Source organism: Schistocerca cancellata, chromosome 9, assembly GCF_023864275.1.
Source record: "Schistocerca cancellata isolate TAMUIC-IGC-003103 chromosome 9, iqSchCanc2.1, whole genome shotgun sequence".
Taxonomy (NCBI): domain Eukaryota; kingdom Metazoa; phylum Arthropoda; class Insecta; order Orthoptera; family Acrididae; genus Schistocerca; species Schistocerca cancellata.
Genome location: NC_064634.1, coordinates 64,719,278 through 64,787,928, shown reverse-complemented (window position 1 = coordinate 64,787,928; position 68,651 = coordinate 64,719,278). Strand labels below are relative to the sequence as shown.

At 39.9% G+C, this 68,651-nt stretch overlaps 1 long non-coding RNA gene across 1 annotated transcript; it reads right to left on the bottom strand.

The window, feature by feature from the left end:
• Nucleotides 1-13,931: 13,931 nt before the first annotated feature.
• On the bottom strand, nucleotides 13,932-57,263 carry LOC126100305 (uncharacterized). The gene is made up of 3 exons (XR_007522148.1): nucleotides 57,091-57,263; nucleotides 56,960-56,994; nucleotides 13,932-14,812 (listed from the first exon to the last, which is right to left on the bottom strand). It is a non-coding gene; the product is annotated as an uncharacterized LOC126100305 (long non-coding RNA).
• Between the last annotated feature and the right edge of the window lie 11,388 nt (nucleotides 57,264-68,651).

Genomic DNA, 68,651 nt, shown 5'->3' with positions numbered 1-68,651 from the left:
CCCATAACCAGATATTGCACAGGTTAATATCCTATGAATGAGCAGGCCATGCAACTGGACACCCTCGTCTGATCCATCGACCAGTGAAGACACGATTGAGAAGCGTCCAGATGTTAATGGTGAAGTGGGCTGGAGCACCATCATGTGACAGCCACAAAACCCTTCAAAACACCAACGGCACTTCTTCCGACAGGGGAGGGAAGATCACCCGCAAGAAATGCCAATAGTTCCAGCCTGTTAGACAACGTGAAAGGAAGACTGGTCCCAAAATACAGTTGCCAATTATCCCGGCCCACACATTCCAGCTACACCAATGCTGATGATTCACTGTCACCATACCATAGGGGTCCTGCATACTACCCCAAAGATGACTGTTATGGAAGATGAAGATAACACTCCATGTAAAGGTGGCCTCATCTGTGAATAGGATGGATGAGACAGATCCTGGAATTGTGGTTTCCTGATGATGAAACTAGTGATAAAACTGCTCCTGATGTGGAAACTCTGTCACTAGCAAGCCCTGCACACTCAGTAGGTGATAAGGGTAGTAACAATTGTCATGGAGAATGTTCCACACAGTCATCTGGCTCTGGTACTGACATGGTGGTTGCCCTCCACAATGTTAATCAGATTTTCCTCCAAGTCTGCTGTCCGAACATTTCGAGTACGTCCTTAATGATTTTCTGCTTCCTGAAATGACCCTGTCTCAGACAAACGGTGAAACACTGTTGCAAACACTGACTGTTGTGGTTGTTGTCTGTGAGGATAGGTCTCCTGATACAACCTTTCTCCACTGCCCTTTGCCATTTGCCTTTCTGTAAGTAAATACTATGTCCGCAAGCCCTCAATTCAAATACAGAACCTTGTGTACAACACTGTATCACATCCACTACAAGGTGAGTCGGGAAGAGAAGTGAATCTGACACAACATTACCAATTACTATGGCAGGAAAGGGCACTAGGGCATGACGTATGGGGAAAAGTATCACCCTCTAGGAGGAAACCATACATACTGTAACTGTAGCTGCATGGTACAGCACACATTAGATCACAGTCTATGCAGCAAAGTATGACTGAATAAATGGTCTCTAGCAAAGAAACCATGCATTTTCAGATATAAGTTTATGAGGCCTCTTTTGTTCTGTATCCTCCCATGGATCAAAAACTACAGTTTGTACATGGTGGAAAAAATCACCCCCAATAGAACACCAAAACTTCTAGCGGAGAAAGCAAATGAAAGCCTAAAGAATGTTTATGATTGGTCACCATGGAATAAACTTATACTGAATATAAAGAAAATAATCAGCATGAATTTCTGCTTAGACAAGGAAAATAATTCTGTAAAAGTAAATGTGGATGAAAGTTTTGTAGTGTATAGCAAAAACAAAATTTTTATGAATTAATATAGAGTCACCTGAATTGGAATGAACTCACAAATACACTAACAAAGAAAATGTCATCAGTGTCCTGTGCCTTTAAAGCCTTTCATCAAGGTGTAACAGACAGTGTCTTATAGTCGCTTTCAATTCCTATATGCATTTCATCTTTAACCATGAAATCTTTTTTGGCAATCCCTTCCACAAAACATGGACAGTCTTCAAATGACAGAAAAGGGCAATGAGAATAATAAGTAGTTACTGAGCTCCCTGTAATGATCTGTTTAAACAACTGGGATTCTAATGGCACTGACTTTTACCAAGAGTAAAAAAACATACAGCATTATCTGCAAGGGAATAAAATTGTGCAGTAAATTACTCCATGTAGCTTAAAGAGACAACTAAGATTCAAATATTTAAAAACTCAATCAAAACATCATTTAATAATAGACAACTATCATAGTTTAATGGCTCTTACTGTGAAATCCTATATCTTGTAAAACAAAAAGAAAATATCTTGTAAAACAAAAAGAAAACTGTATCTGTCAATCCGAAACATTTCCAATGTTAATGCTATAGCACATTATAAGAAATACTGCAAAATATTAAAGACTGTAATACGGATGTCAAAGCAAATATATTACAAGGAAAAGATAGTCATATCAGATAACAAAATAAAGACAATATGGGATATAGTGAAGGAGGAGACCGGTAGAACCAGACATGAAGAGGAACAAATAGCATTAAGAGTAAATGATACATTGGTGACAGATGTGTATAGTGTTGCAGAACTTTTTAACAAACATTTTATAACTGTTACTGAAAAGATGTTGTTGTCAGGTTCGGTAGATGCTGCTATGGATTACCTTAGACCAGACATTTCAAGTAACTTCCATAATATGAATTTGACCCTCACTACCCCAACAGAAATAATGTCCATCATAAAATCTTTAAAATCAAAAACATCTAGTGGGTATGATGAAATATCAACAAAGTTAATTAAAGAATGTGATTCTGAGCTAAGTAACATATTAAGCTATCTGTGTAACCAGTCGTTTATCAGTGGAATATTTCCTGAATGGCTGAAATATGCTGAAGTTAAGCCACTGTTTAAGAAGGGAGATAAAGAAATAGCCTCAAATTTCCGTCCAATTTCACTGTTGCCAGCATTCTCAAAAATTTTCGAAAAAGTAATGTACAGTCGTCTTTATAACCATCTTATCTCAAATAACATACTGTCAAAGTCATAGTTTGGATTTCTAAAAGGTTCTGATATTGAGAAGGCTATCTACACTTACAGTGAAAATGTACTTAATTCATTAGACAAAAAATTGCAGGCAACTGGTATATTTTGTGATCTGTCAAAGGCATTTGACTGTGTAAATCACAATATCCTTTTAAGTAAACTAGAATATTATAGTGTAACAGGAAATGCTGCAAAATGGTTCAAATCTTATATCTCTGGCAGGAAACAAAGGGTGTTATTAGGAATGAGACATGTATCAAGCTATCAGGCATCATCCAACTGGGAACTAATTACATGTGAGGTCCCACAAGGTTCCATTTTGGGGCCCTTACTTTTTCTTGTGTATATCAATGACCTTTCATCAGTAACATTACCAGATGCCAAGTTTGTTTTGTCTGCCGATGATACAAACATTGCAATAAATACCAAATCAAGTGTAGTCTTAGAAAGATCGGCTAGTAAAATATTTGTGGACATTAATCACTGGTTCCTACCCAATTCTTTGTCACTAAACTTTGAAAAAACACACTAGATGCAGTTCAGAACTTGTAAGGGGTGTCCCACGAGTATATGCCTTGCATACGATGACAAGCAGATAGAAGAAGTGAACAGTGTTAAATTCTTGGGACTACAGCTTGATAATAAATTCAACTGGGAGGAGCACACCACAGAACTGCTGAAGCGTCTTAACAAATCTCTGTTTGCAATGCGAATTTTGTCAGACATAGGGGATATAAAAATGAAAAAGCTGGCATACTATGCTTACTTTCATTCCATAATGTCATATGGGATTATTTTTTGGGGTAATTCATCAAGCCAAGCTAAAGTTTTCCGGGCACAAAAACGTGCAGTAAGAGTTATATGTGGTGTGAACTCAAGAACATCCTGCAGAAGTCTGTTTAGGGAACTAGGGATACTAACTACTGCTTCCCAATATATTTATTCCTTAATGAAATTTGTCATTAAAATATATCACTTTTCAAACCAACAGCTCAATTCATGGAATCAATACTAGAAATAAGAATAATCTTCACAAGGATTTAAAGTCACTTAGTCTTGTACAAAAAGGTGTGCATTATTCAGGAACACACATTTTCAATAACTTGCCAGCAGCCATAAAAAGCTTAACAACCAATGAAATTCAGTTTAAGAGAAGCCTAAAGGATTTATTGGTGGCCAACTCCTTCTACTCCATTGATGAATTTCTTAGTAAAACCAACTGATTTGTATATAAGTACAACATAACTTCTGCACAATTTCAGTGCAGTAATGTGTTCACTGAAAATTTGTGTGTGTGTGTGTGTGTGTGTGTGTGTGTGTGTGTGTGTAATCTAACTTCTGCACCATTTGAGTGCAGTAATGTGTTTATTGTAAATAAGTATTACAGTAGTCATATTACATGTTTATTACCTTATAAATAAATAAAAAACTTTTTTATTTTAAATTCAGTGCATTAGTATTTGTAAAATGACTCTTAGTGTTCATTAAAAAATGACGATCATTCCACTTGGGACCTGTGGAATGGTACATTAGCTTATTTGTTTTAGTTGTAAATATTTGTCATGTATTGTTGTTTTTCTGACATGTTCCACATCCTGGAGGACCTCCTCACTACGGATCAATTGGAATGAAAGTAAATCTAATCTAATTTAATCTAAGATATGTGATGGAAAATTTGAACTTCTCTGTTTTCTTGAGCTCAACATACCATTCACTGTGGAAAGGCAGTGTCTTGGCATTTTCAAATGGACCAATGAGACAACATGAAGAATTTTGACACTGTTTCGCGCATATGTGTGTGTGTGTGTGTGTGTGTGTGTGTGGAGGGGGGGGGGGGGGAGGGTTGCATGCAGTGCATTGTAGTGTGGTGTGGGAACTGATATGCGATACAAATGAGGAGTGTAAAAGCATTTGTTGGTAAGATAACATTACTATATGCTTGCATTAGTTAATTTTTATTTTTTTTTCCCCTTTTCTATTAAGATCTCGTGTCTGATATTGTTATGTAAATGACCTGTGGATGAATAAACAAATAACCAACCAACCACAGACCTTACACTAAAGTTATTCCGAGCCCGCTCGGTTGGCCGTGCGGTCTAACACACGGCTTTCCGGGCGGGAAGGAGCGCCTGGTCCCTGGCACAAATCTGCCCAGCAGATTTGTGTCGAGGTCCGGTGAACCAGCCAGTCTGTGGATGGTTTTTAGGTGGTTTTCCATCTGCCTCGGCGAATGCAAGCTGGATCCCCCTTATTCCGCCTCAGTTACACTACGTCGGCGATTGCTGCGCAAACAAGTTCTCCACGTATGCGTACACCACCATTACTCTACCATGCAAACATAGGGGTTACACTTGTCTGGTGTGAGATGTTCCCTGGGGGGTCCACTGGGGGCCGAACTGAACAATAACCCTGGGTTCGGAGTGGGGCGGCGGAGGGGTGAAGTGGATTGTGGTAGTCGTCATGGGATTGAGGACAACTGTGGCTGCGGTGGGGACGGAGCCTCTCCATCATTTCTAGGTCCCTGGTTAACATACAATACAATACAATACAAAGTTATTCCACTAGTCCAATGCCAACATTTTAATGGAAGCAAACCACATTCACCTACGTAACATATTTTCATGATACCTGTTACAAATATTTCAGCACTCTAAATATTAGCTGCAGGTGTATTATAATGAAGAAATTTTCGAAAGCTATAAAATATGTAAAGAAATGAGAATATATGCAAAATATTTGTGAATTGTATCCAAAACATTCATGAATTAACATTAAACAATGGAAAATCCTGAATGGAAAGTAATAATATCATGAAAAGGGTAGTTGGTGCTCACCATATAGTAAAGATACTGAGGTGTGTGTGTGTGTGTGTGTGTGTGTGTGTGTGTGTGTGTGTGTGTGTGTGTTATCTATTTTTGACAAAGGCGTTAATGGCCGAAAGCTTATTGTGTGAGAGTCTTTTTGTTGTTCCTATCTGCAACTCAGCATCTCTGCTGTATGGTGAGTAGCAACTATCCTTTTCATAACATTATGAATTAACATTAATTAGAAGCAAGTACAACTCACAAGAGCATTTCGTATTGATACATAAGTGTACTTCATATAAACAACTTTCAGGTTATAAATAGCAAAACATTAAGGTATCGTCTTGTGTACTAAAATGGTAATCATGTTGTTTCCCAAAAATAGCATTACAAACTGCAATCTGGCTTCTGTACCAGTTAAAGAAAGACTTTCACTCCCTGTACTTTACCCCTGCTACCTTCAGAATTTCAGAGTGTTTTCTTGTCAACACTGTCAAGAGTTTGCTCTAAGTGTACAAATGCTATGGAAGTAGGTTCGCCTTTATTAACCTATCTTGTAAGATCAGTTGTAGGGTCAGTATTGCCTCACATGTTCTAACATTTCTCTGAAACAAAAACTGATCGGTCATGAGGTTGGGTGGACGGCTTTAAAATTGTTGGATGCCAATCAGTGTTGTCATCAGCACCCTTCCTCAAGATTGCGGTATGAGTAGATCCTCTTGTTAAAAAGAAAAGCAAGGTCATATAACCACAGTCATAGTCATAAAAAATTTCACTTACAATCTCCAGTATATCTGTTCATATTGTTGTCATGTGTTAACAATATTAATAAAACGGTGAATGGCTTCTACTAACTTTTACATTCTTCTGTAAATAATTTGAGTCAGTATTTTGCAGACATTCCAACAAACAGAACTAAAATCATGGATGTGTGTGTAGTTTTAATTCCTAGAACACTGTGCTCCCAACAAAGGCATCCCAAGTAGAGTATTACAGAATGGAAAGTACTGATTTAACAGTAACATCCACAAAGTTCTGAGGAAATAGAGGCTGCTGCACATAGGACCCTGGAGGAAAACTTTTGAATTCGTAAGAAGATATTTGTGTGATGTTTATAACTATTTTCACATCAGAAATTACCTATACCTCTTCCAGAGAAATCACGGTTCGATGTAAATTCATTTGCAGGATGGAAAGCTTTTGTGTAATTGATTGTAAATGAGATCTTTACATTTTAAAGCACTAATCCACATTCTTGTTACATATACTTTATTTTTCTCAATTTGAAATTACTATTGTTATTCCTAGTGTGAGCAGAATGTAATTCAGTTATTTAGTGACAAATTATATATTCTTGGAAATACTGGGTAGGTCTGCTTAGCTTGGATAAAACACAATACATTCAATTCTATACTGTGGCATATGAAACTTCATTAATTTCAATAAAGCACAAACAAAAATTAATAGGTAAGCAGTGAGTTTCACTGTTCCTGACTGCACCAGCTGATGAGAATTCTCACACTGTGAGTTTTATATAACTGTTTAAGTTCAGAACCTTCTCAGATGCAACACATTGGCTTTGAAAACAAAAATTTTGCAATTTTCATGCATTAGACATTTATGACATAATATTCTGTTGCAAGTTACTGACAGAGATAAAACTGTGTAGCAAAACAATATTTGTAACCAGCATCTCTAGAAAACCACAAGGCCAAAATACATCTGAGCCACACAAAGCCAGGAGGATATTGAAAAAGACTTACAACTCATTGATAGCAAACAGTGTAACTCTTTTGTCTCAAAACTCACTTTAGGTTATTCCAAACAAATAATAATTGCCCACAGGCACAAGCTAAATGAAACACTGTGTGTGAACTTTCTGAGCTTACAAGTGAATAGCTTAGATGGCACCCATGCTTAGATAAAATAGTCAAAAAGCTCAGCTCTGCCTGATTTGCACTTAGAAATCTCTTTCACTGTGCTGACCTCCAGATGGTATTACTCGTGCATATGTGGTATCCCACCACTGTCCAGGTCATCTTCAGATTGTATTCGGCATGGAATCTCATTGACTGGAGTAGAATTGCCTTCAGTGATGAGTCTCACTTTGAATCGAGCCCCAGGGATCAGCGAAGGTGTGTCAGGAGATGCTCTGGACAGTGGCGGGATACCAACCTCAATGTTGCCTCCCAAATGGCCCTACAACCAGCAGTGATCCTCTGGAGTCCCGTTTCTTTTCATAGGAGGAGCCCTTTGGTTGTCATCCATAGCACCCTTACAGCACAGTTGTACATCAACAATATTTTATTCGCCATTTTGTTTCCCTTCACGGTAAGCCATCCTAGTCTTACATTTCAGCAGGCTAATGCCCGTCCACAAACAGCAGAGAGATCTATTGCATGTCTTCACGCTTACCGAACGCTCCCTCGGCTAGTGAGGTTAGCGGATCTTCCCTCGATGGAAAATGTTCAGAGCATTATGGGCAGGGTCCTCCGACCAGTTCAGGATTCTGACAATCTAATGTGCCAATTGGACAAAATTTGGCATATCATCCCTCAGGAGGACATCCAACTATCAGTTAATGCCAAGCTGAATAACTGCTTGCATAAGGGCCACAGGTGGACCCACGAGTTATTGACTTGCTCAATCTGTGAAGCTGTTTCTTTTGAATAAATCATGTGATTTTTATGAAATTGTAATTGTTTGTTCGCTATACATGTACACATGTCTCCCCATTGATGTCAGTGGATGAAACGAAGATTCCAGAGCAGCTGCCTTAACAGTGTATAAAGCAGCATGCTGAATTAGACACTATGAGATACGCCATTCTATTCAGGAACATCTGCCAAGCTGCATGTATGTACATATTCATACACCTTTCTGTTGTGAGCAGCTTTTACAGCCAAGAAAAGAATAGAAAGTGGAGAAAGAGGAGTTCTTTAATGCAGAAAACAATATCTTACCTTTTATTCTTGTTCTCGATTTGAAAAGACAACTTGCAGGGAATTGCCACGTTGCCTCACTCGACAGTTCACTGTGAGAAGAACTGATTTGTGAGGGCTCTCTCTCCTCACCACTCGCCTACTGCTCCTGACTTCACACGGAGCAGATTGCAGGTGAGCTACTTCCCAGTAATCACTCACCACTCTCCTACTGCTCTGCTACACACAGAGCACATTGCAAGGTGACTCAGGAGCGACCACACACTTTGTGCTCTCAGCTCACGCACTGATTCACCAGTGCTCTGGACTCATTCACTGATTCAGTTTTCAATCCAGTCCAATTCCTTCTTGACACAGTATTCTCCGTTCGAGCTAAGCTCACTGGAGTTACTGTTCAGCATAATAATAATAATAATAATAATAATAATAATAATGTCTGAGACAGAATGACACTATTACATAATTAAATTATACAGTTATGTATGCATTTATAGATTATAGAATACACTGCAGGCACATTTGTCCTCATTTTAAGTTTTCACAATATAGCAAGTGCATCTTAACATTACAAGTTTTCATATTTCCATATAGCATAATTTTCAACACTGTAGGACATAAGTCAATCACATCATCTTCACCTAAACGAGCTTAATGTGATATTTGATATCACTTTACCAAACTGGATAAGAAAAAGGAAAATGCTGTTACTGCCAGTAGGTAACTCCTCGTTGTTCTGACTCGTCATCAAACTTGAATAGACGTGTATAGTCCAAGTGTCCAACAGCACCTTTGGAATGGTATGGGTCAGGAAGCTGAACGAGACTGTACTCAGTCGATGATGCTTGTACATAAATTTGAAAAATTGTTTCTTGCAAATCATCCTCAGTAAAGTCTGCTTTGACTTCAGATGAAGTTCTCCTTCCAGGAAGTCAAAATGAGTCCAAATCTGTGTCCAGCCTGCCACTGCAGTGTGGTTCTGGACAAGATCTTGATTTATTTTCTTCTGTGATGCTGTCACCCCAAATGATTTTCATTTGTGACAACCCTTGAGTAAATATGTCAGTGTTATAAAGCCAACCACACTAAATAATTATGGCATCAGATATGAGTTGTGCCCAGAAGGTAATGGGAATTTTTGGTTTTCTTTAAGAATTTTTATTTATTTGTCAGCATCAACTTTGTCCCCTTCAAAGGAGTTCTCCTCAGATATCACACACTTTTGCCATCGCTTTTTCCAATTTTGGGAGCATTTCTGGAACTCATTTTTCATTATGGTGGTCAGTTCCTTCAGCAACACTGTTTTTCCCTCAACATTGGTAGCAAAACAATGTCCTTCCATGGTTCTCTTCAGCTTCGGGAATAGAAAGAAGTCTCAGGGGGGCCGTGACTGGCAAATACAGTGGCTGAAGCAACATAATAGTTTTGTTTCTGTCAAATAATCATGAACAAATGAGTGGTTTTGTCACAAGTGGTTTTTCTTCAGATTTCTTCATGCAAACAGTGCATAACTTCCAGGTAGCATTCCTTATTGACCTTACAACCATAAGGCAGGAACTCATGATGCATTATCCTATTGTAATTGGAGAACACAGTGGGAAGAACCTTCACATCTGAGCAGAATTGTAGAATTTTTTTCACTCTTGGCTCCCCATACCCACGACTTTATTCAGAAATTCCTGAGGGATGTCTGCGTGACTGTTTTTGATCAAAATTCAACTACTTCAGGACAAACCCTGCTGCTACATGTTCTTATCCAAAACATCCAAAAAAATTGCTTGGCATGAGCCAAAGCATATACCGACATCTTCAGCTACCAATCTGATGGTGATTCACGATTTTCAAGAATCATTTTCTTTACTTCTTCCACAGTGTCATCAGTAACTGAATAAAAGCTGTTATCACAAAATATAACACCAATTTTAAGATCAATGCCATTATAACAGACAATGCAACATGAAATCAGCTGCCATGCTTCTGACCCTTCCAAATGTCTCAAGCTTTGCACATTCTTTGAATCTTGTTGTGCAACAAGCAATATAAAAATCAATACAGAAAATTGTTGATGAGGTCAAAAGAGCTGTTCTTTTTTTTTCTTTCTTTTAGAAAGAGTTGATTAGTTTTAATCAGACTTCCTGAAATACAAAAGAAAATTTAAAAAATACTGATCACCAACTAATAACCAATCTAATGGGTCGGAATTCTTCAATTTGGGTGGAGTTTGGTGATACCATGAGTCAGCTCCAAGGAAGCCATAATCTGAGACCTGTGGCAATTGTTGAACTAGACAAATATTGATATGACATGTATTTACCTGGAGGTAATGATTGTTTAAACTTGTGGGAACTCAGATCATGCTACTACACAACTAATGAGGAAAAATAGGGAGGGGCTATACATTTAAACACTGGAGTTAAGTCCCATGCCTTCAAAGTTAATAAATATTGTGCTGAACAGGACTCTGAATACTGTACCACAATAGTGGATCAGGAAAAACACTAAATTCAGTCCTGGTAGCTTAAAAAAATTCATCAGCTATAAATAGTTTTAGTAAGGTTGTATAGAATTAACAAGAAATCACAGTTTGTGGAAACATTAACGTTGATTTTCTGCCAGATGGTACAGACCGAGGACACCTAAACTTCATGTCCATCTTTGGAGAGTAAAGTTTGTTGTGAGAAGTGCAGGACAGAGTGTAACAACCATAAAATTTGGTTTTAGATCCAATATTATGCTGTGATTTGACTGTAAAACCAGTCCTCAATAGTTTATCTGTCCATGCTAGTTAAATGTTAACAGTTAAATACACTACTGGCCATAAAAATTGCTACACCAAGAAGGAATGCAGATGATAAACGGGTATTCATTGGACAAATATATTATACTAAAACTGACATGTGATTACATTTTCATGCAATTTGGGTGCATATATCCTGAGAAATCAGTACCCAGAACCACCACCTCTGACCGTAATAACGGCCTTGATACGCGTGGGCATTGAGTCAAACAGAACTTTGATGGCATTTACAGGTACAGCTGCCCATGCAGCTTCAACACGATACCACAGTTCATCAAGAGTAGTGATTGATGTATTGTGACGGGCCAGTTGCTCGGCCACCATTGACCAGACGTTTTCAATTGGTGAGAGATCTGGAGAATGTGCTGGACAGGGCAGCAGTCGAACATCATCTGTATCCAGAAAGGCCCGTACAGGACCTGCAATATGCGACCGTGCATTATCCTGTTGAAATGTTTCGCAGGTATCTAATGAAGGGTAGAGCCACGGGTCGTAACACATCTAAAATGTAACGTCCACTGTTCAAAGTGCCATCAGTGCGAACAAGAGGTGACCGAGAGACGTGTAACCAATGGCACCCCATACCATCACACCGGATGATACGCCAGTATGGCGATGACGAATACATGCTTCCAATGTGTGTTCACCGCGATGTCGCCAAACACGGATGCGACCATCATGATGCTGTAAACAGAACCTGGATTCATCCAAAAAAATGATGTTTTGCCATTCGTGCACCCAGGTTCATAGTTGAGTACACCATCACAGGTGCTCCTGTCTGTGATGCAGCGTCAAGGGTAACCGCAGCCATGTCTCCGAGTTGATAGTCCATGCTGCTACAAATGTCGTCGAACTGTTCGTGGAGACGGTTGTTGTCTTGCTAACATCCCCATCTGTTGGCTCAGGGATCGAGACGTGGCTGCACGATCCGTTACAGCCATGCGGATAAGATGCCTGTCATCTCGACCGCTAGTGATGGGAGGCCGTTGGGATCCACCACGGCGTTCCGTATTACCCTCCTGAACCCACCAATTCCATATTCTGCTAACAGTCGTTGGATCTCGACCAATGTGAGCAGCAGTGTCGCGATACGATAAACCGCAATCGCGATAGGCTACAATCCGACCTTTATCAAAGTCGGAAACGTGATGGTACGCATTTCTCCTCCTTACACGAGGCATCACAACAACGTTTCACCAGGCAACGCCAGTCAACTGCTATTTGTGTATGAGGAATCAGTTGGAAGCTTTCCTCATGTCAGCACATTGTAGGTGTCGCCACTGGCCTCAACCTTGTGTGAATGCTCTGAAAAGCTAATCATTTGCATATCCCAGCATCTTCTTCCTGTCGGTTAAATTTCGCATCTTTAGCACATCATCTTTGTTGTGTAGCAATTTTAATGGCCAGTAGTGTATAAATTAGATACAGATCATAGAAGAAGAATACTGTATTGCAGAGTTAAACTGGCTCACTCACACAGTTTAGAGAGAAATTACAGAAAAACACTTAAGAGAAATTTCATGGAAAACTCTTTCTTAAACATATTCCTACAGCACTTTGAGATGTTTTCCCATAAAACAGACAGGAATAAAAATGAACAAAGCAAGGACAAGGGGGTGGATAACTCTTAGGATTAAAGTATCTTCTGCTAGGAAGTGAGACCTCTACCTAATTCAAAGAACAAGCTGTAATCAAGATTTGAAACAGCATTGCCACCGGTATTGTAAAATACTCTAATCAACCATTAAAAAAGGAAAACTTGTGTACTACGCCTGTGGTGTTAAGAACTGATTCAGAAGAATTTTGTGTATTAATTATACTGTGCTCTGATCAATATCTTCCACCAGAACGTAACAACATTAATCTTCCTGGTGTAGAATGATGTTTACATTCTTTACTTTTTCTACTTGCTGGGTTTTTTAATTGTAATTTGGAGTCATGGTAGATTTCTATAAATTAAGAATAAATTTTTGCTGCATACTGCAAGGATATTAATTGTGCAACTCATAAATAATTGTTATTTTTCTTTCCTATTCAATACTTCAGTTTTATTTTTTCAATTAAATAGGTGACAAGGGTAAATCTTTCAATGTAAAATCATAAATTTCTTTAATGTTTTATTGTTGCAGGGAAATGCAGTTTATTGAGAGCACTGATTCATTCTTACATACATACATAATAGACCATGTAATTTCAGAGTGTGTGTACCTCATGAAGGCTCAAACATAAGAGAACATTGAAATATGCCATGTTACGTGACAGACACAATGGAGTCATAGGCTGGCAACATTGAACAGTGGGAGCTTCTTGCGATCACAAGTTGTTGTGTGAACTGTGGTGATGGCCAATTCAGCATTTTCGGCTGTTGCAATGAAGAGTCCACTGTTAGCATGCCATGTTGCTCGTACACTAGACATGAAACAGAAAAACGTTTATGCAGTATACAATATTGTATCATACCAATAAAAAAAGCATATAAATTCGCATATAATCTTTTGAATAAATATTTAATTATTTTAATGTTGTCTTACCTGTATTTGTGTAAGTGGGAAGTACAATATAGTGAAAGTTTCATTATCTTGTCACACTACCTGCTCTAAAAACAATAATCCCAGTGTAGGCAAAGACAATTATGAAATATTATTATACAAGAAACAAACAAGAAAACCATCCAAATAGAATCGAATATGCAGAAAATAGTTCCGGCAGAAGTGATAATGCTTAGATGGCCAGTGAAATCAATGATTAATTCCTGGCAGTGGCCCAATAAACAACCAAATATACATGCATTAAATTTACTTTGGCATGCTACACAAATGAATATCAAACAATAGTTTCAAAATTATGACTCCTAAGGAGATAACAAAATTCATCAGTTCTCAAAATAGTAATAATTATGCTGGCTATGATGGGTTTTCTATCAGAATATTAAAATATTGTGCTGACTTGATAAGATTAGCATTAAGCTGTCTTTGTAATCAATCAGTGTCTCAGGGCATACTTCCTGGCAGACTTAAACATTCTGTGTATCCTTGGAGCCTTTCACAGTGGCATGCCTTAGTAAAATCTTCTCAGTTTTCAAGCTGCCATCAGGAGTAAGGAAACCACTGACTGCCAGTGCTGGCACAGTGTTCCACCTACACAATCATGACAGCAGCATCTGGAACCCTCCAGGGAGGGCCAAAGTAACACTTGAGTGGAAGGCAAGTTGAGAAGCTCATATCAGCTACAGCCAGCCAAGGGCTGAAGTGATGATTGGTGATGATGTATGAGCGAAGAATATAGTCTCTTCAAATTTTATTGTGTGTCCATTCTCCAAGGAATATTCAGCCACACTTGAATTCTCAAGCTCTCTCTGTTTACTGAGTCACACTTCCACAGCACAAAACCCTGGAACAGAGAGAGAGTAGTTTAGCCTACGTACACGCTGCCGCGTTAACAGGAGCACACCATACATACTGGGCACTCAAAGACCTACAGAGTCTTTAATGAACATAACTTACCCTCTTGGAAGCAGACCAGAACACTAGTCTCAGTCCCTGCACCTGCAGCAACATCTAATCTCGCTGGTTGTTAGCCCATGGTACAGAAGGAATGCAGATAGCTTGGCCTCTTCTACCAAGTCATGAGCCATCCTTCATTGGTGGCACCTGAAAGTGTTAGCAATATCTCCCTTCAGACTGCAGATAATCATCCGAAATAACCAAGGCACAGTGTACTAACATTTTCAGGACCACGTTCTTGTGAACAGGATGTGAGAGTGACAGTTTCCAATGTGGCACCTGATGTCATCCAGTCCTGTGGCACGCCTAGAGCTGCTACAAACCGCCCAACTCGTCTTCCTGCACATGCACCACTTTGGCCCTCTCTGGAAAGTTGCAAACCCTGCTGTTGTGCCTATCATTGTGCCAGTCCTGGGAACCAGTTTTTTTTTTCCACAAGACAATAGCAGATACAGCTATCAAAAGCTCGACTGAAAACCAATAAAATTTTGGCAGCCAGGGACTGTGGTTTTGTGTGTGTGTGTGTGTGTGTGTGTGTGTGTGTGTGTGTGTGTGTTTGTGTGTGTGTGTGTGTGGTATTTGCATAAGCCTGTGTGTATGATGAAGGGCTGTTTTGGGCAAAAGTTATGTTTGGCAGTGTTTTGTTACGCCTACCTGCAACTCAGCATTTCGGCTATATAGTGAGAAGCAACTATCCTTTTCATAATATTTACGTTGCTCCATTGTGGATTTTCAATTATTTGATTTTAAAATCTTATTAAATGTACTATGGCAACACCCATCTACAAAACTGGAGATACGTAGACCACTCTAAGTACAGACCTGTGTCAGTCCTTCCACTCTTTCCAAAAGTTTTTGAAATCTGAGCAGAATTTGTTAACTGCCTCTCAGTTTGGCTTTCTGCAAAGAAAGCAATGCAAGACCTCACAAACAACAGCTCAGCAGAGCTAAACATAAAAAATGATACTGTTGGAATATTTTGTAACCTTGTCAAAGCCTATGATTCCATGGACCACAGACTTCTAGTTGGCAAAGTGTCACGACATTAATAGCATCCCTGTTGAACGGATGAAGCCTCTTTGTCAGAATGCGTCACAGACATGGAACAAACCTCAGAGTGGGGGAATGTAAAATATGACATCTCATGTTTGTTCTAACCTATACAATTGATCTTTCAATAACTTTGAAGTTTTTGAATTGTCTTGTAATCTTTGTTGATGAAACAAGTACACTGACAACGGTTCTAAACTCAAACTTCGTAGACATAGCGTACAAGGAACCCCTTGGGTGCGAGGTCGCAAAAGGCCAATGATGTTTACGGTATTCGACACGCCACATATTGTCTGCCATGCAACAACAGTGTTGACTGCTATTGGCAACAGGGGGTGGGACTGGAGGTATCCAATGGTGAGCACAACATGAGGCTGCGAAGAGTAGTTAGACTGCTTAGTCAACGAGTAACTCGCAACAGTACTACAGTCTTAGTGGTGTTGATACAATGTAGAGCAATGGCAACGATAGCCAAAGCAAACATTGCACTGTATCTACAACAACAGTTGCTGAAGTTGACATTTCATCAGAAAGGAACCAAAGGAATTTCACATAGTGAGAAAGAAGTGACAGATGAAATATTAGTGCTCCTGCATGATGAGTCAGTGGAATGTGTGGTGTCTTATACAGGGTGTTACAAAAAGGTACGGCCAAACTTTCAGGAAACATTCCTCACACACAAATAAAGAAAATATGTTATGTGGACATGTGTCCGGAAACGCTTGCTTTCCATGTTAGAGCTCATTTTATTACTTCTCTTCAAATCACATTAATCATGGAATGGAAACACACAGCAACAGAAAGTACCAGTGTGCCTTCAAACACTTTGTTACAGGAAATGTTCAAAATGTCCTCCGTTAGCGAGGATACACGCATCCACCCTCCGTCGCATGGAATCCCTGATGCGCTGATGCAGCCTGGAGAATGGCGTATTGTATCACAGCCGTCCACAATATGAGCATGAAGAGTCTCTAGATTTGGTACCGGGGTTGCGTAGACAAGAGCTTTCAAATGCCCCCATAAATGAAAGTCAATACGGTTGAGGTCAGGAGAGCGTGGAGGCCATGGAATTGGTCCACCTCTACCAATCCATCAGTCACCGAATCTGTTGTTGAGAAGTGTACGAACACTTCGACTGTAATGTGCAGGAGTTCCATCGTGCATGAACCACATGTTGCGTCGTACTTGTAAAGGCACATGTTCTAGCAGCACAGGTAGAGTATCCCGTATGAAATCATGATAACGTGTTCCATTCAGCGTAGGTGGAAGAACATGGGGCCCAATCAAGACATCACCAACAATGCCTGCCCATACGTTCACAGAAAATCTGTGTTGATGACATGATTGCACAATTGCATGCGGATTCTCGTCAGCCCACACATGTTGATTGTGAAAATTTACAATTTGATCACGTTGGAATGAAGCCTCATCCGTAAAGAGAACATTTGCACTGAAATGAGGATTGACACATTGTTGGATGAACCATTCGCAGAAGTGTACCCGTGGAGGCCAATCAGCTGCTGATAGTGCCTGCAGACGCTGTACATGGTACGGAAACAAGGTTCTCCCTTAGCACTCTCCATACAGTGACATGGTCAACATTACCTTTTACAGCAGCAACTTCTCTGACGCTGACATTAGGGTTATCGTCAACTGCACGAAGAATGGCCTCGTCTATTGCAGGTGTCCTCGTCGTTCTAGGTCTTCCCCAGTCGCGAGTCATAGGCTGGAATGTTCCGTGCTCCCTAAGACGCCGATCAATTGCTTCGAACGTCTTCCTGTTGGGACACCTTCGTTCTGGAAATCTGTCTCAATACAAACGTACCGCGCCACAGCTATTGCCCCATGCTAATCCATACATCAAATGGGCATCTGCCAACTCCGCATTTGTAAACACTGCACTGACTGCAAAACCACGTTCGTGATGAACACTAAACTGTTGATACTACGTACTGATGTGCTTGATGCTAGTACTGTAGAGCAATGAGTCGCATGTCAACACAAGCACCGAAGTCAACATTACCTTCCTTCAATTGGGCCAACTGGCGGTGAATTGAGGAAGTACAGTATATACTGACGAAACTAAAATGAGCTCTAACATGGATATTAAGCATTTCCGGACACATGTCCACATAACATATTTTCTTTATTTGTGTGTGAGGAATGTTTCCTGAAAGTTTGGTTGTATCTTTTTGTAACACCCTGTATGTTTGAATGGGCAGACAATGTAAATGAGGAGTACAATGTTGACAAAATGTGCTTAACAAGTGAAAGTGATATTGAAACAGGTGTTGAGCCATATAGTTCATCGTTCTTGTTGGGCAAGGAGCCACAAATCCCGCCTCCAGTGGAACACAGTAAAGGGCAATCATTGTCCAAGGAGCGGGTACTAAACAAAATTACATACAGGGAAGATCATCCACAGCATAGTAAAAAAACAATTATGAACAGATTTTGAACAAGGCTACAGCAATATGAATGTGTAGCACATAATGAAAACTACAGATATTCAACAGAGGAGAAGACTTACTTCATATAAAAACTGCTTTCCGTGCATTTCAAGGATGCTCAATATAATTTACAGGATGTCCATGATAGTGACCTAGTATGTTATGCACATCAAATCATGCACGACACAGATTAAAGTGATTTCAAGGGACACACTGGATGTTTGCATAACTTCAAACATTGATACAGAATTTGAAGACGTAAGATAAATAAATGTCTAATAAAGCATCAACTTGATGATGCAAATCAAACTGCAGAATCAGCCTGACAATTTGTAGATGAGATAAACAAACCTATCCAATTGTTCAGGAAGAACATCTACATCTATATTTATACTCCGCAAGCCACCCAACAGTGTGTGGCAGAGGGCACTTTACGTGCCACGCCTTCGTGCGTACTCACATCTCTCTAATTTTACATTCGTGATCTCCTCGGGAGTTATAAGTAGGGGCAAGCAATATATTCGATACCTCATCCAGAAGAAATTTGTTTTCATCTCCAACCAGTCAGCATTTGAAGAGGAAATGAAAATGAAACAAATCCTGGAAATTAGAGGTGCCAAGAGAGTTGTATCAAGATCAACTAACATCAGTGCCTTAATGAATTCATATAAAGTTATGCTGACTTAATTTGGATGGCAAATTGGCTGCAAAATTATTTACTGTGTTGCGAGAAGTTGGAGTTGCTCTGCCCACTATGATTCTCTCTCGTGCGCTTGATCTTGCAAGTGCAGAAAGTGAGAAAATGTGCGCAAGAGTACTACAACTATGATACGGGTACTGCTTTTGCCCAACAGTTGGTCAAGAAACTTACTTTTACTCAATTCCTGGTCTGCATATAAATGATACTACTTTAGAGCAAACTATCCCTCTTGCGAAATGTGTGACATTGCACTTCATACCACCTGGAATCACCGGACAAATTCAGCATATGAACATTTGTTTCTTTCTATGTCTGTAAACCATATGATCATATATGCCTTAAAGGATAGCCAGTTTCGTGATAAGTTCCATGACAGACTGTTTCACATTTGGCTGCATGCCATCACATTTCATCAGTTCTCATCAGCCTGTTACACCAATATGATTCTCCATATGCATTCTTTAAGAGTGGATGTCCTGCACGGTCTGTAACTCCAAAGAAGTTCACTTTCAATCTTGAGGGTGCAAACCTTTGTGATCATTGTGGTGCATCAATTTTCATTTGGTGTTCATGGTGCAAGCTAACGGTTTATTTTAAACATTCCCTAAATGTCAACTATGTCCATTTTGTAAAATGTAATACATACATCCCATACAAGGTTGAACTCTGCACCTCCAGGGCACACATTTTCTGTTGCCCTCCTGATGCACAAGGTGAGTCATTAGCAGCTAATATTTTTCCTGACATAACTTTTGGAAATAAGCCTTACTAAAGATTGAACTTGCGACATCACACTTAAGTCGTTACTTGTTAAATGATAGGTGAACATGTTTATAGTTAACATGCTTACAATTAGCCATCTAATTCTTAATCCCAGAAATACTACCTTCCAATTTGAAACAAGCGAAATTGTTATGTTAGCACCAGAATTAGCACTATTAGTGAAAATATCCTAAATGAAACACCCACAGCGAAATTCTTTGTCGGACTATTGGGTACTGCATTAAAGTGGAGTCAACACTTGTAAACTAACCAAGAAGCTTGGTTTAGCATGTTCTTCCCTTAGAAGCATCTCTCATTGAATTGCAGACGAGAGTTCTGTTTTATTTTGCATGTTTTCATTCTCACTTATGTTATAAGATCATCTTCTGGGGCAGAGCACCTAAAGTAAATGAAGTGTTTAGGTAATCATACATTTTGCAGAGACAGTTATAAGGATCTTTGAATTCTTACACTCATGTCCCAGTACATTTACTCCTTAATGGTTTATGTCAATTGACAATAAAAATCAGTTTCAGATGAACTGTGATCTACTCAATCAAATATGAAGCAAGAGATTTGGAATCCTTGATAATTCAAAAGGAATTAAAAACATACGTCATTAACCACTCTTGTTACATATCATCTGAATATCTAGATTTGAGGATTGAAAAGTTCTGTTAACTGAATGAGAAGTAGCTGTGTTCACCATAAAACTGCATCACAAGTAGTAATGTACTGGAAACAGAAACAAGTAATTCAATATGTAGCCAAATATGACCTTTAAAAAATACCAGTATCATCAAGTTAATATTATGCTACCACTAGGAGATACAAAGCAGCTATTTAGTACAGACGAGAAGATCACAACTTTCAACAAAGCAGCAGATTTCTTCATAATTTAATTGATTACATTTAGCTGGGATAAGCATAAGTTGGGTGATGCTGAGGGTATTAGATTAGGAAATGAGACACTTAAAGTAGTAAAGGAGTTTTGCTATTTGGGGAGCAAAATAACTGATGATGGTCGAAGTAGAGAGGATATAAAATGTAGACTGGCAATGGCAAGGAAAGCGTTTCTCAAGAAGAGCAATTTGTTAACATCGAGTATAGATTTAAGTGTCAGGAAGTCATTTCTGAAAGTATTTGTATGGAGTGTAGCCATGTATGGAAGTGAAACATGGACGGTAAATAGTTTGGACAAGAAGAGAATAGAAGCTTTTGAAATGTGGTGCTACAGAAGAATGCTGAAGATTAGATGGGTAGATCACAGAACTAATGAGGAAGTATTGAATAGGATTGGGGAGAAGAGAAGTTTGTGGCACAACTTGACCAGAAGAAGGGATCGATTGGTAGGACATGTTCTGAGGCATCAAGGGATCACCAATTTAGTATTGGAAGGCAGCGTGGAGGGTAAAAATCGTAGGGGGAGACCAAGAGATGAATACACTAAGCAGATTCAGAAGGATGTAGGTTGCAGTAGGTACTGGGAGATGAAGAAGCTTGCACAGGATAGAGTAGCATGGAGAGCTGCATCAAAACAGTCTCAGGACTGAAGACAACAACAACAACAACAACAACAACAAGCATATAAAGCATTAGGCACTACAGTGAGCACTTAGTGTTAGTACAGTATGGAGACCAAGTATCTGTGATTTGCATCTTTCGTTAATGTATACCTCAGTTTGTTCCTCATCTATAAAGTTTTTTCCTTCTCAGTGGGATCACTGGTACAGGAATGAATGGTAGCAGAAGCCTCTTCAGGGACCTAGGGATTCTCATACTTCTGTGCCAATACATTTTATCCCTAGAGGCATTTTTGCTAGCAATAACAGTGAATTTAGGATGAACTGTGACATTAATCACTATGATACTACAAGTAAAAATAATGTCCCTACAGAAATGTATACCTGTCTATGGATCAAAAGGATCAAAAGTCATTTAACAAGTTGCTGGGATACATCAAGTAGGAATCTGAGAATTCCCAGAATTTGAAAAACAAAAAGAGTATTTCGTAACCTATTCCTACTATAGATTATTAATATATTTGAACTTGTGGATTTAAACTGTGGTTAACAGTTATTTTCATATTAATACAATTGGAATTTGCCAGTATCCAACCATCGGATAATTTTCTGTGTAAAGTTACATAGATACTCAGCTTGAAATATACGAATACTGTTAGAAATTCCATTGGCATGCTGCTCACAAACTTGAAAGAACAGAGTGCCAGAGCATGAAATATCATTATACCTACATCTACATCTGCACACTGCAAACCACCATATGGTGCATGGCAGAGGGTATGTTTGACCACTAATAGTCATGTCCTTCCCTATTCCACTCACAAACAGGGTGAGGGAAAAATATTTATATGCCTCCACATGAGCCCTAATTTCTCTTATGTTAAGTAACGTGAAATGTACGAGGTGGGGCAATAAAGTAATGAGGCTGATGTAAAAAAAAAAAAAAAAAAATTGTTGCTTCCTGTTTTAGTCCAGTTTAGTGCTGTCTGCTTCAAAGTAGTTCCCTTCTGATTGCACATACTTTTTCCAGTGCTTCTGCCATTGATGGTAACATTTTTGGAATTCATCTTCTGTAATATCCTCCAAGATCCTTGTCACAGCTTTTTGGACATTTTGTGTTGTTTGAAAATGGTGTCCCTTGCCTGCCGTTTTGACTCTTGGAAAAAGAAAAAAGTCGCGCGGAGTGATATCTGGTGAATAAGGTGGCTGTGGTAGTATTGGAATTTGTTTTGAGGTTAAAAATTGCTATACTGATAGAGCAGTATGGGATGGCGCATTATCATGATGCGGACTCCAGTTATCAGCAATGTTGGCACAGACACGAAGAACCCCTTTTCGAAGTCTTTCTAAAATTTATTTGTTGTAATATTGGTTAACTGTTTGTCCAGGAGGCACAATTCAGGATTGATTTCCGCTTGCTCCAACAAATTGGCTGCCACACTTTTCCATGTTTCTCGCTGTTGTAGTGTGAGATTTTTGGGGACAATTTTGTCACAAATCTTTCTCATACCAAGATCTTCAGTTATTATTAGATGAACTGTTTCTCAATTGATGTTCAGTTCTTCTGCAATCATTTTCACAGATAATATTCAATCAGATCATACGAGTTCACGCACCCTGGCCAAGTTGCCATCCGTACGTGAGGTTGATGGTCGTCCACTGCGGTCTTCATCTTCAACATTCGTTCTGCCTTCACTAAACATTTTATGTCAATGAAAAACTTGAGCTCTTGACATAACATCCTCTTCAAAAGCCTTCTGAAGCTTACCCTAAGTTTTCATCACGTTTTGACCCAATTTAACGCAAAAAGATATGGCATACCATTGTGCAATATTATGAGGTTCCATTTCCGTGACGAGAGATACAAACATGTGTTAACTTATTACAGCACAACTCATGACTGAGCAGTTGCATCGATGTGCCGCATGGACTAGAAGCAGCTTACAGATGAAGGTCAAAGATATCGTGAAGGCTGCAGGGTTGCCACATCTCGCAAAGAAAATCAGTCTCATTACCTTATTGTCGCACCTCGTATGCTGGTGGCAACAGAATCATCTGCGATCAGATTCAAATGGTGGTTCTCTGAATTTTTTCCTTGAGAAGAATGTTGCCTTCCCTCCAGGGATTCCCATTTGAGTTTCCGAAGTACCTATGAACACTTATGTGTTGATCAAACACAATAGTAAAAAAATCTAGCAGTCTGCCTCTGAATTTCTTCAGTGTCTTTCTTTAATCTGAGCTGGTGGGGACAGCAAACACCAAAGCAGTATTCAAGAAAGGATTGCACTAGTGTTCTATATGCAGTCTCCTTTTCAGATGCAACACACTTTCCTAAAACTCCCCCAATAAACTGAAGTTGACCATCAGAAACCACTGGTTTGACAAAAAACACATGACAACAGAAAAAAATGTGAATCATTAAGTATTAAACCCAATTATGGAGCCCACCTAGAAAAATTTCAACACCTAATGTGATGCCCACAATCTGCAAAATTTTTTAAACTCAGTACAGTGAACAGCTTGTGGATTATGTTGCAGATTAAACACGTAATGAGAACAGTTAAAATAAGATTATGATGAGTCATCTGACAAAACTTTCATCTCAACAAAAACTGCCCACCTTTCAGGCTGATTTTCATTGAAGTTTATAATTCTCCTTTTTTCATCCCCAACGTCAAGAAGACCAAAGTTGCAACCATACTCTACCACAAGCATCTAATCGAGTTCACAGAAAGCGGAAGTTCTGAAAAATGTTGGTAGGTGCCGCCACAACTAACTTCTGCCGTCAAATAAATGTAGCGCTACACAGGCATGCTTTGCAGGCACATAGATAAATACTGGTACCAAAACCTCTGCGTCAGTAAATAAATTAAGAAAAAAGGTAGAAGACGACCTTTTTTCTCCGCCCCGAGTTTTGACAACTGCATTCTCATACATTATCCAACGAAGTAAATAGAAATTCCTTATTGTTCAACTTCGAATGTAGCAGCCTTTCAAATATTCGTAGCAACAAAAATAAATTTCTTTACACAAAAATACCAACAATGCTTAAGGCTTTAGGATTGTTGCATGAGTTAATACACTGGGGCTCATTAAGATTTCACATAGCAGCACCTATTGCTCTGTGGAATTTTGTGAAGTGCTTGTTGGTGTTAGTGAACCACAATGAACAACTTTCATTATACTACCAAATTTGAGGGGGGAGTTATTTCTTTTAAGGAATAAAGTTCTAATCGTGCTGCAGGTCTGCGATACAGGATTGATCAGAGCAATGTCAGGCAATGGCGACTGCAGAGAGACAAATTATTTGAATGTTCAAGTAGCAGGAAAGCATTTAGTGGGACAAAGTGTGGCCAATATCATGCACTAGAAGTGCTTTTAAATGAATTTGTTAAGGAACAGCGTCAGAAATTCCTGCCTGTGAACGACGAAATTTTAAAAATTAAGGTACATGAAATTGCTAGAGAGCAAAAAGACGAAAATTTTAAGGCTAGTCGCAGCTGGATTGATCTGTTTATGAAACGCTGGGATTTTTCACTTCGGAGGCGAACTTTAGTTGCACAGAAGCTGCCGAAAAATTATGAAGAAAAACTTGTGGAATTTCAGTGCTTCATGATTAGGCGGTGCACAGAAAAGCAATACCTTCTTGGTCAGATGCTGACCAAACTCCAGTATATTTTGACACACCAAAGGAAAGAAAGACATAAGTGTTCTTACATCAGTGGTGAAAAACAGCAGATGTCCGTCATGCTTGCTTGCACAGCAGATGGACATAAATTACCCACATTCATAGTTTTCAAGCAAAAGACTTTACCAAAATCGGAAGTGTTTCCAAAAACTGTAATTGTACAAGCAAATGGAACTGGATGGTTTTCGGAGGACATGGTGCTGGAATGGATTAGGCGTGTGTGGAATCGTCCTGGCACAATGCTTAGTTTACGCAATCTGTTGGTATTAGATGCATACGCAGACCATACAACACCTGCAGTAAAACGAAAATTGGGGAAAGCAAAACGGACTTGGCAGTAATTCCAGGCGGGATGACGTCAATTCTGCAACCACTTGACGTCTGTTTGAATAAACCATTTAAGGACAAGCTTAAACGCATATGCACAGACTGGCTTTCGAAAAGCGACAGGCAACTGTCACTAACAGAATGCATAAAACGAGCAAGTTTGTCGCAGATGTGCCAATGGATTTATGATGCATGGAAGGGTGTTCCAAATCAGACTGTGCAACAAGCATTTAAAAAATGTTCGATATCCAGTACACTAGATGGTATGGAGGACGACGCTCTGTATGAATAAATGAGCAACAAAGAATCGAGTGATAGTGATTCAGAATCATGACTGATATTTTAAACATTTCGTACAAGATGTATTGCAAACATAATAAAATTTTGTTTTAAATTTCAGAGTTTAATTTCTATTTCATTCTTATTTTATAAGTGTTGCTACTCTGCATTGTGGAGGATAGAAAAGCGTGGAGAGCTGCATCAAACCAGTCTACGAACTGAAGACTACAACACACACTATTTATTTGAAGTCATCACTAAAAATCTACTACGAAAATCCGACTGGCAAGATTGGGATGTGTGTCAATATGGCCAACTCTACGTTCTGAATTTTTTCCTACCTGTGGCAAGAGATGGTTGCTAATAGGAACTTTTATGAATCTTGAATCACATCCAGTGTTCTCTTCACCATAAGAATAATACGAATGTAAACATTATGCCATGTATTCTTTCGTGTTTGCTGCTATCTCATTTAAATCCTATCTGCTTAATAAACTAGGAAACTAGAGTGAGACAACAGCAAATGCGGAAGTATATACATATCAAGTCATGTTTATAATCGTATTATTCTTATGCTGAATAGTGATACAGTCAGAAATGAAGCACGGGAACTGACTTGGTTTTTAAATCTAAGATGACTAATTTCTGTGCAGAATGTAATGTACTAAAGAGGCGCCTGCAAAGATTTTCGAACGGAGAAAAATTTTTGCTAAAGTCTCGTTCAGAACATCATCTATCACATGCAGTCTATTATTTGGTTCTTGTTGATCATTATCAAAGAAATAAGCAGTGTAAGTAACAACAAATAGCAGTCTCTTGACATTGTTCCACTACTGAGACAATTCCTCTTTTTTTTTTATTATTGTAAGCGGCGGTAGCGCACACAAAAGCAAGCCATGCCGCGAGCGGCGACAGGTCGTAAACACTCATTATCAGAATGCGACAAACAATGCATGACAGTACTATAATGCATTTTCAGCTTAGAGTGACGTAAACATCTATAACAGAGATAACGGCACATATCAGGTCAAAGCAAAATAAGCAATTGATTCAAACCAGACGAAGCACGTCAAAAAGGAAGGGTACCTGTATAAATACGGACGGAGCGCCTGACACATAGCAATGGTTACCTGGTAAAGCTTAACTGCTAAGCTTACGACTGGAACCAAACTACTGTAGCTGTATCTTCATCCATTCGTCCTAAACTTTTGTCTCATGTTACAGTGGACCAACTCTGTTTCGATTTGGAGGTGCAGTCTAAAAGTTTCCTCTCCCCTTGAATTTTGAGTCTCAAATTTCAGGTGCGATCCCTCCCCCCCTTGACTTCGAGTCTCATTTATCAGATGTGGCTTTGATTTAAGTGCGGCTTAGATTCGAGTAAATACAGTATTTATCTCTTTGCATGTCACACAGAGAACGTCAAATTTTACAAAATGTAAATTGCCAGAGTGGAAACTAAATGCAAAAGGTTGTGAGGGAGGTTCATGAAAGATTGTACTTTTATTCTGATATGTGTATTTTTATATCCTGACATTGTGGTAGAGGCATCTTCCATGCAAAAGCACTGTCTTTTCTGACCATACAAATAACATTTCATCGCTTTTTTTGCCTGTGGTATCAGACGCCTCTCACTCCTGGCAGTGGCAACACCACTGGAGAAAGTAGGCATGTGTCAAGAAACAAAATTATTCTGCTTCATTTTCTTGTACATTTATTAACCTCATCTGACATCCTGCAAACTAGTAATTTATAACAAGGAAAGTTACTGTTGTTCATTACCACTTGCACAGTGGCTACGTAGTAACTTTTTACAGGAACCTCTACAGGAAAAACGTATTCCTTATCCAACCTCCATAACTCGGACATGTTGACCAATAAGCTAGACCTGCATAGGGAGGAGTGGGGTTCAAGTCCCTGCCTGACTGCCCAGATTTAGGTTCTCGACTGTTCCCATCAGTCATTTAATACTAATGCTGGGTCATTCCTCAAAAATGATTCAGCTGATTTTCTTTGCCATCCTCGAACAATTTGATTCCATGTTCTGTTTGATAATTAACTTGCCAATGGCGAGTAGTTAAGCTATGATCTGTAATGGCTTTATGGCTGGTACTACAAATAACACGGTGTGAACAGTTTTGCAAGTAACAGCATTTACTTCTGCTATTCCTGCTTAGTATTTACAACACACATCTATTAAATAATGATGGAGAGATTTATTAGGAGATCAGTAATCCCATTCAGAATGACAGTAGGTGGCCGGGAATTTAATGTTGTCACCATACTCAGAAAATAACTGAATTGCTCGGGTGAACACAACAGTAAGTGCTAATGCTGTGTATTTTGAGTTACAGGATAATTGAACAGTAGAATATTATACATCAGGAAAAAGTTCTCATTCACTCAACAGAAGCTAGGGTGACGCTTCATGGTAAATGCCAGTGGCTGTCTGCCATGGGAACATAATGGCAAGTGACAGGTAAAAGGACTGGTGCTAAGAAGGATCCATCTACGTTTTCCAAGAGTTACAAGAAAATGAAGAAGACGTACTTAGTGATCCTGTTGTCTCTGACTAGGATCCTGAGTACATACCCAATGAGTCAGAGGTATGTAAATTTGCAAATCTGCTACACTTAGTATGTTTCACAAACATGATGAGAAGTGCATGTACATCCATTATGTACCGGAAATGCATGAAATATAAGGTTACCACTGAATGTCTGCTCTTCAAGGCTTTATGATGTGTGTGTGTGCATATTTTTTCATTTATATTTGTACAAATAATAATACACTCTACGAAAAAAATTAATGATGCAACAAGAAGGAATTATCCGAATGGGGCAGAAATCGGCAGATGTGATGTACATGTACAGACAAACAAACATTTATAATTTCAGAGAAAATGGAGGATTTATTCAAGAGAAAGAGCTTCACAAATTGAGCAAGTCAATAACGTGTTGGTCCACCTTTCGCCCTTATGCAAGCAGTTCTTCAGCTTGGGACTGATTTACAGAGATGTTGGATATCCTCCTCAGGGAGATCACTGGAGGGCCCTGTCCATAATGAGGTGGTTGTCTATGAGATAATGAGTAATCGAATAACCAGATGGGTGGGATCTGATGCAGCTACACTGTTTAATGCTTCGAGTGGGTTGTAATTGTGCGGTAACATCTGTCCGTGGCAACAGTATGATGTAATGAAAGTTTATTTCATTACTGTTTTATTAGACAGTGCTTTAGCTTATATGATGTAAGTTTTTTCCACCACTGATGTAAAAGGATTGACGAATACTTGATCTATCCTTTTATAAGTCGACTGCAATGCACTATTACAGAAACCAGCTGCTGTTTCCATGTTCTCTCGTCGTCCTCTTATTCCCCTCAGCAAGTGTGTGGCTCGCCCCAAAAATTTTTGAAAAAATAATGTGACAACACTTGTCTGAGGCTTTACTGCCTTCATGTTCTCTCTCTACCTCACAATTTAATGCTTATTGTGCACATGGAATATACGATACTCTTGTTCAGGACCTCCTTGTCTCATCTTTACCCAAGCATGTGACACCTAACATTCCCAGACGTGATCTACACATTACAACCCTTTCATTTTTTCCATTTTAGAATGTCTCGGCCATACAGACTTCCAGTGCAGTCATTTCATCAACTCCCGTGGTCCATGGAATTTATGCACAAACTTCTCTGATTCTTTGGTTCTTACCTGAAATTTCTTGTGCTTGAAATCCAGTACTAGCTGATGCTCCCCCACCCAATCTAAACATACTAATATAGGCACATTTACTAAATTTTCCACTGCCAAAAAAACTTTGAAAGAAGGTAACATTACCTTAAGAAAAGTCTACCATGGTCTCCTACTGCACTGGCTTACTTTTGAGTCTAGTTATACCAATAATGTCCACTCTTTACACCGGCAGTGTGGGATAACTTCCCTCTTGATTGATTTCGTTAAACAATGAGTGATTTATCATCCCTGCCTCACAAGCAGAATCCAAAATAAAATCCACTCTTTTCTGGGCAGTCTGTCTACTAAAGACAGGCTTAATCAATAACCCCAACCCAATGCCATCAGGTTCTTCACAAAATTACTCTCTAAGCATCCTTTCTTCATGTAGGTTGACCTTTCTCACATATTTGGACCCTCAGTTACTACTACCCACTGGTCCCACACTTTTCCCATTCAGTATTGCCCCATTGCTCATTGGCAGGTTTACATTAGCATCCTCTTGGTTGTTGGTTATCAGTCTAGGATTACTGGTACCTTCTTTCTTTCTATTCTGGTCCTGCGTTCACTCCTGGACCTCACTACAGTGGGTGATTAGGCCCAGTAGGCCCCTGTAGCTATTTTGGTTTAATTTCTATTACCCTGCCTAATACCCTGGGATTTAAACGCACACGTTGGAAGAGAAAGACAAGGCTGCAAAAGTGTGCTTGGACCAGAGGGTTGGGGCTGCCGAAATGAGGAAGGTGAAAGACTATTGGAGTTCTGTCAAAGGAATGGCTTGCTGGTTGGGAACTCTTGGTTCAGGAAAAGGGAGAGAGCCACAAGATTACCTGGTACAGTCTTAAGAGAAAGTCGATAGTTGACTACTTCCTGTCTGACAGTGAGATGAATAGGAACATCACTGACATTAAGGTAATACCATCAGAGGCTGAATTTCTGTGTAAATTCTAGAATCACTCAGCCTTCTACCATCTCGAACACACAATATTCTAGATACGAGTGTGGGATGGTAAAATCCTACCTACTGCACATCATATGTTTGTGTGTGCAGGTTTAAAATCAGTTGCGTGAAGAAAGTAGACGCAGTGGTTGAACGGCACCGACAAGTACTTGTCAGACAATCCATAGAGGTTTAGTGTGTGTGTAAGAAAGAACCATGGAGTTTTTATGCCACTCTGTGGTTATTATGTCGTTGACTATTGTTATGTGAAACAAGAACAGTTGAAACAGTAGTCTTGTAGACTCTTGACTCAGCCTTGGTAGAGGCAAGACGTATTTTTGGATTCATTTTGAGAAAGTCATGGTTAGTCAAGCCAATTTTCTTTTAACTGTAACTCATTTTGCTTCTAATGTTTGACGGTATGAGGTACGTACAGAAAGTTGCAAATGTATGTTGAAAGCGTGAATTACGTTGTGCATGAAAGTCAAATACATCGTTAACTGACGAAAAGGAAAGTTCGTATGTCTACTCATTTTATAAGTAGAAAGTGGCTTAAAAGTTCCTGTACCTAGCTCTATTCGATGGAGAAGACGTCAAGAGATTTTCCAGCAGCCGACTATCCCGTAAAGAAGAGGGGCTGCAAAATTCCAAGTCAGTCACCTTGTAAAGAAGTGGAATGTGGTTTTGTGGAAATAAATCAGTATAACACACACACACTTTAAGATGTCACAAAATGTTAGAATGTGGTGACCTGTGTGAAAGGTCCGAAAAAACATGAATTTTCAGTCAAAAATGAGAAAAGAATCTGTTGCATGTTGCCATAGCAACTGAACATAATATGACAAGGGATTTACTCTGAGACACTGGAATATGTTCAAGTGTCTAATGGAGCAAAATTCGAATGAAAAATGGTGAAGACATGAAAAATTCACAATTATAAAACAGCAAAGATGATTTCAATGTATTTGATTAAGAAGAAATACGCATAGAACGCTTCAACCAAAAAGATACAGTGCGGGGAGTATACAGCTTTCACACACGTCGAGGGGATGCAGACGCTGAAACCAACGTACATCCGACGCCACCAGCACCAGCTGCTGTTCACCAGCGCTGACCTGCCTCCACATCCGCTCACCTACTCTACGAGAATTCTACGCCGGGTTAGTGTGAAACAAAACTTCATTACTTTAGTACGAAGTGGTACAAGATAGTGTCGAGTGAACTTTTATTGTGTCATCATCATATTTTAAGTTAGTTTTAAATGCTTACTAGAGCTAAAGCATATAGAAGTATGGAGAATATACAACAAGTTGAGGACACTTAAGAACTGGCCATGAAAGTTAGCAAGAAAGTGCCTGACTGGGCTGAGTTGATAAAATTAATCAATGCTCAGAGTGCGACCCTAGGGTTGGTAAATTCTCAATTAAATGCTCAAAGTCTTAAGTTAAATACATTAGATTCGCAATTAAATACCCAGAGTGAAGCATTAAATGCTCAGGGAAACACTAAATATTCAAACAACAAATTTGGGTTTGTCGAGTCCCAAGGTCGACTCTCAAAGTGAAGAATAGTAATCTGCGCAAGGGCATGGGCGCTTTGAAGACTGAGTTCGATGCAATAAGTACTGAAGTAGAGAATTTAAAAGCAGACCTAAGAAATGAGTTGACAAACTCTTTGACTACTCATATAAATCATATGTTTACCGACCTTCGTCAGAAACAGAATGATACCTTTCAGGATTTGTCAAAAAGGTTAGACCTTAGCATTGAGAACAAATGTAATAATGTAGAATCCGAACTTATTGAGAAGTTAGGCTCTTTTGAAAACGTGTACAATATTAAGTATAATTATGTAAGACGTGGGTTGTATACTTTGCAAGAGAGTGTAGATAAGCAGATTGAGTTAACGCCAATTGTTCAGTCACAAATTACAGGTGTCAGTACACGGGTAGACAATGTAGAAAGACATTTCAAAGAGAAAGTAACTAACTCTGATATTAAAAATGCAATTAGTTTGGAGGAACAATTTGGGGAAATTTATAGATCGAGAAATTACTGAGGGAATAACATCTGTGAACGTATTGCCTTTTCCTTCTTCTGCCAGGAAGAGTATAGAGAACTGTGGACAAAGTAGAAGACAAAGTAGAAGACAAAGTAGAAAAAAGGGTAACTTCACCTAATGTTGTATTAACTAGTGAAGCTGTGACTGATTGACAATGGGGAGCTAATTCAGGGTTATCTAGACAGTTCCCTAAATTTAGGCCAGATGGAAATGTACACCCGGCCCATTTCTTAAACAGATTTAATCACGCTTTACCAAAAAATTGGGAAGATTCCAAGAAGACCGAATTTGCTGTGGGGTACCTTTTAGGGGAAGCCTTAGAATGGAGTACAGTAAATATTGAGAATTTTTCTTCTTGGGAGGACTTTCAAAAGAAATTTAAAGGAAATTACTGGTCTGCCAGTGCACAAGAAAAGTTAATATCAGATCCATGGGACCCGGGGAGAGTCATCTATCCCCCAGGGACATTAACATTCTGAGTTAACGGGAGTGACTACCGTCAGATCCCAAGTTGTTTTCAGTGTTTCTACCGAATAGTTTTCCCTGCATCAAATTCCTTTAAATTCTAAAACTATCCTATAATCTTATTGCTTAAAAAAACTGAATATGATCATAAAATAGAGAACAACTTAGAGAACTTACGATAATCACAGAAGGAAAAAAATGTGATTTCTAGACGAAATAAATTGAATAGAGCATTATATTTGTGGAAAATATAATATGATGTAACTAGCTGAACAACTGTTATACCATAGTGTATAGATTTTCTATTTTGTATAGAGTATTTTATGCCTTTTATGAAATGTGATCTAGATGGGAGGGGTTGTATAAATTTTGAAAGGGGTGGGTATTGTGGCTAAAAGCTTGATTTACAAGAACAGATAAATCATGATAGCATAAAACACACATCACACCTTTCAAACAACCCTCACAACCAAGTGTGCCTTATTCTTCTTCATTTTCCATTTCCATAGGGTGGCTAGGATTTCTTTCGGGGACCTCGAGGGTGAAAGTGGAACAAGTCCATTCTGTAGGAGACAATTTAACACCAAACCTCCTCCAGCATCTCATTCGAGTACCTGAGAGGTAGGGATCCTCAGGAAGGGGGGTGGGGAGGTTTTCCTGTCTTTGGGGCTATCTTTTTTCTCTTCTTTGATCCTAGCAACCACATCTATTTCTTCCTTTTTTACTTATCATCTTGAGGACCTGTCTATCTTTTCCCTCTTTCCATACTCATAAACTTCTATCGCCGAAGTCCTTCCTTATTTCCGTGGCTACGAATAACCTACATCTTATCTTTAGATAAGAACGCTGAAGAATCAGACTACATGAACACACATCCACATATAGACAAATCTACACTTCTATACAAACATTAAAGTCAATAAGACAAAGCCTGTCATGATGTGAGAACTGCCAGGTGTTGTAGGGGAAAAGGTGTGTACATAGGGAATTTCACACATATATGGGGAGTTATGACGGTTCTACACCGAATATACATAAGGAGAGGTGCCCATACATAACAAACAGTTATAAAATAGTAATGAGTGATGGATAAATAAGAAAAAGGCATGAGCAACATCAGTGCAATAAAAACTGATGAACTGAAGGATAGGGAGATGTCAGTAGTATATATAGACATAATATCTATTGAAAGTATAGAAGTTGATAAGTAGAGGAGGACTCTAGGGAGTGAATGATATATTAAAGAATGAATGCGAAGCTTAAAATAGATTTATACCTTCACCCAAAGATACTTAATTATGGTATACATAGAAATGTATATTAAGGTAATGAACCGTGAATTCTACTCAGAATGGATAAGGGGGGCGTACCCGGCATTCACTAAGTATAAAGGGCAGGCGTACCTACATGGAGATAGGACGATCTGTGGCCTAAAAAATAGAGATGTTTTGTAAGGGGCATACCTACCAGAATAGAAAGAGGAACTGCTATCATAAGGTCAACCCACAAGCAAGGAATAGGTGCTGGTCCTAAAAGAAGGGGACAGTATCATGACAAAAGTCAAATTTTATAGGAATTATCCTGGAAAGTGTAAATTCTGTGAACAACTAGCATTATTATGTTTCGTGGAAGTAAATTAGTGTCAAAAGAACACTTTCATTTCGTCCAGAGTTCCTCCAAGCCACAAAATGGTTCAAATGGCTCTGAGCACTATGGGACTTAACATCTGAGGTCATCAGTTCCCTAGAACTTGAACTATTTAAACCTAACTAACCTAAGGACATCACACACATCCATGCGCGAGGCAGGATTCGAACCTGTGACCAGAGCGGCCAGCTCCAAGCTACAATTAACGAAAATAATACACACTAGGAAAAAGGTAGTACAAAAAGATAAGAACAGAAAATAGATTACCCATGTGTCATTTTTCGATTGAAAAAGGAAATAAAGAACAGAAAAAGCGTCCTCACAATTCCTCAATAGTAGTAAAGTTGACTGAAACCATGAGTAAATGCTCATGTCTTAATAACAAAGTAAAATAAGAAAAGAATACAGAAACAATAAGCAAAAGATTGTTCCAGAGAGGACAGAGAATTGTTATGGAAAGGAGGGGATATGTACATAAATATAAGTAAAAAACTGTATACTGTTAAAATATGAAGTGTTATTATGAGTGATATTATTTGTGTAATGATTATATATAAAATATTGCATGTTCTATCTGAGGGGGGATATGTAGTGATTCGAGAATTTCTGTGTAAATTCTAGAACCCCTCAGTCTTCTAACGTCTCAAACACACGATATTCTAGATACGAATGTTGGGTGGTAAAATCCTACCTACTGCGCGTCATATGCATGTGTGTGCCAGTTTAAAATTAGTCACAGGAAGAAAGTAGACGTGACAATCTATAGACATTTTAGTGTGTGTGTGTGTGTGTATGTGTGTGTGTGTGTTTGTGTGTGTGTGTGTGTGTGTGTGTAAGGAAGAACCATGGAGTTTTTATGCTGCTCTGTGCTTATTGTGTCATTGACTATTGTTATGTGAAACAAACATTGTGCATGAAAGTCAAATACATCGTTAACTGATGAAAAGGAAAGTTTGTATATCTACTCATTTTATAAATAGAAAGAGGCTTAAAAGTTCCTGTACCTAGCTCTATTCGATGGAGAAGACGTCAAGAGATTTTCCAGCAGCCGACTATCCCGTAAAGAAGAGGGGCTGCAAAATTCCAAGTCAGTCACCTTGTAAAGAAGTGGAATGTGATTTTGGGGAAATAAATCAATATAAGCCACATACACATTCACACTTTAAGTCATCAGAATGTTAGAAGGCCTTAGATAGCGACCACGTTTGCTGGTAATGAACCTGAGAGGGACTAAGGATTCGCCTATTGCAGCAGACATCCAGCACAGCAGACTCCAATTTACTATGGAACAGAAAAGAATGGAGTGCTACCTTTCCTCAATGTTGAAGTTTACCGAAAGCCCGATGTTAAACTTGGCCATAGAATATATAGAAAGCCCACCAGCACAGATAGGTACCTACATGCCTTCTTCCATCACCCTACCACTGGATGACCTACAGCCACAAATCATTGTGTGGGATGGGTGGTTAATGTGTTAGACAAGGAGGTTGAGGCCCAGGATGTAGTGCCAGCAAAGCTAAAAGAGGAAGTTCTGAAAGAAATGCAAGGCCACACATTGTTAAGACATGGGTCTGTAGGATTACAAATATGTGAGTAGCGTAACACTACTTGTGGAAACCAGAAAAAAGATGTGGACTGAAATGTAAGGGGTTGTGTACATTGTGTGCAATGGCCAGATATGAGATACAAGTTATTACTTTTGCAGAGGTTACCAGGAACAACCGAACATTTTAAAATGATTCGGTTGGATATCCTCAGGCCATTCAATAGGGCTACATCTGGGAATTAGTGTTAACTATTACTTATCATTTTTCTATCTGTGGAGAAACGATGGCAGTACCTAACAAACAGGTGGCAACAAACATTGGCCAATAGCTGGGTGTCCAAATCTGGAAAGCCAGAAATGATGTCCACTGAGCAGAGACAAACTTTAAGTCAGATTCGTTAAAGCAGCCATGTAATTAAAGATTAGCATGGCATCCTAGGGCTAATCGTAGGACATAGAGGGTGAATCGCACAGTCTGAAGAATACCGAACCATTCTGTGAATGCGCATCATAATGATCAGGATGTGTATTTATTCTTAGTTTAAGAATGTAAACTCAAAAGTCAATTTAGGGTAGTTTATGGGAGGCATAGGCCTATGTAGTGGCTGTTTGACAAAATAAGGCCAAGAGTTGGAAAGGACAGAGACTCCGTCAAGGACTTCATGAAAACAATAGAGGAGATATTTGGAGGTGTGTTCAGGGAGCAAACACAAGAGTCCTGGAATGCCAAGAGTGACTGGGAAATTGTGAGAGCAGATTACCACAGTATAAAGTTGGTCAGTGGGTAATGTTATTAAACACATACATTCCAAAAGTTTAGACTAAGAAATTTGTAACTCATTATTACATGCTTTATAATGTGGTTGAAACATCGCTGGTAAACAACTAAGGTGGCCAGCACAAAAGTAGAGTCCTCAAGGTCACTGCCACTGCCTGCCACCAGCAGGGGCTGTGATTCGCCCATCCCTCAGCTTTGTTGCCATGTAGGTATCGTTATGGTGCAGTAGGTCAGAGCAGCTGAAAGCTCCTTGTTACCGTGCTATATCGAGTGGTCACATCTGATCGCAATGTCTTACTGTCTTTAGAAAGGTGCTTTGACGTGTGTTCGGTGGTGAACAACAATGTAGGAGTAGATTAAAACTGTGTGCCGGACCGAGACTCGAACTCAGGACCTTTGCCTTTCACGGGCAAGTGCTCTACCAACTGAGCTACCCAAGCACGACTCACGCCCCATCCTCACAGCTTTACTTCTGCCAGTACCTTGTCTCCTCGTTTCATATCAGCACATACTCCGCTGCAGAGTGAAAATCTCATTCTGGAAACATTCCCTAGGCTGTGGCTAAGCCATGTCTCCGCAATATCCTTTCTTTCAGGAGTGCTAGTTCTGCAAGGTTCGCAGGAGAGCTTTTGTAAAGTTTGGAAGGTAGGAGATGAGGTACTGGCAGAAGTAAAGCTGTGAGGACGGGGTGTGAGTCATGCTTGGGTAGCTCAGTTGGTAGAGCACTTGCCCGCGAAAGGCAAAGGTCCCGAGTTCGAGTCTCGGTCCGGCACACAGTTTTAATCTGCCAGGAAGTTTCGTAACAGCGCATACTCCGCTGCAGAGTGAAAATCTCATTCTGGAATGTAGGAGTACTTTTAGTTCTCCTCCGGTCGGTGTGTGTATAGGGCAGAAAGACATTCATAAACAATCAAAAATTATCATATCGAATGTACTCAAGTTTTTTACTGGTCTGGCCAACAATGAAGAAGCAAGGAATAACTTAAATTTTGCACAAAATTTATAAACTTACTGCTAAGGCATGTGGTGCCTCCAAGTCAACTGTAGGCTGTATTACCAAATCTTTGTCATTGGAAGAATCTCCAAACATGAATGAGTGTTTCGATTATCCAAGAAAGGGATACGAACATGAATTGAAATCAACTGACTTTGACGATTTTAACAAAGAGCTCGTGCATAGAACTGTACTTGGATATTATGACAGAGGAGAGTATCCAAAGGCTAAAAAAATACAGGCTGACCTCCGTGAAAAAATAAATTACTCAAGCTCAGAGACCTCCTTTCTTCTTCTTCTCCGCTCCCTTGGTTTCCGATTCAAGAAGTGTAATGACGGACGGAAATTCTTAATGGAATGCAGAGACATTGCAGCAGCAAGAGCAAAGCTTTTACATACAATGCACTCCTTGCATGCTGAAGACACCAGGCCTGTAGGGTACTTGGATGAAACTTGGGTTTCACAGAACCACACCAATAAGTATATATGACACGACTCCAAAGGAAACGGCAGTTTGAAAGTGCCTACAGGTAGAGGTGGCTGATTAACGATTGACCACACTGGTTCATTAACCACAGGGGGGCCAAACTTGTTTTTTGTGGTGGGAAAAGTTCTTGCCAATTCGATTACCATTCAGAAATGAATGGAGAAGTTTTTAAGAATTGGTTTATTCAACTGCTGTCTGCACTGGAAGAAGGGTCAATTATCGTGATGGATAATGCCAGCTACCACTCCATTCAGATAGAAAAGCTGCCATGTTCAAATTGGTGCAAGGCAGATATTATGGAATGGTTAAAGAGAAAGAATGAGTTGATGAAACAAAGACTGCACTTCTGCCTAAGGAAGAAATCGGAGGTGGCAAAAAGACTTACGGATTAGATCCACTGGCAAACAAAATGTGACACCAAGGGGTACGTCTACCACCATATCACTGCCAGTATAATCCCATTGAATTGATATGGGCCCAACTAAAGCAAGAAGTAGTGAAAAGAAATACTACTTTCAAACTTGCTGATGTCGAGAAGCTAACACACAAAGCTCTTGACAATGTTACTCAGCAGGACTGGGAGAGGTGTGTAAAACACACAGAAGCATTGCAAGAAACTGATTTATTAAACCAGGGTTTAAGAGACACCATAGTGGAATCTGTGCTGATACACCTGGCCGAAACAAGCAACAGTGAATCTGAAGACATGGAGCCAGAAGATCCTTCAGTTTAGGTAAGTGCCATCTACCTAAAAAGCTGTCCTGATTTAAATGTTTGTCTATTCATTTCAGTTATAGAGGACATACTGCGAATGTTTTTCCCTTACAGTAGATGTCTGATAAATTTATCAGAAGTGGTGGCGATCAGTTTACTTGACAGTAACTGTCGATTAAAATAAGATTGCCAATTTTGCATTAATTAACAACAGTTTTTCCTAAAAACCTATATCGAATGTCTTTACATTCAGATATAATCTTACTGCATTCGGTTTACATGTACATCCGAAATTTAACTCCTTTTTTTCATAAAAGGATTTAGTGGCTGTTTCATAGTAAGGGTAATGCAGTTCATATATATAGAGGGAAACATTCCACGTGGGAAAAATATATCTGCCTACGTAGATCTCTGCCTACGTAGATCAACACCTTCAACCCATTACATGCAGTCTCCCATCCTTCATCAAAGACACCAACCACTTTCTCGAACGCCTGGAATCCTTACCCAATCTGTTACCCTCGGAAACCATCCTTGTAACCATTGATGCCACTTCCTTATACACAAATATTCCACACATCCAGGGCCTTGCTGCGATGGAGCACTTCCTTTCACACCGATCACCTGCCACCCTACCTAAAACCTTTTTCCTCATTACCTTAGCCAGCTTCATCCTGACCCACAACTTCTTCACTTTCGAAGGCCAGACATACCAACATTTAAAGGGAACAGCCATGGGTACCAGGATGGCCCCCTCGTACGTCAACCTATTCATGGGTCAATTAGAGGAAGCCTTCTTGGTTACCCAGGCCTGCCAACCCAAGTTTGGTACAGATTTATTGATGACATCTTCATGATCTGGACTCACAGTGAAGAAGAACTCAGGAATTTCCTCTCCAACCTCAACTCCTTTGGTTCCATCAGATTCACCTGGTCCTACTCCAAATCCCATGCCACTTTCCTTGAGGTTGACCTCCATCTGTCCAATGGCCAGTTTCACACGTCCGTCCACATTAAACCCACCAACAAGCAACAGTACCTCCATTATGACAGCTGCCACATCAAACGGTCCCTTCCCTACAGCCTAGGTCTTCGTGGCAAACGAATCTGCTCCAGTCCAGAATCCCTGAACCATTACACCAACAACCTGAAAACAGCTTTCGTATCCCACAACTACCCTCCTGACCTGGTACAGAAGCAAATAACCAGAGCCACTTCCTCATCCCCTCAAACCCAGAACCTCCCACAGAAGACCCCCAAAAGTGCCCCACTTGTCCACTTGTGACAGGATACTTTCCGGGACTGGATCAGACTCTGAATGTGGCTCTCCAGCAGGGATACGACTTCCTCAAATCCTGCCCTGAAATGAGATCCATCCTTCATGAAATCCTCCCCACTCCACCAACAGTGTCTTTCCGCCGTCCACCTAACCTTCGTAACCTCTTAGTTCATCCCTACGAAATCCCCAAACCACCTTCCCTACCCTCTGGCTCCTACCCTAGTAACTGCCCCCGGTGTAAAACCTGTCCCATGCACCCTCCCACCACCACCTATTCCAGTCCTGTAACCCGGACGGTGTACATGATCAAAGGCAGAGCCACGTGTGAAAGCACCCACGTGATTTACCAACTGACCTGCCTACACTGTGAAGCTTTCTATGTGGGAATGACCAGCAACAAACTATCCATTCGCATGAATGGACACAGGCAGACAGTGTTTGTTGGTAATGAGGATCACCCTGTGGCTAAACATGCCTTGGTGCACGGCCAGCACATCTTGGCACAGTGCTACACCGTCTGGGTTATCTGGATACTTCCCACTAACACCAACCTGTCAGAACTAGGGAGGTGGGAACTTGCCCTTCAGTATATCCTCTCTTTTTGTTATTCGCCAGGCCTCAACCTCCACTAATTTCAAGTTGCCGCCGCTCATACCTCACCTGTCTTTCAACAACATCTTTGCCTCTGTACTTCTGCCTCGACTGACATCTCTGCCCAAACTCTTTGCCTTTACAAATGTCTGCTTGTGTCCGTGTATGTGCGGATGGATGTGTGTGTGTGTGTGTGTGTGTGTGTGTGTGTGTGTGTGTGTGTGTGGGCACGCGCGCGCGCGCGCGCGGGGGCGCGTGTACACCCATCCTTTTTTCCTCCTAAGGTAAGTCTTTCTGCTCCCGGAATTGGAATGACTCCTTACCCTCTCCCTCAAAACCCAAATCCCTTTGTCTTTCCCCCTCCTTCCCTCTTTCCTGACGAGGCAACCATTGGTTGCGAAAGCTAGAATTTTGTGTGTATGGTTGTGTTTGTTTGTGTGTGTATCGACGTGCCAGCGCTTTCGTTTGGTAAGTCAAATCATCTATATATATTATACACAGGGTTATTACAAATGATTGAAGCGATTTCACAGCTCTACAATAACTTTATTATTTGAGATATTTTCACAATGCTTTGCACACACATACAAAAACTCAAAAAGTTTTTTTAGGCATTCACAAATGTTCGATATGTGCCCCTTTAGTGATTCGGCAGACATCAAGCCGATAATCAAGTTCCTCCCACACTCAGCGCAGCATGTCCCCATCAATGAGTTCGAAAGCATCGTTGATGCGAGCTCGCAGTTCTGGCACGTTTCTTGGTAGAGGAGGTTTAAACACTGAATCTTTCACAGAACCCCACAAAAAGAAATCACATGGGGTTAAGTCGGGAGAGCGTGGAGGCCATGACATGAATTGCTGATCATGATCTCCACCACGACCGATCCATCGGTTATCCAATCTCCTGTTTAAGAAATGCCGAACATCATGATGGAAGTGCGGTGGAGCACCATCCTGTTGAAAGATGAAGTCTGCGCTGTCGGTCTCCAGTTGTGGCATGAGCCAATTTTCCAGCATGTCCAGATACACGTGTCCTGTAACTTCTTTTTCGCAGAAGAGAAAGGGGCCGTAAACTTTAAACCGTGAGATTTCACAAAACACGTTAACTTTTGGTGAACTGCGAATTTGCTGCATGAATGCGTCAGGATTCTCTACCGTCCAGATTCGCACATTGTGTCTGTTCACTTCACCATTAAGAAAAAATGTTGCTTCATCACTGAAAACAAGTTTCGCACAGAACGCATCCTCTTCCACGAGCTGTTGCAACTGCGCCGAAAATTCAAAGCGTTGGACTTTGTCATCGGGTGTCAGGGCTTGTAGCAATTGTAAACGGTAAGGCTTCTGCTTTAGCCTTTCCCGTAAGATTTTCCAAACTGTCGGCTGTGGTACATTTAGCTCCCTGCTTGCTTTATTCATCGACTTCTGCGGGCTATGCGTGAAACTTGCCCTCACGCGTTCAACCGTTTCTTCGCTCACTGCAGGCCGACCCGTTGATTTCCCCTTACAGAGGCATCCAGAATCTTTAAACTGTGCATACATCGCCGAATGGAGTTAGCAGTTGGTGGGTCTTTGTTGAACTTCGTCCTGAAGTGTCGTTGCACTGTTATGACTGACTGATGTGAGTGCATTTCAAGCACGACACACGCTTTCTCGGCTCCTGTTGCCATTTTGTCTCACTGCGCTCTCGAGCGCTCTGGCGGCAGAAACCTGAAGTGCGGCTTCAGCCGAACAAATCTTTATGAGTTTTTCTACGTATCTGTAGTGTGTCGTGACCATATGTCAATGATTGGAGCTACAGTGAATTTATGAAATCGCTTCAATCATTTGTAATAGCCCTGTATATACACACACACACACACACACACACACACACACACACACACAGTGTGGTATCATCATCAGAACATTCCCAGCACCTATTTTGATTTTCCAAGAAGAGTGTAGAAATCTATGATATTTGACGACTTTACGAAAAGCTAGAACATAGAACTGTATTACTTTAGTATGACAGAGGATAGTATCCAATGGCTAGAGAAATACAGGGTAATGTCCGTGATAAAACTGATTATTCTGGTCAGTCACTTCAATGCACTGTCTTCTTCGCCCACTTGGATTTTAATTCAGAAACTGTAATGATGGACGAACTTTGTAACGCAAGACAGGGACATTGCAGTAGTAAGAACGAGGTTTTTGTGTACCAAGCACGTATTGCATGTTGAGAATAATAGGTTTACAGCAAATTGAGATAAAACTTGGGTTTCACAAAACTTTTCGAACAAACATTTTGCTCAGCTGCAGTGAAAATATTGGCTTCAAAATAACTACAGTTACTTTTGCGTAGCGTATAATGGTGTTTTGAGTGGCGGATGCAATGATGAAGGATATGTATTAGCAGCCAATAAAATATTTTCGGGAAGTAGGAAATATTCTCGGTCATATTAAAGCGAGCCGTCCACACAAAACTCTTGGCAACGGCCTACGACTCGCACACTGCTGCGCACGGAATATCACAAAAGTAATTTGCCTCTGTATGCAATACGATACAATAATGATGTCCGAAATGTTACCAAAAATAATTTTGTAGTTTTCTTAACAACTTTCTCATGGGAAGTTTCTTCACAGTCCTACAGAAAGAAAATTCATCAGCGACTACATTTTTCACTACGCAGTTGTCACAGTATCACACCTCTTATAATATTTTATTTTTTATCCCAGAATACTTTTATGTTTCCAAAATAAAAGATGCAGCATATGCATCTGTAAACTTTGAGGATGTTCATATTTTTTTCAGTCCAATTACATTAGTGATTCTATTACTGCCAAAGGTTGAAGTAAAAAATTATTTTCCTCCAAAATTTCTTGTACATTAGTTTTCAGGTTTTTTCCTAGCAGCTAGCGAGAATTTTCTTTTGCGAAGTACTCCATCATATTCCAGACTAAAAATAGTTGCCCAATTTTTTTAAATTTTTACAAACATTTGAAATTATCGCTATAAAAAAAAAAGAACTGGCAATGCTGTAAGAGGGCAAGATGACCTTGAATTCCTATTTTCGTGCTGGCCACTATAGCTCCAGTTACTGACTCATACAACTATTGTTCATGTTGGTAGTCTGAAGCCATTTCAAGATGCTCCAGGTGCATTGAAATGAGTGTCATCTTCTACTGATGGTAAAGCCATAGTGGTAGGAAGAAGAGAAAGTGCAGAAACCTTGCATGATCCATACAGGAGAATGGATTAAGACCAAGGAAGTAGGAGAAAGTAGTTAACATTTCAGTTTGAATGTATGTGTTATTTGGAAGCATAAGTGATTAGCCTATCAGCTGAGGAAGAGGATAGGAGGGAGGACTTTTGTTCATAACACATGTAGTGTTATACTTCTATGTTCTTTTGTGTGTAAGCTAAATATTTTGCTGTTGAGTTTTCTTTTTGTACGTCTAAAAGACAGCAGATGCTTCAAAGGAGTGAGGGGAGTGATGGTGTTCCCTATTCTCAGGTTGCCACAGGTTCAAAGTAAAGATGAGGGGAGTCCTTATCTTGGCAGTGCTGCACAACTTCACCATGAGTGGACAGAAGTTGTGTGGGAACTATTATTAGGTACCGGAGTACTTTTCAAAGGCAAGAGGATGTAGTACTCATGAGCCATTGGGCTCTGAAGCTGACCCCAAATGCTTGGGGAAAGGATAATGAGATGAGACTTTTGAAAGAGGTGTTTATAGAATTACAGAGGAAGATGGAATGAAAAGATATTCTGAAGAAAATGATGAGTGAGTGTGATAAATTGCATCAGTCATATGAGCAACTGCAAGGGCAAATGTAGAATATAGTGGAAGAAGAGTAATGCATGCTACTGCTATGTAAATTAGGTTGGTTAGAAGCAGGAGGGTAGATTACTGAAAACAGTTTTCAGGACTGCGGATGTTAGGGACATCTGGGAACTGAATGGTACGATAGAGTGAGTGAGTGAGAGAGAGAGTGATGTAGCAAGATCACCATGGAATGGCATACAACACAGTTAATTAGTTTGGAACAAGGGGTACTGAACAACACAAGGGGAGGGTTAATGAACAACACAAGGGTATTACGAAGTTCAGCAACAGAGGTAACGCACCTGCTAAAGAAGACAGTGAATACTGTGAAGTGAGACGTGGAAGTTACACAGGCCTGGATGGGACACTTTGAATAGGAGAATGGCAGTAGCAAGATTTTTGTAATCTTTGGCTGATAGCTTGTGGGATGCAGAGATAGTGGTAACAGAATTGCAGGAAGCAGTCTTACATATGGCACATGGGCAGCCAAGTCCAGCTCTATAATGCTGAATCAGTTCTTGGCAGGCCTGTGGAAAGTGCAGAAGACGTTGCTGCTGGAATTGGAACTTGTGGTCGCATAGTTGCACCAGGCAAGTCAAATCTACCATAGTAATACTACAACAGTGGTTGAGATCAGGGCAGATGTAGCATGATTTTATATTTTAATACAATTTTCGATTAGCAACAAACGAGCCCAATTCAAATGTTACACCACAAATACATACTCACTAAGGTGGATGACCTTGAGGAAGTTTGTCTAAGGAAAGACACAGGAGGTACTGTTGGTCACAGAAGATGGTGGCAGACATGTGGTGATATCACTAATTGAACTCTAAACATTGTAAGAGAGAGAGGTTCACCACCTGCCTGTCCCAGGCAGAATGTACATGTACTGATACATGCAAGAAGCAATTGTATTTAGGTAAGGCAGAGGTCAGGATTGTCCATGCAATATCATGGAGCCTTTACCCTCTTTTCAGCAAGCCAGTTCATACTTGAATTATTCTGTAAACAGTGTGAAAGTTGTAGTAGCGAACTGCTACGGCAAGGTAAGTTTGTGGGAGCCATATGTTTGGAACTGAACAGGAGTGGCGTAATTATTAACAAGATGAACTGCGACATAGCATGCAGACCTTTCACCTGTCAGCCTATATTACAGGGGAAACCAAGTTTAACATCAGGCAGCTGCAGTTGTACTGGCCTGAGAAGACACTAGCAAACCTTCCAGCGAGAAATCTGACCTACCTGAATGAAATGTTTATCCTAGATTAATCCTACTCTTAAACTGGTTAATAGACACACAAGAGGGAACTGTTTCAGTAGAACAAAGCCTTTCGCATTAACAGCAATATCGGGAGGAGCGGCAGCAGTATACAACCAAAACAATAAGCTTCACAACCACATGCACCTTATAGTGTTGACTCTGTTTTGTGCATCCTTCATCTAACTTGCACAGAGGGCCTATCATCAATGCACTCCTCCCGTACATCAGGTACCAATGGACTGCTTAGCCATTTGTACATGAGAAGGTACAGAGGGTGTAAACAGCCAGATACAGCAATGAGAGAGTCATATTGTAGTATTTAATTAATTGTGATTCAAAGGACGAGGAAACCTCAAAAGACGAGGAAACCTCAAAAGACGAGGAAACCTCAAAAGACGAGGAAACCTCAAAAGACGAGGAAACCTCAAAAGACGAGGAAACCTCAAAAGACGAGGAAACCTCAAAAGACGAGGAAACTCCAAAAGACGAGGAAACTTCAAAAGATGAGGAAACTTGAGGGGTGTTGAAATAAACATTGTTGCTTCAAGTTCGAGATGTCTTAAGGGCATGATAAGGGGATATTTACATAAACAGCTTTTTAAGGTACCTACCCTCAGCTACAACATAAACACACAGACTATACAATTTGGCATCTACAAAATTATCTTTATAAAAGCAAACATGGTATATAGTAGGCTGCAATGTAGACATTTTTTATTTAAATTGTGTGATTAACTGATTTCGTTCATAAGTCATTTTCAAGCACCTGAAAAACAAGTCTGGAAGAGCATGACATTATCTGCATGCATCTCCATGTATAAATAACACACTACACAATTCACATTAACATACAACATTATTGTGCAATATTTCTACTTACACATACTACCCTACATGGTAAGTGCACACCTCCGAGGCTGGCCTAAAGAGGCTGCCTGACAGCAGTGATAAGCTGGTGTGATGGGCTCTTGGCCACTCCAGTCGTGAAGTGATTATGGATCACTTCACGGTTACACTGTGCCTTAATGTAACCCCCCGATTCATTTGTTGGCACTGAAAATGAAATGATCATATGCCATTTATTGGCGGAGATATCCCCTTCGGAGTTCGGCTGCCGAATTGTGAGTGTTTTTAGTTGACGCCACTTCGGCAACTTGCGTGTCAATGGTGACGGTGATTAAAATGCTGGGAATCGAACCCAGGCCCACTTGCGTGGTAGGCGGTAATGCTACCGCTGCGCTACGGAGGCGCACTGTCGGTACTTATTACTGGGCAGGGGTGGGGCCAATATTTTCCAAAGTACACTTGTCAGAAGTCTACTTGCAACTGCCTCTGGATGATGATTCCAAATGTATCCCCATAGTGAATACTCCTTTTGTGTTATACTGACATCAGGACCTGCCATTCGGGGTAGCTAGTGCTCCTGCTATTTTGCAATGATTTTTGGATCAACTTACAGCCTCTGTGCTGGGGTGTATTAACTACCTGGATGATATTGTGGTCTCCAGTTCCTCAACAGATGAACATTTGCAGAACCTTTGTGCCTTGTTCATCGTGCCACAGGCTGAAGGTTTGAAATGTAACTGGAACAAATCACAATTTTTTCAGACGTGTATTGTCTATGTCGGTTTTAAAGGCTCACGTACTGGCATCAAGCCTGCACGTCAGCACGTCGATGCCATTACAGCTTTGCTGTGCCCAACCCTTGTCAAAGAGTTGCAGGACTTTCTTGGAAAGATTGCATACTACCATGAATTTCTTCCTGAAGTGGCCACTGTGGTTCAGTCCCTTCATACTCTCTTATGTGTTAGTGTTTCTTTTCAATAGTTGTCCGCTTGTGAGAATGCTTTTATGCTGTTTAATTCGAAATTATATTGGCAACTTGCTCAGTTACCAGCTACCTTCCAACCGAGCCAACATCTCGTTTTGGCCACAGATGCCTCCCAGTATGGCCTCGGTGCCATTCTTGTGTGCAAATATGACGATTCCGAACGTCGTATTGCATACCCTTCCAAAACTCGATCAGACACGACAGCACTATGCCAAGGTACAAAAATAAGCCTCTGGTGTTGTGTACCCACTCAAAAAATTTCATGGTTACCCTCTATGGTTCTAAATTTCATTTGATTACTGATTCTAAACCTCCAGTTTCCCTTTCCCATCCTTTGGTGTCTTCCTGACAATGTGGCCCATTGCCTGCAAAGCTTGACACTCTTTTTGTCACCCTACAACTACAAGATTCACTTCCATCCTGCTGCACAAAATACTAATGCAGATTCTCTTTCTCAGTTGCCGGAACTGTTGCGTTTCCATTTACGTATCAAAGCCAAAAACACTGTGGATAGTTTTTCCATTACCAGTGGTTCATGGTGTGGGTTCCTGTAGTCATGTCCTAGTTCACGAACCGCGGGCAACGTATGAGTGGCCAAGTAAGTGGTCCCGACAGTCGGGATACCAGCTACTATGGAATAAGGCTGGGCATCGCGGACATATTCTGAGTCGTGCTCATACGGCAAAGACTACCAAATCCACTGGTTAGTCCCTCAGCCGTTAGGGGTAAAACCCAATGGGACTCGGGGCAAGTAAGGCTAGCAACCTGCTTCCCTGGTACTTTATATATGATGCTAGCAACAATCAGAGCAAAATGCCTCGGACCTTTGGAGGTGACGGAGTCCCACCTCTAACTGACAAACCAGGGACTCCTAAGATACGACGTGGCAAACAAATGGTAATGAGATGGGGAGCTATTAATATCAATGGGGACTACTCTGGGAAGAAGGTAGAGCTGCCAGAGGCTGCAAGTAAGATGGGGCTGGACGTTTTAGCTGTTAGTGACATTCGGGTAAGGGGTGAGAAAGAAGAGGAAATGGGAGAATACAAGGTCTACCTGTCAGGAGTCAAAGCAGGAATAGCACAATGGGGTGTAGGGCTTTACATCAGGAAAGAAATGGAACACAGCGTAGTTGCAATAAGGTATGTAAATGAACGACTGATGTGGATAGATTTGACAGTGTCTAGCAAGAAAATTAGGATTGTGTCAGTATATTCGCATTGTGAAGGGACAGATCAAGATAAGATGGATAGTTTTTATGAGGCACTCAGTGATGTAGTTGTTAGAGTAAAGGACAAGGACAGTGTTCTGCTCATGGGTGATTTTAACGCCAGGATTGGAAATCGAACAGAAGGGTATGAAACGGTTATGGGTAAATTTGGAGAGGATATGGAGGCCAACAGGAACGGGAAACAACTCTTGGATTTCTGTGCCAGTATGGGCTTAGTAATCACAAACTCCTTTTTTAAACATAAGAATATTCACCAGTATACTTGGGAAGGCAGGGGAATCAGATCTGTCATTGACTATATAATAACAGATCAGGAATTCAGGGAGGCTGTGAGGGACACACGTGTATTCAGGGGATTCTTTGATGACACTGATCATTATTTAATCTGCAGTGAAATTGGGATTGTGAGGCCGAAAGTGCAGGAGGTCAGGTCCATATGTAGGAAGATAAGAGTGGAGAAACTTCAGGATAAGGAAATCAGGCACAAGTACATAACAGCGATCTCAGAAAGGTACCAGTTAGTTGAATGTAGTCAATTACAGTCATTGGAAAAGGAATGGACAAGGTACAGGGACACAGTACTAGAAGTGGCTAAAGAATGTCTTGGAACAGTAGTGTGTAAAAGTAGGATGAAGCAAACAGCTTGGTGGAATGATACAGTCAAGGCAGCCTGTAAAAGGAAAAAGAAGGCGTATCAAAAATGGCTACATACCAGAACCCAGGTAGACAGAGAAAGTTATGTTGAAGAAAGAAACAAAGCCAAACAGATAATTGCAGCATCCAAGAAGAAATCGTGGGAAGACTTTGGAAACAGGTTGGAGACTATGGGTCAAGCTGCTGGAAAACCATTCTGGAGTGTAATTAGCAGTCTTCGAAAGGGAGGTAAGAAGGAAATGACAAGTATTTTGGACAGGTCAGGAAAACTGCTGGTGAATCCTGAGGATACCTTGGGCAGATGGAGGGAATATTTTGAAGAGTTGCTCAATGTAGGTGAAAATGCGATCAGTAATGTTTCAGATTTCGAGGTAGAATGGGATAGGAATGATGATGGAAATAGGATCACATTTGAGGAAGTGGAAAAAATGGTCAATAGATTGCAGTGCAATAAAGCGGCTGGGGTGGATGAAATTAAGTCGGAACTCATCAAATACAGTGGAATGTCAGGCCTTAAATGGCTACACAGGATAATTGAAATGGCCTGGGAGTCGGGACAGGTTCCGTCAGACTGGACAAAAGCAGTAATCACACCAATCTTTAAACATGGAAACAGAAAAGATTGAAACAACTACAGAGGTATCTCTTTAATCAGCGTTGTGGGTAAAATCTTCTCAGGTATTGTTGAAAGGAAAGTGCGAGTATTAGTTGAGGACCAATTGGATGAAAATCAGTGTGGGTTTAGGCCTCTTAGAGGTTGTCAGGACCAGATCTTTAGCTTACGGCAAATAATGGAGAAGTGTTATGAGTGGAACAGGGAATTGTATCTATGCTTTATAGATCTAGAAAAGGCATATGACAGGGTTCCTAGGAGGAAGTTATTGTCTGTTCTACAAGATTATGGAATAGGAGGCAAACTTTTGCAAGCAATTAAAGGTCTTTACATGGATAGTCAGGCAGCAGTTAGAGTTGACGGTAAATTGAGTTCATGGTTCAGAGTAGTTTCAGGGGTAAGACAAGGCTGCAACCTGTCTCCACTGTTGTTCATATTATTTATGGATCATATGTTGAAAACAATAGACTGGCTGGATGAGATTAAGATATGTGAACGCAAAATAAGCAGTCTCGCATATGCGGATGACTTAGTTGTGATGGCAGATTCGATTGAAAGTTTGCAAAGTAATATTTCAGAGCTAGATCAGAAATGTAAGGACTATGGTATGAAGATTAGCATCTCCAAAACGAAAGTAATGTCAGTGGGAAAGAAATATAAACGGATTGAGTGCCAAATAGGAGGAACAAAGTTAGAACAGGTGGACGGTTTCAAGTACTTAGGATGCATATTCTCACAGGATGGCAACACAGTGAAAGAACTGGAAGCGAGGTGTAGCAAAGCTAACGCAGTGAGCGCTCAGCTACGATCTACTCTCTTCTGCAAGAAGGAAGTCAGTACCAAGACTAAGTTATCTGTGCACCGTTCAATCTTTCGACCAACTTTGTTGTATGTGAGCGAAAGCTGGGTGGATTCAGGTTACCTTATCAACAAGACTGAGGTTACGGATATGAAAGTAGCTAGGATGATTGCAGGTACTAGTAGATGGGAACAATGGCAGGAGGGTGTCCACAATGAGGAAATCAAAGAAAAACTGGGAATGAACTCTATAGATGTAGCAGTCAGGGCGAACAGGCTTAGATGGTGGGGTCATGTTACACGCATGGGAGAAGCAAGGTTACCCAAGAGACTCATGGATTCAGCAGTAGAGGGTAGGAGGAGTCGGGGCAGACCAAGGAGAAGGTACCTGGATTCGGTTAAGAATAATTTTGAAGTAATAGGTTTAACATCAGAAGAGGCACCAATGTTAGCACTGAATAGGGGATCATGGAGGAACTGTATAAGGGGGGCTATGCTCCAGACTGAACGCTGAAAGGCATAATCAGTCTTAAATGATGATGATGATGATGATGATGATGATTTCTTAGATTTCAGCAGCTGTCGTGGCCAATACTATCTTATGTTAGACTGTTCAGTTTGTCCACCGTGGCTGGCTGAGCATAGGATCATTTGCATAATTATTTTGCTCTCTGTCAACATCTCTCAGTTCTTTGTGGTGTGTTACTGCTGGCTACTGGACAGTTGATGCCCAGAGTTGTGATCCTATCTGCATTGTGGCAGGACACCTTGCACCTTCTCCACCTGGACCATCAGGGCGTTTCTCATCTCCCAGTCATTCACAGAAAGTTGTACACCATATAGAATGAGGTCAGCATAACTGTAGTGCTACATGGGACAGTAAAAGTGAAATAATCATTGGGAAACTGTACAAAGGTTAAAGCTTGACAAGTGTAGCACCATGGGTTCGGTGTTGCTCACATCATTGTTTCAGATGTATGGGGAGTGTTACAAACCACAGGCACTGTTATCCAAAAGAAAAGAGATGGTCGACCATAGTCAACTACTCCAGCAGATGACCGCTGCAACAGGCAAGAAGTCACCCATACGAAGCAGCTGGTGCATTAACAACCAGATTTAACAGGTCTCCGAGGCATACACTCTATCACTCCACAGTGGCACGGTGACTGCACGGGGTGGTTTTAATTGCTTGATGATCAGTACACTGCGTTCTCTTAACACCCTCCTATCGGCAGCATTGGTTGCAACGATGTCGAGTGCAAAAGGACTGTGTGAATGAAGAGTGGGGTCAGGTACTCTTCACGCAGATTCAGTCTGAGTAGTCATTCTGGGCATGCCCTCATATGGTGGGGGGTGGTAACACACAACCTACACAGGAAAGTTGTCAGACATGATTGTTTTTGTAGTCCAGATGTTATGGTGTTAAGAGGCATAATGTTGCACAAGTGTACTGATCCCCAAATTTTTGAACACAGTAGACTCACTGTGTAACATTGAAACATTGCACTCCTTAAACATGTGCATCTTTTCAGGGGTCAGTTCAGCTCCAACTTCATTTTTACGATAACAATGCACAACTGCATCGAACGGCACACATGCATGAGCTCTTGGAACAAGAGGATATTCTGTGAATGGACTGGCTTGCCTGTTCCCGAGTTAAATACCATTGAGCTTGAGAGGGATGTATTGGGGAGACAAACTGCTGCATGTCCATATGCACCAACAACCTTTCGGCAAGTGTCCTGGTGGAGGAATGGAACACTCTACATAAGAACTTCTAACCATCCTTGTGGCCAGCATAGAAGCATTTTGCAGAGCATGCATTGCTGGCTGAAGTGATCGCACACCCTATTAAGAATCATGTCCCACTTTTTGTAATGTCCAAGGGACCATCATAAAACTTGGTGACTTCAGCGTAATTATTGTCTTTGAATAAAAGTGTGATTTCTGTTCATCTCATTGGATACTCATTTCTGTTGCCTCCTGTACTACACTGTGGCACTTCATTCATGTTTGGTCAAAGTTTCATCGAGCTATATAACTTGGCAGTGACACGTTATATGAAAGTTTCTTTTGTCCAAGTTTTGCACACTGGCGTAGAATGGACAAAAGTCACTAAATGGGCTTCTACATACGAAAAACTTGAAAGCTTCATGAATGGAACATAGTATGGAAACTAGATGCCAAATGAGAAGCTAGAAAATGATAATGTGATTTTTTTTTTTTTAAATCTTTACACACTTGATTACCTGGTTCATTACCATAAATACATGTATAACTGCTGGACCTTTCTTCAACAAAGTTAAATGTTTACAACAGTATTTCCAACATGAAATTAATTTTTTAACATATTTGATATTTCCCGAACTAATGGTCATTTCAGAGTATCTGAAGTACAATAATAAATGTGACCATCCAGTACAAATACTGCCAAATGTAACAGCATGCCACAGAAACACGCTGTGCTGTTAAATGTGACTATAGCACAACATTACATTATTTACAAAATAGGGGTGTGTACAAAGGTTAAAAACGATGTCTGATAGGAACAATGTTATTTTCAGGCCAATTATTCAATAACAGAGACAGTCAGCCAGACGATTGCACATGGCAATTATGAGTGAGAGAGAGAGAGAGAGAGAGAGAGAGAGAGAGAGAGAGAGAGAGAGAGAGAGAGAGAGGGGGGGGGGGGGTTACAGCATCTCTCTGCAGGCAGAGGCAGTCAGGTGACCTCCAGAGCAGCTATCAAAAAAATGCCAGACAATGTTGCACCTCGTTATGGGCTACGTCCTGCATTTGGACCATCGATTCGGTAGCCATGTGCGGCACGCTTACCTGGTAAGAATGATCTGATACAGATACTAAAATCTTAATGAGAAATGCAAAAACATCAAAAATTATCAATTTGTAGGCATCCACAGCTAGACTAACAATCTGGGCTGTATGGCAACTGTTATGTCCCTTGCCTCAGAGAGAGCACACAAAAATGATTGAAAATAAGTGGCAAGGGACTGCACAGGCAATACGACACAAAAAGGCTTTGTTCTGGAACTCCTATTTAGTTTACCAAAATCACTCTTCTGATTATTTGTTTTATTATCCATCCAGTCACTTTCTTTTGCTGTCTTAAATACAGAAACTCATCAACTGCTTCTGTACTTCATTGTCAATTTGCATGATTGTCATTCTGCTAACAGCTGAATTTCAGGTCTACTTCCAAACTCCCTCTATTCTTTCCATACACTGTCGAACTTTATCCACCTTAGAGGCAAACAGTATGTCAAGAGAGTGAAAGTCTTTCAGATGCATTCCATGTTTCTTCTTAGTTTCCCCAGTTGAAGGATTCAAAATTACATCTTTAATTAATGAAAGCAGGTTTGGTTCATTTCTGTTTTCATTCTGAATTTCTCATATCCTGATAAAACTGTAGCATTGACATACATATGCTTCGGAAATGCTCACACAGATTAAATCAAATGCTTTGCTCCTTGAGAGCTGTCAGTACAGATTTTGTTGATCCAGGTCTCAGAAAATGTGAATCACAAAGTAGTGGCTAAATCAATCAACGGAAAACCAGGATGGAACATAACAATATTATTAAAGGGATAGTAGCTACTCACATTATAGCAGAGAGTCTGAGTCACAGATACACATAACAAAAAGACTGTCAGAAAGTGAGCCTGTGAGCCTTCAACCTACAAGACCTTTGTCAAAAATACACACACACACACACACACACACACACACACACACACACAAAACACCACATTCTCTGACAGCTGAAGCCAGATGGTAAGCAGCAGTGCATAATGGGGATGCAATGGGATGGAGGGGGTAGCGAGAAGGCTGGGGTGGGGAGGGGTAGGGATAGCAGGATGGGAGTGGAGGATGATAAAGTGCTGCTTGTGGGAGCATACAGGGGCGACATAGAGAGAGGGTAGCTGGGTGCAGTCAAGAGATTTGACAGAGGGAGGGGACGGAGGGTAGTGGAAAAGGAGAGAAGTAAAAATGACTGAGAAGTAAAGAAGACTGTAGTGCCAGGATGGGAACAGGGAAGGGGCTAGATGGGTAATGACAATGGCTAACAAAGGTTGATATCAGGAATGTTGGACATATTGCAGGGAGAGTTCTCATCTGCACAATTGATTAAAGCTGGTGTGAGTGGGAAGGATCAAGATGACACAGGCTGTGGAGCAGTCACTAAAATGAAGAACATCGTGTTGGGCGGCATGCTCAGCAACGGGGTCGTCCAGCTGTTTCTTGGTCACAGTTTGTTGGCCGTCATTCATGCATACAGACAGCTTGTTGGTTGTCATGCCGAAGTAGAATGCAGCACAGTGGTTGCAGCTTAACTTGTAGATCGCATGAATGGTTTCACATGTGGCGGTGGCAGGATATATGCAACAGATCTTACATCTAGGTCTATTACAGGGATATGAGCCATAAGCCAAGGGGTTAAGAGCAGGGGTTGTATAGAGATGGATGAGGAAATTGTGTAGGCTCGGTGGGCATTCAGTGACTGCTCCACAGCCTGTGACATCTGGATCCTTCCCACCAACACCAGCTTTTATCAATTGTGCAGATGAGAACTCTCCCTGCAATATGTCCTACATTCCTGACCTCAACCTTCGTTAGCCATTGTCATTACCCATCTAACCCCTTCCCTGTTCCCATCCCAGCAATACACAGTTTTCTTTAATTCCCAGTCTTTTTTACTTCTCTCCTTTTCCGCTACCCTCCGCCCCCTCCCTCTGTCAAATCTCTTGACTGCACCTAGCTACCCTCTCTCGCTGTCGCCCCTGTCACCCACAAGCAGCACTTTATCATCCCCGACCCCCATCCTGCTACTCCTACCCCTCCCCACCTCTATCCTGCTTTATCCCTCCCCCTCCCCCCCCCCCCCCGCCTCCTCCTTACCCCCACCACTCCATTATGTCCCCACATGCTGTTATAACTTCAAGTTGAACAAATATATTTCAAGGACGACGCAATACATGAAAGTCACAGTTCAAGTAAACAGAGTAAGACGTGTGTCACTTTAACAGTCAAATCATAACTGAGTCCGAGTCTAGCGGCCGCTTAGGTGGCGCTGCTGCTGCACGGCTGGCAGACAGTGTCGCATGTGGAGGACATGCGTAACTGCGCGGCGGGACTTTGAAAGATCGGTGAGTCACAACACATGTACTGCTGCTGCTGCTGCTGCATTTCTCATTTCAGGACATGATAAGAGGTAATCGAAACCATGGTGGAGAATGTAATTCACTTACTCCAGTTTCACTTACTCCAGTCCTGGGTGGTACTGAGTCCTGAGGGGAGTGCTCCTCTGTGGTCAGATGGTGGCGCTCTGGGAGGTGCTGAGTAACAACTATCCTTTTCGTAATATTTATACAGAGTAGTGGTTCATATTCACAGCTCAATTAAATAACTGCCAAGGCAGTTGAGCCTCAGCACCAGGAGATGACAGTGGCCGTGTATGCGTGAGTGACGTGCATTATTATACATTTTTTCTATATCTGAAGGAGGACTTATTCAAGCAGCTGACAAAATCAAGCACTCTTCTTTCAATGTGCCTTTCTGCCACTCAGTGCCTTCTCTACATGGTGAGTAGCAATCTATGTTATTTCAGACTATAAGATAAATCTTTTACACATCATCCCATCCCAAACCCTAGTGTCAAAATGTATTTAATGTCACAGACTGGCTTAGGTACCACAAAAATTATGGAGCCAGTGGTAATATTAAATGTATGTGATTATTGTTACATCTCAAACCCTTTCCACCCCAACTCCTCAAGGGACAAAGCAACCGCAGTACTTTTTCTCCATATAGTAAATTGTGAGTAGACAGTGTATTATTAACAGTGCTCCAAGTGTTCCAGAGTTACTCTGTGAAACACACACACACACACACACACACACACACACACACACACACACACACACACACACACAGACAGACAGACAAAATTTATATTTTACCAACACATTAACACAAAGCTGTTAGGTCATAAGGCATGCCAAAAGCATTGCAAAATCTTACTGTAATTCAATGTATCCTCTATGTAAATGATCCTCTGGACTGACCTGCACGTTTGTAGCATTCCTTGGCCATTCCATTTCTACAAAATACAACATAATTATATGTCATTAGAAAGCTATTACCCATTATTCCAACAAACCATGCAATTTATCAAAATGCATTGATGAATACTCACTTATGAAAACGATTCTTTGTAGTAAATACAGACAGGCAGAAAGAAAAACTGTAGACACAACTGCAACACCCAGAATTTACAACTGTGTAATGCAGTCATCGGCCAGTCAGACTAACTGCTGAATTGGTGACACGAGTTGACAGTTGATTCCATATACATGACGTGCACCATGCTAATCGTTTCTGTAAGACTGCTGGATGACTGTTCGTGGAATACTACTGAGAATTTATTGGAGACCAAGATCGCCTGTAAGATAAAGCTCACTTCCAATCAATCTGCAATCCAAATAAATGATTTTCATAATTAGTTATCAGTTGAGAGTCTAATATGACACAAACATTGCAGTATCACTAAAAAAAGCAAAATTCTCAAGACAATCTTTTTAAAATTGTTGAGGTGACACTTGTCCTAGTTAAACTTCCAAAAAAATTCTATGCCACAGTTACCAACCTCCTTCTCACTTTATGGAAAATAAATTTAATGTCAACAGTCTGGAGATAAGATTTCTGACAAAACTGCTGCAACCACAGAATGACAGGGATCTAATGAAATATGGAGTACTGGGATGAATATCATCAACTGGAAACCAATACTGTATAAAATACACGCAATATCAGAACACCATTTTCTTTTGAAATCTACCTACAGGATGAAAATGTTATTTCCTGAAACTCACTGGCAGATAAAAATGGTGTACTGGACGAAAACTCTGACACAGAATCTCTCCTTTTGTGGGAAATGCACGTATTGACTGAACTAATCAGGCACAACTCATGATTCATCCTCACAGATTAACCAGCTACTTCTTCAAAGTCTGCGGGAGAACATCTGTACAGTTTCAGGGGTATGAGAGAGATGTATTGGCTGAACTGAAACTGAGATGGCAGATCGTGAGTCATGGCTGCATAGCTCAATTGGTAAAAGCATGGCCTGTGAATGGCTATGCTCTGGATTAAAGGTCCAGTCTGACACACAGTTTAATCTGCCAGGAAGTTTCATAAACTGTGAAAACTCCACAACAGAGTGAAAGATAAATTCTGGAAACATAATTTCCTAAAAATTAAATTTCTCACATTGTATGAAAGAGCATAATTAAAATATCTACATATACATCTGTAAAATCAGTTTCATTATTTTTAACAAGGAACAGCAAAAGTTAACCTTGATCAACTACAGTGGTCACAAATATGTAATAAAATACTCAAGAGTAAAATTTTACCACTGTAAAGAAAAAAATGATCTACAGTGCACTTCTCTTAAACTGAACATGTTGCATTGGAACTGAAAAAGACAGCAAAAGTTGTAGAAATGAGGAAGAAACAGACTGCAGTTGGAAGGATAAGCCATTCGTAATCACAGTGGAAAATGAGAAAATATTGTAAAGGAGGAACTTAATGTGAGCAATGGAACCCGAGAACTGGGTACAAAATTCTGCTGGTTAATAATGCAATGCAAGATAGAAGATTGGATTTCTTAAAAATTGTATACAAAACAATTTTAGTGATTCAGCTACCTAAGATCACCATGGGTGGAAAAGGATTATGTTTTGCATTAACTGATAATCAAGAGAAAACAGGCAGAACGGGTAAGAAAATTACCAGACGAGAAAGAAAAAGGATTACAGTTTACCGTCCTGTTGATGACGAGGTCATTTGAGATGGAGTTCATGCTGCAATTGGGAAAAGATGGGTGACTTAAAGCAGGAAGGCTTGTCAGGGATTCCAATCACAGCCATCCCGAAAGCTAGCCCAGTTCCTCAGCCACTGCAGCATCTCACTCAAAGAGGAAGAGAAGAGAGAAGCAATAGGGTATGCCATTAGCACAGACAAAAGTATAACACCGAGACTGATGTTCAAGACTACAACAAAATCAGAAAACAGACCCTTGTATTCTGAAATGTTTTGTATTCCCTGTGTCTACAGTTCACTGCTTATACATCTTATTAACCCATTACTTTTCTGAATTATCAACCCTAAAGTGAACAGCATACTTACTTCTGTTTAAGAATGGACTATCAGGAAAGAATGTATTGTTGGTCACCAAAAACAAGAAACACTGAGTTGCAGGTAGCCACAATGAGAAGACTGTTCCGTAAAGCCTTTTCCAGAAAAGAAAACAAACACATAAGTACATTCACACAACCAAACAACCAAGTACACATGGCCGCTATGTCCGGCAGCTTAGATCATAATGCATCACGATGTCTGGGGTGGGGTGGGGAAAGGGGAGGGTTAGCAGGGTACTAGTGTGTGTGTGTGTGTGTGGGGGGGGGGGGGGGCATGCTGCCTGTCAGAGCATGCAGGAAGTGGATGGCAACATGAGAAGACTGCAAGGCACAGCATCAGGAGGCCGTGGAGTATGGGGAGGGGGATGAAAAGGAGAGGTTAAGGGAAGGGGAAAAGATGGACAGGTACATTGGACAGAGAGCAACAAATAATGAGAGTGAGGCAACACGTGAAAAAGGTGAGGTGACAGGACATGGATGATTTCAGGAGTGGGGAGAATGGGTTGTAAAGGTAATTCCCACCTGCACAGTTCTGAAAACTGGATGATGGAGGGGAGGATCGAGATGGCCCATGGTTGTGAAGCAGCCATTGAAATCAAGGATGTTATGTTCAGCTGCATGTTGTGCCATAGGGTGGTATACTTTGCTCTTAACCACGGTTGGGCAGTGGCTGTTGATCCCGCTGGACATCTGGTTGGTACTCATACCAATATAAAAAGATGCACAATAACAGCAGCAGAGTTAGTATACAACATGGCTGCTTTTACAAGAGACGAGGCTTCTGATGGGGTAGGATAAGCCTGTGACAGGACTGGAACAGGAAGTAATGGGTGAACTGACTGGGCAGGTCTTGCATCTGGGTCTTCTGCTGGGGTACGATCCTTGTGACAAGCGGCTGGGGGTTGGGAATGGCATAGTGATGAACTAGGATATTGTGGAGGTTGGGTGGGTGTCAGGACACCACTTTATGATGGGTGGGAAGGACTGTGTGTAGAGCATCCCTCATTTCAGGGCATAATGATAGATTATCAAAGACCTGACTAAGGATGTGGTTCAGTTGTTCCAGCCTGAGGTAGTGTCAGATGCTAAAGGGGGCACTCCTTTGTAGCTGGTTCTTGTGGGTGATGGGAGGATTTGGTGTGTGTGTGTGTGTGTGTGTGTGTGTGTGTGTGTGTGTGTGTGTGTGTGTCACGGGAAATCTGTTTGCTGACTAGATCTGTGTGCCTTAGTGAGATCTTCAACATACTGGGCAAGGGAGTTCTTGTCACTGCAGATAAGCTGTCCCCTGTCAGCCAGGCTGTATGGCAGGGATTTTTTTGTGTGGAAGCATGGTAGCTGTCAAAATACAGGTACTGATGGTTGTTTTAGTGTGAACAGAGGTGTCGATGGAACCATCAGAGAGGAGGTAGTCAATGTCCAGGAAGGTGGCACGATGGGTTGAGGAGGACCAAGTGAAGCAGATGGGAGAGGATGTGTTGATCTTGCGAAGGAATGAGGATAAGGTGTCTTGGTCCCGAGTCCAGATCATGAAGATATCATCAATGAACCTGAACCAGATGAGACCAGGTGTTTGCGAGGCAAGGAAGGTTTTCTACAGTGATGTATAAACAGACTGGCATACGAGGGTGTCATGTGGGTGGCAACAGCTGTGCCGCAGACTTGTTTGTATACCTTCCCTTCAAAGGAGAGGTAGTTGTATGTTTGGATAGAGTTAGCAAGGTGTTGACAAATGACATACATACTGGTTTTGAAGTCTAAAGGACATTAGGAAAGGTAGTGTTCAGTAGTGCTAAGACCATGGAAATGAAGGATGTTAGTGTACAGGGAAGTGGCATCAATACCAGTTGAGTAGGTACCCAGGAGGTAAAGGGTTGGGGATGATGGAGATTCAGTGAAGGAAGAGACTGATGTCTTTGACATGGGAGGGAGGCTAGATTTTGGGCAATTTGTTGGAAGTGTTGGTCAAAAAGGGCCGAAATTCTTCTGTTTCCATTGTTATAACGGATTATCAGGTGCTTGGATGAATGAAGGTTATTCCAAAAGTAAGGCCTCCTATTTTTATTCATGGAAACTACAGGAGATACATAAATCACACCAGAACATCTAAATAGAGCAATAGTTCAGCTACAGACTGTCATTTTTCCACAAAGTCACCACCATTCAATATGCACTTTTACCAATGATGAAGCAGAACGGAACCAGCAGATGCTAACCTCTTCCTTACAGCTTTGACAACAGCATCTGAGTCTTGAAAATGTTCACCATGTAGTTAATATTTCAAAGTCCTAAAGAGATTGAAATCCGAAGGCACTACATTGAGACTACGACAGTCATGTAAGACAGTCCAGCCAAATTATGTAACGAGTTGCATGGTGGCAAAACTGGTGTGGGGTCTGGAGTTATCATGTTGCAGGTGAATGTTGGTCTTCTTCTCTGGCTTTACTTTGGATATTCGGGCTTTCAGCTTAGTCAGTGTCGTCTTGTAGCGTACTGAATTGACAAGTTTCTCAAGGCTCCAGGACATCCAAAAGAATCACTTCCTGGCTATCCAAGAGGACTGTGAACATCACTTTGCCTGAAGATGGCTGTGTCTTGAATTTCTTCTTTGACAGAGAAATCACGTGTCACCATTCCATGGACTGTCTTTTGGTTTCAGGCTTGTAGTGGTGACACCACATCTCATCTCCAGTGACGATGCAATGAGTTTTTTGTCGTTCTGTAAGCATCCACAGGACCCATCTCACACAGATTTTGCGATAACCGAGATGTTCCAACATAGTTTCCAGGCATTAAAGCCGACATTCAGCTTTGCACGTAAGTCTCTGGTCATTATCCGCCAATCAATGTGGACGAGTTAATCAAGATGCTCTTCAATGCGAGGGACGACAGGTGCGCAATGTCGGCCGGGCCATGGCTTGTCACGCACACTGTTTTCACCAACTTGAAAATGCCATACCCATTGCCTCATATTGCTCATTTTTATTGTATATTCTCCATACACCTTTAGCAAACTTTGATGGATTTCAATCAGCGCAATTTCTTCAGCAGTGAGGAATCCAATCACACTTCGCTGTTTTACATGCGTGTGAATATCAGTCTCCATTCTGGAACACTCCTCTGCTGGCACTAACTACCACAGAACAACGGAACCACTTGCAAATGAAACAAGAAGGTTCAAGCATTACATTACACCAATGATATCTGGCACAGACATCCGAAGTCACCACAAAAAAATAAGAGGCATTACTTTTGGTACAACCCTCGTAGCATCACCTCTATTATATCACAATGTACGAAAACTACACACGTGAAGTTAATATACTGTTCAGAGAACTGATCACACTGTAATGGATCCATTACTGAGAGTGGTCGGGATTTTGTTGTATATGTTCATAACAACAAAAACCCTGGGGAGCAGTTGTAATGGATCTGGGAGATGTGGTATTTTCTACCGGATTTGTCGATACCAAATTGTAAATGTTTTCTTATATTTTTTGACATAATTTTTATTATAATTTGCCTTATTATATGTTAATTTACTTATATTTTTGAGAGTGAAAGCATATTGATTACTATTAGTAAATGTATTGAAGAATAGCAAAGAGACTGATTACAAGTGGAAGCTTGTGTGTTGTGTAAAATCTTTGACGCTTGAGTCGTCTTTGACTATAGTCAGTCGGCAGTTAACTCTTGGTGTGTGTTGACGGAAGAAGAATGTGCAGGTCGCCGTCATAAATAATTTTGAATTATGTTACTATTTTTTTATATAAACTATAAGAAGAAACTACATTCGAAGAAATGGTATTTGAAGCACCAAAAATGAGGCAAACACATTGAACCAGGTCATTTCTGCAGCCGACAAAGATGCATTGTGGAATCATACTCCCATTAGACAACTGAAGCCAAGACTAATATTGCCTTGTATACATTTAACGGAAAAGGTCCTGTCACGGAATATGCCAAATTTAAGTAAATAAAAAGTAGTGAGCATATTTCAACTTTGTGTCTCAGCCGGGATAACAATATTTCAACTGGGGGCTCAGCCGGGATAGCATATTTCAACTGGGGACTGTTGCCAGGATATTGTGTTCACGAGATCTTCAACAGTGCTACGAGGAAGAAAATTTCTGTGTGTTAATACCAGTTTTTTCAGAATGTGTGTTACAGTATTTGTGTTCATCGGGAAGTAAAAGTTTTGGAGAAGAAATGTTTCGGCAAAAAAATAATTTTCGACAGAAGAAGTAATTTCAAGAATTTTGGTCAACAATCACATGGTTGGAAAACGTGGATTTGCAACAGTAGAAGAGTGTTCCAGATAAGTCACGAAACCCTCGTATTTTGTTAAAACAATCTTTTTATCTTGTTTTGTATTGTTGTGTATAAATTTTTTTCTTCACAATGACTTATGAGATTTTCGAGAGTATTGTGCCTAAAGTAGAAAGTAGTAATTTAATAGACTTCGAAAATCAGGACAGGTCAAATGAAACAGAAAGAACCGATCAATTTGATTTAAAAAGTTTTCTTGTAAATTTCACAAAAGAAATTAAACAATCAGTTGATGACAATAAGACTTACTGGGATGAAACAACTGATAACATTTTGTTGCAAGTCCAAGCAGTCTATACCCAAGTGGGTGATCTTTCGAAGAGAGTTGGCAGTGTTGAGGAAAAAATTGAATATGTGGAAGCAAAAGTAAATGAAATTGATGCTAAATTGAGCGATGAAATTAATACTGTAAAAAATGAGTTACTGGCAGATAGGGAAAGAAATTTAATTGATTTTAATGAGATAAAAGGGGAAATTAAAAATTTGGATGTGAATACAAAAGTTTTAGTAAAAAATGAACAACAAGAAACTGACAATTGTTTGGTTACTCTAGAAAAAAAAGTAGAGTGCAATGATTTAGAAAACAAAAATCTGTCAGAGAACTTAGCGAAAAAACTGAAAGTTCTGACATTGAATTTCAAAGCAAAAATCACAATGTCAACACATGCAATCTTGTATCTAATATTCCAGTGAAGCACTTTTCGGTAGATGGACCCTTACATCCCGTTGATTTTATACAGTATTGTAAGGATTGTTTTTTACCTCACTCACCAGATGATATGAAAATTAAATTTGTGAAAAAATCCTTGAAGGGGAAGCTTTGACTTGGGCAAACCAGATTGTAACTGTGGGGATGACCTTTTCAGAATTTGAATCAAAATTTCTGGAAAAATTTATCAAAACTGATACCTTAAAGAGAAGATTGCCATCAGCAATGCAGCTGAGTTTAGTTCATTGTCCTGATAGTAATGTTGAGCAGTTTCTCAATTATATTGAAAAGTTGGATAGGGTAACAACAAGAACACACAGTGGGTTTACTCAGAAAGGTAATGGTCAAAATTGGGGAAATGATAACTTTCAAAAAAGGGAACAAAACAATTATCATGGTGTCAGTCAAAATTCAGGGGGATACAACAATTTTCAAAAGAAGGACCATAAATTTTATCCAGAACAAGAACAACATTTTCACGGAAATAATCAACAAAATAGAGTACACTTTAGGGATCAAAATCACAGAAATTTTGATAGAGATCAGTACAATAGAAAGTACCAACAATCAGGTAATGTTTGGCATAGGAATGGGAACAGAAATGTTGATCAGAGACATTGGCAGAACCACAATCAGCAGTTCAAGCAGGAACAAGTTGTAATTCAGGAAATAAAAAGCGAGTAGACGCCCCTTTGAAGGTCCGCAAGGTTGAGGCAGAAGGTGAGAATGATGAAAGGACCAATGGATGTGACTATCATAAACCCAAACATGACAGTTCCAAACCTAAGCTATCACATGAGGTTATTAGTTGTTACTTATTGAAGAAATTTCAAGAGGAAAATAATGATGATATTGATAAAGATAAAATTTTCAGTACACAAGAACATACAGTAGATAAAAGTAATTGTGATTCATTTAATTTGACAGAGTTTTACACTTGGGTAGAAAAGAACAACAGTTTGTCAGATGATGTAATTTGTAGTAGTTCAGAGACGTGTGTGAATGAAAGAGAGAATGCATGCTGTGAGAATGAAAATATTGGTGAAAGGGATCTGGTAACTTTAGAAAGGGGAAATTATATTTTGGGGGATAATTTGAATGTGTATGACCTGAATATGTATAATGATAATGATGTTGATGATAAAGTTGATTATGATAGTAATGGTATTGATGATGATGTTGAAGAAAGGTGTTTCATTAGTTTAAATAGGGAGTTGGGTATACACGTGGTTGAAAATGGGTTAAATAGTGAGATTATTATAGAAATTCCCAGGGATGTTACCAGGATGAATAAGGCTCACAAACTGGGTGTATGTGAAAGTGTGAATTTTGATGTTGTTGGTAAAGAATCTGACTACACAAATAATGACGACACATGTATAACTTCCAGCCTAAGTGAAACTTTTACAGATACTAATGACACACACACATTTCTTATGAATATATGGCTGAACAGTGAAACTATTTCTTTTGACAAGAACTTTAGAAAGATGCTTATTAATGTATGTGAAACTGTGTGTCCTGTTGGTGGAAAAAGATGAGATATTTTATTTTTGAAAAGCTGAAGGATAAGTACTTCAATAGTATACAATGTGATTTGGATGAAAATTCTTGGCTATTTGAGAAAATAGAGAGTACTAATGACAATTTTGTATCTTGTGCAAATTTTATAACTGTGACAAATAATACATGTAATGATATACCATATGATTCTGATAAGTATAGGTTTGGGGAAATTGAAAGTGATTTATTACATGAGGGTACAGGTTCTGACAAAAGTGATCAGTTTTGCAGTCCTTATATAAAAGTTCAAATTGGGTCATGGATTGGTAAATGTTTAATTGATACAGGAAGTGAGATCTCGGGAATATCTGAAAGGTTAAACAAGAAATTGAAAGTGGGGAAAGATTTTGTTGAAATGCCAGTTGTTGGGGTAAAGATAAAAGGTGCTACTGGGAAGAGCAGTAAATTGGTAAAAAGCCAGGCTTTAGTGACATTTTCAATTGAAGGCAAGTTGTTCACACATGGATGTTTTGTAATTCAGGAATTTAATGAGGATTTTCTTTTGGGTATGAATTGGATAGTAAAAGTAAATACAGCATTTGATTGGGTTGGAAGAAAACTTTTGATAGAAACTAGTGAAAGGGAATACATTCAGACAAATTTTGTGAACACACTTGGTGATCAGAGTAATGGAAATTTTGACAGTATCAATTTACTAAAAGAAAATAGATTGGAGAATATTGAAACTCATAGATTTGATACTGATGAAGTTGAATTTGGGAATTTAGTAAATTTGAAAATTTCAGAAACACAAAATTTATCTGGGGAGCAAAAACAACAGTTAGAAAATCTGCTGTGGGAATACAGTGATGTTTTCTGTGACATACCTGGTAGGGTAAAGGGTTATCAGTGTGAGCTTCAGGTAAAACCTCATGAACCATTTTTCATAAAACCATACAGTATAGCAATATCAAAAAGACCTGCTGTTGAGAAAGAGCTGAAAAAGATGGAAGGATGTAATATAATAGAAAGTAGTATCAGTGCATATAATAATCCTCTAGTAGTAGTTTCGAAAAAAGATGGTGGAGTAAGATTGGTTTTGGACTCTAGACACTTAAACAAAATTTTTTTCAGACAGACAGACCATCCTGAAAATATTGATGAGTTACTCTATAAATTTAAAGATATAAAATATATGTCAAGTTTGGTTCGGGTTTTCATCAGGTACCACTTTCGGTTAATTCTAGGAAATATACTGCTTTCTTGTACAATGGTAAGAGTTATCAATATTGTGTTGTGCCATTTGGGTTAAATTCTTCTGTTCCCGAATTTATAAGAGCTTTGGATCATGTACTGGGGCAAGAACTTGCGTCTAAACTGATAATTTATGTAGATGACATTTTGGTTACAGGGCAAAATTGGGAGGAACATTTTTCGATTTTGAAGTCAGTTTGTGAAAAACTTAGAAAAGGAATGTTACCAAAGAGTAAAGGTGGTCACTGTTACATATTTGTTATGGTAGATGTATTTTCAAAATTAATTAAACTACATCCAGTGAAAAAAGCTACTAGCCATGAAATTATAATAAAAATTGAAAGAGATTATTTCGCACAGGTGGGTAAACCAAAAGCTATATCATCAGATAATGGTTCACAGTCCACCTCTAAAATTTGGAAAAAGTTTATTGAAAGATCAAAATTGAAGCATATACTTATATCTGTTTATTCTCCGTCCACCAATCCTGCAGAAAGATATATGAGGGAAATTGGGAGACTTTGTAGCACCTATTGTAGCATAAACATCCAACCTAGTTTGAGCACATTCGAAATTTTGAAGATATTATGAATAGCCTACAACATAGTTCCACAGGATTTTCACCGTATGAGATTATGTTTAATATTAGACCTCCAAATCTTATATCAGAACTTATTGAATTTCCTAAATGTACACCTTTAACTATGCAAGAGAGAGAAGATATTGTCAGGGAAACTATGAGGAAACAAGGGGAAAAGAGGAGTAAAAGACATAACAATAGGCTAAAATTAACCACTTTCAAAATTGGGGATCTTGTTCTGGTCAAATCTCATGAAAAATCAAAAATGTTAACTTCAGAAATTAAAAAATTCTTTGATATCTATATTGGGCCGTTTGAAGTCATAGAAAATACACACCCTAATGCTTATTGTTTGGTGTATCCTAAGTCAAAGAAATTATTTGGTCTCAGGAATGTTGTCTCTTTGAAACTATATAAACAGAAATCATAATTTCAAAATTTAAATAACCTATTATCATCTAAAACAAAAGTCCTCCACTGGAATATGCTTGTTAGAACAAAACTACCTGTACAACCAAGTATGTATATTTGCATGTATAAATTAATAATTTGAAGTCACATGTTAATTGAAACTGATGAAAAAACACTGTTGTAACAAAGAATGAGAGAAAGATTTAGTTTTACTTTTTTACAAAAAAAAAAAAAAAGAAAAAAAAGAAAAAAAGGTCTCCCTAGTGAGCATTTCTGAATTTTTCTAATTTTTGGAAGCTAAGTCTTCCCTGTGGGTGAAGGCATGCATGTGAGGACATGCATGCAAAGGTATAAGTTTCAAAACCAATTTTAGATAAAGCCTCATGATATATGAGCAATTTATTGTTGTTTATACTGATGTTGTGGGGAGCGAAAGTACTCTTCACAAGAATGTGACTTGTAGTAATATTGTAGTAAAAAGGCAAGTGTACATAAATAATTGCAAAAAATTTAGATAATACTGATGTATCTTTAGCTGTACTAAAAGAAGAAAATCATAAGTAAAAAAAAATACAAAATTAAAAAAACATGAGTAAAAAAATTTAAAAAGAAAATCATAAGCAAAAAATATACAAAAGAAAAAAAAAACATGAGTAAAAAAATATAAAATTAAAAAAATCAGAAGTAAAATATATATATATATATATATATATATATATATATATATATATATATATATATAAAAGCACTACGCTATGTATGTTCAAGAGCCA